The sequence below is a fragment of the Triturus cristatus genome, chromosome 6 (assembly GCF_964204655.1).
Source record: "Triturus cristatus chromosome 6, aTriCri1.1, whole genome shotgun sequence".
NCBI lineage: Eukaryota > Metazoa > Chordata > Amphibia > Caudata > Salamandridae > Triturus > Triturus cristatus.
Window position 1 is genome coordinate 675,018,766 of NC_140589.1, and position 72,089 is coordinate 675,090,854.

Here is a 72,089-nt window from a genome sequence, read left to right on the forward strand (position 1 = left end):
GATCTGGAAGATATGTGGCCACAAAAAGGAGATAAGATATACCGTTTTACCTTTCACAATAAGAAATTAGGACACAAATCAAGGATAGATTTTTATCTCTTAAACAGATCTTTACAGAATAGAGTCATTAGTATTGAACACATTCCTGCTCACATTTCCGATCACTCAGCGGTAAAATTAACTTTGCTTATACCCAAAGATACAACCCCTTCTAGATGGACAGTAGATCGTTCTTTACTACACAAACAACAGTATATCAATCAGCTAGAAACGGCTACATCACAATACTTTGAAGAAAATACAACGGACATCTCAAAACAAATAACCTGGGATGCTTATAAAGCTGTGATAAGGGGAAAATTGCTTAGTCTAGGAGCACATAAATTAAAAATGAAGAAACTGGAAATTAATAAAATGGAATTGGATATCAAAAAATTGGAAGTAGAATTAGAGAACGAAACTGTTCCGGAAAGAAAAGAAGAACTGGAGATAAGATACCAAAGATCAAAAGAAAAACTAGAAAGTTTTTTAGAAAATATCGTGAGAGAAAAATGGGAAAATAGTAAACTAGCGGATTATGAATACGGGGAAGGATGCTGAAAATTATTGGCATGGAAAATAAAAAGTGAACAATCCAGAAATAATATACCATGCATCCAGATACCAGATCAATCAATAGAAACTTTCGAAGACGATATAATAAGACAGGAGTTTTTAAAATATTACTCGGGTATATATAACGAAGATACAAACCCAACTGAAGAACAAATAGGGAAATACCTAGAAGCTATCTCTATTCCTAAACTAACAAAGGAAGAAAAGGCAGAGTTAAATCAAAGAATTAAACCAGAGGAAGTTAAAGAAGTAATAAACAACTTAAAAAGAGGAAAAGCCGCTGGACCAGACGCCCTACCAAACGAATTTTATATAACATTAAAAGAGCATCTAGTTAACCAATTAACAGATCTAATGAACTGCATATATATAGATCACGAAAAGATTCCAGACTCTTGGAATGACGTGACAATCAGCATTATTTTAAAACCTGGGAAAAACCCAAAAAGTTGTGAGTCATATAGACCAATATCGTTACTTAACTGCGATTATAAAATCTTTACATTAGTTATATCAAAATGACTCGCCAAGGTTATGCCTAGATTGATTAACTCAGATCAGAAGGGTTTTATAAAAGGGCGGCAAATTCATGAAATTACCCATGAGTTGTTCGCGGCAATTGATATCGCCACTTCCAAAAAACTTCCCCTAACTATAATCACCTGTGACGCAGCCAAAGCGTTCGATAGGGTAAATTGGGCCTTCCTAAATGTAGCAATAGAAAAATATGATCTAGGGGAAAGTGTTGCTCATGCCATAAAAGAAATATATAAGAATCCAAGAGCTAAAGTAATAGTTAATGGCAGTCTTACCAATAATATTAAAATACAACGTGGTACACGGCAAGGGTGTCCACTATCGCCGTTACACTTTACCCTTTATATCGAACCATTGGCCGCTCTGATTAGAGATCACCCACAGATTCTTCCTTTCAAATACCAAAATTGGTCCAAGAAAATAGCATTATATGCCGATGACTTAATGGTCTTCACAACAGATTATGAAAATACACATCAAGTATTGGACAAGGTGATGAGCGATTTTGGCAAAGTTTCAGGTTACCTAACAAACAAAGAAAAAACTGAAACAATGAGCTGGAATTGCAACCCAATTTCGCCTTATAGTAGGGACAAACTAAAATATCTAGAAGTCACTTTAGTCAAAGAATTGGACAAAGTCCCACAACTAAATTTAATGATAATCGCTAAAGAAATGAGAAGAATATTTAAAACATGGTTAAGCTTATCATTAACTTTCCTGGGAAGATCCAACGTAATAAAAATGTTGATTATCCCAAAGTTTACATACCTTTTTAATACCATTCCATTGGATTTTAAAAAAGAACCCATAAAGAAGATACAAAGCGAAATTGCAAGTTTCATTTGGGCCTCCAAAGGAACGAGAATAGCCTGGAACAAACTAAGGAGGAAGAGAGAGCAAGGAGGGATAGCTATTCCTGACTTACTTGAATATTATAGGTCCTTCCAATTTAAGAACTTTAGATCTTTACTAAGGAAGTATCAATACTACCCAAGTTTCCTACAAAGTATGACGGAGAATACAGACCACTTCTTGTATAAATTCGGACATCCAAAACTCTTTAAAAAAATAAAACTAAAGATTCTATACAATGCTGCTAGACTTTGGTTCCAAATAAGAAGTTCAGTAAACATACCATACTATAGCACCAAAGCACCAATATGGGATTCTCCAGGGTTGCCGGAATGCTTAAAGGATTCTCTAGCAGTACCACTCAAAACAGCAGGAATATTACTATGGGGACAATTATTAAAAGGTAAAGAGATAATTCCTTGGAATTTACTATATGAACAAACGGATGGCAAGATATCGAAATTCAAATATTATCAACTATCAAACTGGGCCAAGTCTCTAAAAGAGGGTAATATCGGAAATGAGATTATTGAAAATGAAATGATAAGAACCACATTAATAAGAAAAGAAATATCAAAATGGTACTGGACACTTATCGAATCAGGGGAAGAAGACTTCTTAATTCCGGAGAAAACTTGGAGAAGAGATATATCAGACCAAGAAATAGATTTACAAAGGACATGGCAGGAATCTATGGGGAAATGCTGGTCTTGTATAAAATCAGCACCACTAAGAAGAAACCATCTGTTTACAGTACACCGGGCGTATTGGTCCGCAAAGAAGCTATCTAAACTTTAAGGTTCCAGTATCAAGCTCTGTCCCAAATGCGGAGAAGCAAGAGCTGACGACATCCATATGTTTCAAAAATGCCCTGCAATAACCAACTACTGGGAGGAGATTGGTAAGACCGTGAATAAGATCTTAAGAACCAACATAACTGTAAGTACTTCTCTTATCATTTTTGGGATCCATAGTGGTATAGAGGCGGATAGCAATAAGCTAAATAAAAAACAGGAAAATTTACCTTTTGTACTAATGCTACTAGCCCGGAGAGAAATCTGTATTAACTGGGTTAAACCAATCGCTCCAAACTACACAAATTGGTTAAATTACATCATAAAAATTAATAATCTCGACAGAAACAGAGGCCATACAAAGAGAACAGATTTTTGGGAAATTTGGGAAAATTACTTCCAAAGCAATTAATCGTTTTTTCTGGGTCATAAATAAGAAATCCAATGATTAATGCGTAAACCATAATACCAGACAGAAATGATTTCTGCCGAGTAACCAATTTGGCTAGCTCTTCCCCACTAACCAATGGTAGTATGGGAAAAGATAAAAGGTAATTGGAGGAAAACTGATGGATCAAATAACGAAAGTGATACTCTCCAATGAGTTTTCCAGAAAGTGATGGGACTGAAAAGGCAAAGATTAACGAAAGAAAAGATCATCAGACTCCAGAAACCTCCTTATTTATTCAATCGCAAAATGAGGATAAAAAGAAAAAAAAAAAAAAAAAAAAAAGCCTCAGGAGAAAAGTTTGATTAAAGTACACATAGCCTAGGGGTCACAATTCGGCTGTAGGCAGTTTTATTTCAAATATATACTTTTTGAGAGAGTGAGCATTAAAAAGCCCGCACTATCTAAGAGTACGTGCACCAGTGCGTGTTATGCAGCAGGCTGTAAAAGTAGTCTAAAAAATACGTATGGCACTGCACAGAAGGGTTTGCTTTAAAACATACCTGCACTCGTACTGACTCCTGAAGATGAATGACTTCTTGTGGCAGCTGTGCATCGGATCCCACGCGCAGGTGCCAACATGAGAAGCTTAGACAGCTCCTATACTTCTGCACTGTGGCAGTTCTACTGCGGTCCTGCTTCAGCAGAACAATTTTGGATCAACGTGCATTCTGTTTACTTGGAACACTTCTACTGGAGTGAAGCAAGTGGGGATTATTCAATTATATGGATGCAGCTGCCTGACTCTGTAATGGCGCCACTTCGCGAGAGTCAATGTTGCTTAGCAACATAAATGAGGGAGAAAGTCATTTGCATTTTTGTAGATCGTGAGCCACAGTGTTGTGTGGGTGATTGTGGCTGTGTTTATGCAGAAAATAGAGCAGTACAAGAAGTGTCAGGTTAAGAGGCGCCATTTGGATGATGGGTAAGCCTGACCCCGAAAGTGATGATTCCCCTGAATTAGCTCCATCTACATTAGATAAACAGCGCATGATTGAAATGACTGCAACATTTTAAACCAGGGACAATCCCTTCCCCCTGCAAGAAAAATTGTCTATACCTACCTGGTGGGCAGGATACTGAGGAGGAAGACATTAAGGGAAGGTTCTTACAAGGGACTGAGGTTCTGCAGCGCATATGGGAAAATATGGTCTTTCCTGGTATTCTGCTTCTGGAAAAAAGTGAAGACTTTCTCTGTAATAGTAAAAATAACTCGAAACACTATCACTACATGTGCAATTAAAAATGCCATGGATATGTGGAGGAAATAAATAGATAACTATTCTTCCTCTTGATTCTATTCTAATAGATATCCTATTCAGATTTCCTAGATGATTTCCTACAAGTGGTGAAAGAGGACCCTCTTCAGGGAGAAATAGCGACTCATAGTGCTATAATTACAGAAGAGACTGCTCCGGCTGCCCTAGTCAATAAAGGATAAACCTGGCAGCAAAACTGGCCTATGTTTCATCTAATCTTCTTTTTAGAGCAACAGCATACACTAGATGCAATTCGGTCGCTCATTAAGGACATCTAAAGACAGGCATCTTCAGGAACACTGAGCTGAATTGACACCAACATTAGTTATGATGGAGCAGCAGGTACACTTACTCTCCGCAGTAGCTGTTGATCCCCTAAGCACATCAGTACCAGTAGCATAGCTGGGGGGGGGCGAGGGGGGCGAACCGCCCCAGGCGGCACTGTTCTAGAGGCGGCGGCCGCGTGGCACTGGCGGCCCGTTGCGGCGGCCTTTATAATTTATTTGGGGACACTAACTGTCTAACACTTTGTCAGTCAGTGTCCCCAGTCCCCAAATAAATTATAAAGGCCGCCGCAACGGGACGCCAGTGCCTCGCGGCCCTGTTTGAAGTGCAAGCGCCAAGCAAGCTCACGTGACCTGCTTGCAACTACTGCCTGCACAAGCGCACGCACGCTGCACGCACCGTGTGGTGCGTGTGCGAGTCGCGATCGGGTCACCAGTCTCTCCCGGGCAATGTCAACCTCCCGCTAAGGCGGGGACGAGTCACAGCTAGGTCCCGCAGTCATGCTGAGCTCAGCTGCCACCCGCGGTGCACATCGACCGGGCGGCATTTATCGAAGGTTTGTGCTGCACGTTTAGGCGGCGCCATAATTCTGTTTTTTTTTTTTTTTTTTTTTTATTGTAAGAGTTTTATTGCACATTGTTAACACACATCCAACATGTCGCGAATCATTTATACTGCACTTGCCTACATCCACCTCGGGCCGGCTACATGCAATTACAGTTTTGCGCCACAATGCTAGTTGTACACAGCCCATCAGCCGACATCCAGCGGACCGGCGGCGTGGTAACCTACATCATGCAGGTGTGTGTCAGTGCTCCGCACGCTGTCTGGTACATTTGTAGTCTTACATTTTAACAGTTTTTGGTGTATTGTACGCGCATTTTTGTTTGTAACTGAAACTTATCTTAACATTACCTTCCCCAACTTATAGGTCCCCCCCTGCAACCTCCCCTCTGCGTCACGGCATCCTCCCTCCTAAGCGTCGGCACTGCATAACTGAGCACCCCGTATTGACATCTGTAGTTTTTCAGCTCACACACTTGCCGTGTCTGTGTCTGTCTTGTCATGTTCAAGTAAATAGGCTCGCAAGTACCCCCAATAGTCTTTGGGCTTAGAGCCGCCCGGCAACTCCTCTTCATATGTTACTAGCGTATCTCGACAGTACACCATGTCTTCGAGCCAGTGTTTTACTTCTGGCGCTCGTTTACTCTGCCAGTGTAGTGACACCCTTCTTTTAGCCAGCAGCAGCGCCACTGCACAGAATCTACGCCTTAAAGCTTTCAGATGTGGAGTAATACCCAGCAGACAGACCTTCGCCTCGCACTTCACTGCAACCCCCAACATCTCACTCAGAACCTCTACGACCCGTTCCCAATATCCCGCCACTCTACGACAGTGCCAAGCTAGATGCATGAAATCTGCATCCTCCTGACCGCACCTACAACATTTAGAATCATCTCGTAAGCCATGCTTGTGAAGCCTCTGAGGTGTGTGGTACACTTGATGCAAATATTTGTAATGTATAATTTTCAGGTTCCCGTTGGGAGTAAGCATGCCCGTGAGCATGCAAGCGGAATCCCACTCCACATCCGTCAGGGGTTCTGTTAGTCCTGCGCTCCATCTGTCCCTGGCCTTGTGTGTGTTGGTCCCTATCGCCCCTTGTATACTCGCATAAAGTTTGGAGACCAGGTGTGATGCCCTTGGTGTAGTCAGGAGTAGTTGTAGAGGTTCCAGAGTAGGTGGTTCCTCTGGATGTGACGGGTAGTGTTCCCGTAGTGCCCTCTGCAGTCTATAGAAGTTAAAACTGAATAGTGGGGTTGGATTGCTGATGTATCGCAGCTTATCAAGTGTCTGGAATTCGCCATTTGTGTACAGGTCACCCAACGTGTCTATTCCGGCCCGCCGGAACAGATCCATGCCAACCTTTTCTTGTGTGACCGATAGGGCTGGGTGATGCGCTAGCGGGAGCGTGGGTGCATATAGCGGTAAGCAGCCTGCTTCCCTGCCCAGGAGTCTCCATGCTTCTGCGGTCGTGTTAACTGGGTTGATATCGCGATCGTGTAGCCTGGCGCGCTTATGTGTGAGCATACTGGGTAAAGGGACCGGATCGGCGTTTCCTGCCTCCACGGCCACGTGTGTCAGGAAGGGCACTTCGTGGTACCAGAAGTGCGCGTATTGCGCCTGAGCGCATAGGTAGTATAAGTAGAAGTCTGGGACCTTGAACCCTCCCCTCGCGTATGGCAGTGTCATTGTGCGTAATTCCATCCTCGCCTGTTTGCCTGCCCATAGCAAACTAAGGACTAGCGCCTTGATGTTGCGGAAGACAGCAGCGGGAGGTTTTATAGGGATATTGTTAAACAAATAGAGGAATTTCGGCAGCAGTACCATTTTCACAATCGCTGCCCTGTCCGCCAAGGACAGCGGAAGCCTGTTCCATTTTTTGATTTTGTCTTCCAGTGCTGCAATCGCCCGCCCGTAGTTCGTTCTGATTACCAATTCTGGGTCTCTATGGAACCATATGCCCAGATATTTGGTGGGTTCCTCATGCCACTCCAGGGGATAATCTAATGTGGTCGGTTTCGTGCTGTCTGTTAGCGCCAATATAAGGGACTTAGCCCAGTTTATCTGCAAACCTGCCTGGTGACCAAACTTTATATATTCTCTCAGAAGCGGATTCAGGTGCTGATCAGGGTGTTTAACATATAACACCATGTCATCCGCGTAGAGTGAGATGTGGATTGGTCGAGAGGGCATTTGAATCGCCGAGTGATGATAATGCTGCCGGATTTTGCAGGCCAGGGGCTCCAGTACTAAAGCGAAAAGCATCGGCGAGAGCGGGCACCCCTGCCGAGTGCCTCTGCAAATTTGTATGGGGTCCGAAATGTATCTGTTTACTCTGATGCGTGCTGTCAAATTTGTGTACAGCATAGTTATCCATCTTTGAAAGATCCACGGGAAGCCCATACGGACCAGCACTGCGTGGATAAAGGGCCAACCAATCGTGTCGAATGCTTTAGCGGCGTCAAGGAGCACCGCCACAGCCTTCGTCTCCGGATCCAAATAGTGTGCTAATGCGAACAGCGTGCGTGTGTTATGTGTGGTGGCCCTGTCCGGGATAAAACCCGACTGGTCAGGTCTGATTAATAGCGGCATGAGCGGTTTAAGCCTGTCTGCCAGTAGACTAGCTATGATTTTCGTGTCTACATTCAACAAAGACAGAGGGCGGTATGAGTCGCATTTATCTATTTCTTTGCCCGGTTTCAGCAATGCAATGAGCAAGGCTTCCCTCATTGATGCCGGTAGTGTTTGGGCTTCATGTGCCGCCCCGTACAGGTTCACCAAATGCGGGGCAAGTAGGTCAGCATATGCCTTATAGAATTCTGCTACAAAGCCATCCGGCCCTGGTGCTTTATTGTTAGGTAGGCGCCTAATGGTGTCTGTGACTTCTTCGACAGTAACCGGGCGTTCCAAGTACTTCCTATGTCCGTCCGCCAGCCATGCCAGTTCTATGTCTTCCATGTATTTCAGTAACTCAGCCTGTGACGGTGAGGGGTGCGCCTTGTACAGTGTGCCGTATGCGTTCATGAATTCCTGCAGTATACCCTTGGTGTCTGTGATCACCTCCCCGGTGTCAGTGGTTATGGACGTGATATTTTGTGGTGTTTTGCCTGCGCATATCTTTGAGGCTAGTTCCCTGCCAGGCCTACCTCCTTCCCCATATCTCCTCGCTGTAGCTCGCTTGGACACGTATTTCAGCTCTTCCGTCGCAAGTTTAGCATGTTCTGTCAGTAATACCTGGATTTCCCCCAAGATTTTGGTGTCTCCTGTCTGGGTATATGACTGTTCCAGTGTGTGAATGGCCTGTTCGCGTGTGTGCAGTTGTCGTCGCAGCACTCTGAGGATACCCGAGGCTGTACTGAGGCAGACTCCTCTGATTGTAGCCTTAAAGGCCTCCCATAACAAACCCGGGTCTTCCGTTGTCGGGCCGTTAAGGTCAAAGTAGTCTCCTATCGCCTCCTGTATGGTATGAGCGTAGATAGGGTCCCCTAGCGCCGCTGCGTTAAAACGCCAGGCGAACGGCGGTGGGTTATAGTGCGGGACCTCAACCTCCAAGAGCACCGGGTTGTGGTCCGATAGTGTGCGGGGTAAGTGAACAACGTCGAGCACCCATGCGAGTACATTCTGCGTGCCCAGCCAGTAGTCTATCCTGGACCAACTGTTATTAGCCGCGTTTACGTGTGTCGCTGTCGTTACTCCTGAGTTGCGCGCCCTCCACAGATCTACCATGTTTAGGTCTTCCATAGCATCCCGTAGCATTTTTCTGGCGTTCCCATGTTGTTCCGCAGTGTGTGCCGCTCTATCTAGCGCATCCTGTAACGTGACATTGAAATCCCCTCCCCAAATAACATGAGGCGCCTGCATGTTCGCAATGGTTCCCCATACCTTTCTAAAAAACCCCGGATCATCCACATTGGGGCCATATGTGTTTACTAATAGAATCTGTTGCCTTCGAATCCTGCCAGCTATCGCCACGCACCTCCCCGCCGTGTCCCTATGAATGTCTGTAATGTCAAAGCCCGTACCTTTCCTAATCAATATGCTCACTCCCCTGGAGTAAGAGGAGTAGTTAGAGTGAGTGACCGATTCAGCCCACCTACCCCCCAGTGTGGTAGCACCGTTTTGACCCAAATGAGTCTCCTGCAAGAAAACAATGTTAATTCGCAGCCTGTCAAAGTAAGCAAACAGTTGCCTAATTTTCTTAGGGTTGCCCAGCCCTCTTACGTTCCAAGTGATTAATTTCAGCGAGTCCCTACGTGACATGTGTTTGTATGGGGTGATGAATGATCAACGCTTGCCGTTCAGTCAGGGTTCCAGAATGCGAGTTCACTGGTATATACCCCATGGTAGGTGAATGTGACCGCGGCATACTTTGAGTGCAATCATTAAACATGTGATAGTACCTTGCCCAGGAGTTCGCCATGCCTCTCAGACACAGAGGTTGTAGTCGGTTGGAGTCCAAATCCCCCACCCTCCCCCCACCCACTTTAGCCCCCGAACTTTGCCAAAGCCATCCCAAGAATAACTGTAACTTGAACTGTAGTGTAATTAACTTCGAAATGGGGCGCACCCTCCGGGGGGTGTCGCCAGGTTCACACATCACCATCCACTTGGTGGATGTGGGCAGAAGTTTGAGGCATGAGTACTGATTCACTTACATGTATCCTTCTACCCCCTCCCCCACCCCACATACTTTCGCAATCATGACCTCCAGTCCGGCCGTTTACGCTTAGGTACGCCTTATCTTAATTGTCCAACATCCCGGCGCACCCCTCCAAGTTCGCTTTACCTCCGGGTTTCGTCGTCTTGTTATCGGTGGGCCGCCACTGCCCAAGAGATTAGCGCCACCAGTGCCTCGCGCCATTGTGCCAGCAATCCGCTTGTGCGTGTGCGTCGTGGTCCCCATCTTACCCGTAAGTCCATGAGCACCACTCTCCACACTCCCAATGCGCCTACTGTACTCACTGTGATAGGGAACTCCTCCGGCTCAACCGATCAACTGTTCGAGGCAGGGAGTATGTCATCAGTTCTTACTCCCACACTCAGTGGGAGAGCCGGGTCTCCCGATTTCGCACTGAACCTCCAGCGCAATATCCATCGCAGCCTGTCCTGTGGAGCTCGACAGTCAGAGTACACCTAGATCAGGTGTAGAGTAGATCTTGCATTCGTCATCGCACGTGGCCCAGCGTGTCCGGTGGTCATTCAATGTCACTGGTTCGATCGGCCCTTCCCTGCGATTCCATCCTTTTTCCCTGCTTCTTGATATATTCCTGCGCCGCCTGCACTGTTTGGAGTATTATCGGCTTACCCGCTGACATGATTTTCAGTTTTGCTGGGTACAGCATCGCATACTCTAGTCCCAAGTCTCGCAATTTCTTCTTTACAGGGGCAAATTCTTTGCGGGCCATCTGTACCGCCACAGTGTGGTCTGGGTAAAATTCCAGGTTATTTCCTTGATGCGTGATTTTGCCCATTTCCCTGGCCATCCTGAGTGCTGTGTCCCTATCCCTGTAATTCAGCATCCTCGCTATTATCATGCGCGGGGGAGCGCCCGGTTTAGGCGTCGGTGCCAGTGACCTATGGGCCCGCTCAACAAGGAAGACAGGCGAGAATTTATCGGCCCCGAAGAGTTCTTTTAGTAATGACTCCACGTAGGTCTCCATCTTCCCCGTGTTTGTGGACTCTGGAAGGCCAGAAATGCGTATGTTGTTCCTCCTGGATCTAGCTTCCTGGTCCTCCACCTTCGCTCGCAGGGTCTCAATCGCTTTATCGTGACCATTGCACATTTTCATCATAGCCACGGAGTCGTCTTCTGCCTTGGAGATCCTGTGCTCTGCCTCCGTCAGCCGCCCATCATGCTTCTCCAGTTTTGCCGCCATGGTGTCGACCCTCAGCACCACACTGTCCAGTTTGTTATTCATTTCTTGTAGGCTCTGCTGGATCGCCTTTAGTACAGCCTCCATTCCCGAGCCTTCAGACGCGTCACAATCCCCCTCAGTTTCTTGAGTGGTCGCGCTGTTTTTACCTTGTTTGCGGGTCTCGAACTGCAGCTTGGATTGGTGCTTGTCCGTTTTACCCATGGTGGTCTCCAGTGTCCTGGTGTAGCGGGTCTGTGGGTCCGCGTGGTACTTGGCTATCCCCACGACTGGGGCACGGCAGGTAGGTGGACGGGGCAGCCAGATCACCCAATATCTATCTCGCGGCTGTCTATAGGTGCGCCACCTCTTCCAACCTCGCTAACTCCGGCCACTGCGGCTCGATTACAGCGGCAAACGGAGGTGCACCGACCAGCGGTGAAACACCCCAGCCCGAGGTCGGGGCGGTAATAACCAGCTTTGCGGCGCTATGGGGTATCGCTCCAGGGGGGTCAGGCCGCACCTCTCATCAGCCAGCATCTGCCCTCCAGCCTCGTCGTTGTCGCCGCTGTGCCTCCCCCGCCGCTAATCCGCTGCTCAACCGCGCTGGTGTGCGCGTTCCCGGGTATTGTTCGTGTCATACCCCGCCACCTGCCATCCGTCGTGCGTCTGGTGGGCCCGATAGAGCGATGGTCATGTGGCTCTCGACCTTGTCTCGGGCCCGCAAGTAAGCTCCGCCGCCATTTTGTGGTCGCCAACTCATGCGCTATTTGTCCTTACTTTTAATGCGCTTCAGGGCTCACCTTCAATGCTCACCAGCCTTTCGTTAGCGGCGGTCCGCTGTGCACACCATGACGGTTCTAGGCAGCCGTGGGCCGGGCGTCAGTCTTTCAGAGGCGGCGGCAGAGGCGGCGGTCGTCCCTGGCTGCGGGCGCGGCCATCTTGTATCGGCTCATCGGTTCCTTCAACTTTTTCGCTGGAAATACCTTGCTGCGTCGCCGGGGCAGCCCCGCAATCTCATTTCTTTAGGCACCGAGGCTTCCCACATCCATATCTGCCATTTTCGTTATCATAGGGGTGGGTTGTGGGGGCGAAAGTCCGCGAATTGTCTTCCGCCCGGCGGAGCTGCCTTTCTCAGCCAGCCATACCGCAGTGCGCCCTCTAGCGCCCCCCAGGCGGCGCCATAATTCTGCACAACGCGATAGCGTGGGAGCCAGCTTCGAGCTACTTGACCATGTACCGGTGGGGATTTTTTTTTTTGCATCTTTTATATAGCGCGAACTCGACCCGAAGGTATTGGAGCGCTGTACATGAGCACCGTATTTACATTACATATTCAGGCACGGGGAGATTAAGTGATTTGCCCAGCATCACAGGATGTGGACGCGACCTCGAGGCTCGAACCCTGGTTTTTCTGCACCAAAGTCTGCAGCGCAGCCGACGGACCACATCCCCTCCCCTAAATGGATTGATTCCCACCACCGACGCACGCCATCCAGGACAGGCGGGCCCAGACAACGCCGGCCGCGGCTAAATTAAGTTGGTCAACAGCCTGCTAAGTGCTGGGCAAGGCCGCTGAGAGGGGCTCAAAGCAGCATGATGAGATCCCGCCTGGCGACTCGACCCATGACCTCAGGCCTACCTATGGCTTACTCAAGTGAGGCAGGCCTTCTGAGTCGCCGGCGAACCTGTGCAGAAGTATAGGAGTTGTCTAAGCTTCTCATGTTGGCACCTGCGCGTGGGATCCGATGCACAGCTGCCACAAGAAGTCATTCATCTTCAGGAGTCAGTACGAGTGCAGGTATGTTTTAAAGCAAACGCTTCTGTGCAGTACCATACGTATTTTTTAGACTACTTTTACAGCCTGCTGCATAACACGCACTGGTGCACGTACTCTTAGATAGTGCGGGCTTTTTAATGCTCACTCTCTCAAAAGTATATATTTGAAATAAAACTGCCTACAGCTGAATTGTGACCCCTAGGCTATGTGTACTTTAATCAAACTTTTCTCCTGAGGCTTGCATGCACCCCATGCTTAATTGTGTCTCAATGTTAATTGCTTAGACTAGCAATGCAACGTAGCTTCAGATTGTTAATAAATAACGGGCGGTGACGCACACCATGCTGTTATCAACGAATTGATTTTTATCAAATTGCTCAGTGTGTCCTTTTGAGATAAATTACAGTCTGCAGAGGGGTTGTGACCTCTAAGCTACGCATGTACCCTTCCATTTCCAGTGCTTTGCAGCCGTTTTAAAATCTTCTTACAGTTTCTCGTTGCTCAAATGGGTGTAATTTCTGATATTTATGTTGCCTTTGTTTTTATTGCTTGATTTTCCTTGCGAAAAAAGTGTCACTCATAGTTGTTGAAATGTCACTCATAATTACGCTGACATTATAAAAATGTCACACTTAGCAATCTGAAACCTTGGCAGCTATGCTTCCTTTATGTCCGGCCTGCTGCTGTTAGCTGTACTTCCGGTGCCAGCTGCGCCCCTCCACGTGCACAAACCATGAGGTGAACATTGCAGGCATTGCCCTGTAGAAACGTAGACATGGCCGCCGGTTGTACAGTGGGGTGTCGGAGAGCATTCCATAAAGTATTGAACCCTGCGAATGCTGGTAATTTCTACGTTTTTATTTCTTTATTTGAAATGTTATACCACACGCAGACGATGTTAAAGTACTCTACAGTTTTTTATTTTTACAAAAAAATGTGAGAAATGATTCCAAATAATAAACATACATATTTACAAAGAAATGTTCAGGATGACGGCAGAGCATTTTGCAATTTGTAGATACATATTTTGAGAAATGCATCCAAGTCATATAAATCCATGTTAGCAAAGACGTGTTGTCTTATAGTGAATGTTAAGTAGTCAGTTTGTTCTTCACTCTACAATATTTGATTTAAGAATGACGCTGCATATGTGACGGTGCAGGTGCTGGAGAGAGCTGCAATTAAATGTCACGAATGTAAGTGTTAGTGTTAGGTGTTATGAGGCATGAATATGGAGTTTTATTGGATAAATGAAAAAAAATCCATATTCTGGGTGCTGTTATTGAGATGGAGTAAGGGCCTACTTTGGAGTTTGGCCGATGGGATGCTCAGACACAAACGTATTAGAGGTGCATTTTAGCCTATAGCCTTTGTATACAGAGCACAGGATATGTGCCACTGTGTGGCAGACTATTCCATTCACCAATCTCTAAATAAGGCCATACGATTTTTTTATGTTGAATTTCAGAGCTACAAGCATCAGTGCTTCTTTGTTTATGGGGTTTCTGTTTTGCCCAGTGACATGTAATTGCTGATGCTAGGTAGGTTGGTGAAGGGCTTTGAAGGTTATGCACACTGTCCTAAGTATGCAGTGTTTCTCTACTGGGAGCGAGCTCAGACATTCTCTAACTGATGAGCTGTGGTCTGTCCTTTTCAATGTTTGCAGTAAGCCTTGCTGCTGAAATTAATAATAATGTTTGGGAAGCCAGGCTCGATAGGCCAGTGAGTAGGGCAGTTTCACATACCTACCTGATGACATCTAGAGAATGGACTAAAGTTTGCAGATCTTGTTTTTAACATAAGGCACCCCAGCATGCACAAATCTTGCACTGAAACAAGATCTGCTATTCTCGAGTTAGGGCACGAGATAGGGGTGTCCTTAAAGCTGGTATTAGTGTTTGAGTTGGAGTGACAGTCAATATTAGTGTTAGAAAGAATTAGGTTATAACTAGGATGAGGGTGATGGTTAGATGAATGAGATAGGGGTGGAACGAAGACTGGAATTATTAGCATCGCTTGGATTAACAATAGGTTTAGAGATACATGTATGATTATGCTTAGATTGCGGATTAGTTTTAAGATTTAGATAAACACAAGTGTTTCGATTGGGTCTTACCGCAGGTTTGTGGTTAGGGTTTGTGTTCTAGGTTTAGAGTTACAGTTAAAGTAATTGAGCCAACAAATGTGCAAGGGGGAATCCAGACTGCTTAACACCCAGCCTTAGCACATAGGCCAGCAATTTACAAATAAACATAGAATTGTCAGAGACTGTATCAAGCTCTGAAAACTATAAAGGGCCTACCACAGCAGGCTTCTTTTTTTGGTCACTCTGGTGAGACACTAAAAACACACACAACATGCGCCCTTCTTTAAAAATGCAAATGAGTAAAATATCTGGTTACCACATTATCAGGCCAATAACTGCCTTAATAATGTCCAGAGGGCTTGTGACACATTCATATGGGAGGGGGACTAGAATTTCGTTGAGTCAGAGAAGGTAATAACCAAGAGAAACAGGATTGGGAACACCCAGTGGTGCTCGAACAATTTTCAGAGTGGCGTCGCTGCCATCAGTGCTTCATCACTGAACTCACAATGTTGAACATATATCATTAAAGCATGGTGTGTTTGCGCAGTGTCATTTATAGACAGCACAATCTCCATTGAAGTGGTCACTTAACTTGCAAAGAGATACCATTTTACAGATAAAACTAATGTAGCGCACAAACGATGTGTGGAAATCGGGTGTCAATCAATCAAACAAACAGGATTTGCATAGCGCTACTTATCACCTGTGAGGGTATCTAGGCACTGGAGGGTGGGGGCGATGCTGCTGATTAGGGACGTTAATCGAATAACCATGTTTTTAGGCCCTTCCTGAAATCCTGCAGGGTGGCAGTCTGTGTGTTCTCCTTTGTACTGCCGGTCACCGGTGTATTTAACTGTGTAGCCTTGGACGGTGTCATGTATGTGCATGTAACTTGCATGATCGAGGTAACTATTAGCGGCGATACTATGTGTCTCTCGGTCCTTTTTCCCCAGCACCCCTCATCCCCCTCTCCAGGGGCGGCAATCTGAGGGATAGCCCCGGGCGCCACAAGCTCTAGCTACGCCTCTGCACTGGACACAACACGCAAGTCTTCCGAGTAAAAAATTCTCACAATACATCCCATACGCTTGCTCACATTAATGCTGACAGAAACTCTGAAGTCCTCTGGCAAACACGTTGTAAGAATGCAGTTTGTTGTTTTAGAAAACATCACGCCACAGACAGCTCTGGATGGCTCATGACAACAGACATTTTCTCTCCGCAACATTCACAGCCACCTCTTCCATTTTTGTAAGAACTCGCTATCTTCAGGGACAGAACATCAGTGACAGAAATACAAACCTTTTCATATTACCGTCTCCTACATCAGCCGAGTTAAAGCAATTGTTTTGCAATTTAGCAGGGTTTTAAAAATGCATTTGCAGGGAAACAAAGGTAATGCGTCAAGGTCCTTTTCATATTAGGAATGAGAAAAGGGCCATTAACCACTGAAAACGCCATATCTGATCTCAATAATGATTTTCAACATTTCAAAATGAAAAAAATAGAAGTTAATCTAATATTCAGTTGCATATGGCATGCGCATTAGAATCTTCCGCACTGCAGACATTGAACAACATAATCTGCTCCTATTCTTAGGCGTAATGCGGTCTGCCATTTGAGGACATATCAGTCGGCAAATCATTTGGCAATTTTGCAAATATTAAATGGCATCTGCCTAGAAAAATTACCGGTATGACGTCTGATGAAAGTAACTGCCAAAACATGCTGGTCTTTCAATACCGTGTCTCGGGGTTGGGATTGAATAACATCAGAACAGACTAAAAAAGGAATGTATAACCTTGCTGGCTCGTTTGTTATGTTAATGATAGTCTAAAATAGACCAGATATCTTCCCTTAATTGTCTAGGAGTCAACAAATGATTCTCCCGAACAAACACACACCTTTGTAGTGCGTGCAATAGTGATAGGCTGACGTGTCTGGTGCTACGCCATCCCCGCGTCAGTAACACACAAACCTCCCTCTCAGACCCGTGCCAGGTAAATGTGGCTGACAGAGGCGCCACACCTATCAGTGCTGCACGGGACTAGGGTAGGAAGGATACCACGGGCCCTGGTGCAGGCCAGAAAAAAGACCCATTTGACTGCTGTTGGGGTAATAAAGTATAGCATTTATCAGGGTTCAATACCCCCCCCCTCCCCTCCGGCTCTGGGCCCTGGTGCAACTGCACCTGCTGCACCATTGGTAGTTACGCCCCCCTGCACAGTGACCTAGCCAGCCCTACATCCGGTCCTTTTCCTTCCTTCGAATCCCCATTCGAATATTTAAAGTGAAAGAGTTTAATAATTTAATCCACAGGTTTCCAAGAATCGCAGCAAATGCTCCTTTTGCAAATCTTCCAGGTGGCAGCAGAGTGATTTTCCTCGAGTAGGAATGAGCTTTTGATAGCTTTCCTCACTCATCCAACCATCATGCTTCTGATTTTCTGTTGAAGCCACAGAGGAGATGTAAGGCCTGTATGAGCACATCGATATGGGCCTGGTCTTTTAAAAAGACTGTAAAATATAATATCCTTAGCTACCATATGCGTATTTTACACTTTTGGGCAAGGACCTTTATGGTGATGCTGGTACTTTTTTCCTTTCGCCTGTATCTTCTTGTAGATTTACTTAATAACACTTAACCGTAGAACAAAGAAAACCATTACAGAGAATCCACCACAATGAAAAGTCATAACAAACAAACATTTAGATGAAGTATTATAACATTATTTTCAGCATTGTGATTAATGGGGAATCTGTGTTGTATTTTGGGTAAGGTAAACAGTGTTTGGTTGGGTTCAGGATTACAGTTAATGTTAGGCTTAGGGATGGAGCCAGGGCATATTTAGGTTTAGCAGAAGGGTCGCCGTTAGGTTTATGAATATCGAGAGTTTTTCAGTTAGAGTAAGTTAGCGTAGTGTTTAAGATTAGCATTGTGTTAGGTTTAGGACTAGATTGGAGTATAGCTAAGGGGTAGGCTTAAAGTGAAGGTACCGAGAAGAATAGTCTTTTCAGTTGCTGGTCGGAGGAAGGTAAGCAAAAAAGTTTATTGTTAATTATTTTAAATATACAATATAATAAATAGTTTGCAGTTGATCATATTAAAAAATAAACAGTAAAAAAGATTTTCAAAAGGTCATTTAGTACTTAGAATAAAATCTCATTAGGTGCCTCTTACAGCAACATTACAAGGGTAAACTGTTAAACACATCATAAGATCGCTTTATGGTGTTAAGTAAAAAAGACTTTTTATATTTTTTTTGAAATACAATAAAATAAAACCGTTCTAGGAGCAGCAATAGTACGTGCAATCATAGAAGTAAGTCCTCTTCAAGTAATCAATTTTTACAATCACTCAGGATAGCCATGGCTAGCGATGCTGTTGCTGGACTGACTTTGATGAGGCAAAGTAAAGCGACGTCCATGTATTTTCCAGCGTTTACAGTCATTTTGAAGCCGTCCCCGCGTTGCAGAGGAATATGTTCTAATCGCTTTGTTGTGGTAGACAAAGTAATCTTAATCTTAATTAGGGATGGATTTTGTTATGGGGGATTGATCCTCAACAGTCCTCTCTATGATGCCCTTGAGCAGCCCTTGTATATCTATGGATCCCTGGAGTGCTGAATGGCCATTGAGGCTCTAGTATTGGGCAAAGGTGTGTGAACTTGGGATAAGACTACAGGGAGGGTGTCCCTGCTCAGGAGACACAAAAAGAGTCTCAATGGAGAACAATTTACAATTTGAAGTGTCCTTTCAGGATCATGGACCTCACAAACTGTTGCAAAAAAGCAAAAACGGAGAGGGAAACATTAAGAGGCAATACAAAAGCAGGGGATTACACAACTGTACATGTTGTTGGGGACTTTCATCCTTGCAATTAGACACAGAAATGTAAAGTGATGTGGCCAGGATCACCCAGTTTGCCCAAGTGAGGACACTTAGTTTTCAGCCCTTGTTTCTTTATTACACGGCCTGCAGTTCAGACGCTTGGCCATACCTTCTGCTGCCTTTACTTTTAAACACGTGTACAATGATTTATGTATCCTATTTTTGTAAACAAAAGCAGTACTCTGCATCAGTAATTAATGTGAAATTCTTGTATACCTTCTGAAGACAGTATGGAATTATACTATTCTTGTTGAACAGCATATAATAGACTCATTAAGAAACAAGCATTAACAAATCCTATAGGACAGTCTTTTTTCAAGTTGAATTACTTTTTTATTGATAGGGGAGTCTCTGTGTGTGGTTGTGGAATGATGTGGGTGGCTGAATTTGCTGATGAGTCATTCGTGGATATGTCAGTGAATGAATAAATGAATTGGTGGCTGGTTGAGTACATGAATTGATGAATGGGTGAGTGAATGCACACATTGCTGAGGGAGCGCACGCACGGCTGGATGAATGGCTTGAAGGGTGGGCATGTAGATGGATGATCGAGTGAATGAGCATGTGCATGAATGAGTGAGTGGGTGAATAAAAGTGTGGGCTTCTATGGGAATTCATAAGGGCATATTATCAAGCCCATTATCGCCGCTTTAGCTGCAGTTTCCTGCCGCTAAAGCGGCGATAATGTTATCGCCGTTCCTTGATAATATGGCCCTAATGTATCCTGGCAAGACTTTGCATAACAGCATGTACAATAAATGCCAAGGTACAGGCATGGAAAATGAGTATGAACAGGTGCACAGTGCCACTAACTTCTGTTATGTTCATTCACTTTAAGAGCGAGGGGCCTTTTACCTTCTATGGGATTTTCTTCTCTCTATGTTGAACACTGGAGAGAGACACAAGTAGGAGATTAACAATGTCTTTGAGAGATTACGCTCTGGCACCAGTAACTTCTTCTGCTCTTGCCACAACTTTCTCCATACTTCCAGTGATCTTGGAACTTCTCCTCACCACTGTCCAACTCCAGCAGCTGGTAAGCTTGAACAGTGGCCGCTCACTTCAACCGGAAGCTGGCCATCCTGAGCTTGCTGCTGATCCTGACTTATGTGGTGGTATGGCACGGTGCCTGGTGCAGCTGCACACTCACACCTGCTGATAGCATCCTAAGTGCTGCACAATCAACTTCTTTCACTGAATCACCTGTGTCAAAATCTGTTTGCATTTAAGGTTTATTTTCCGCAATCATGCTTCAGCACAGGTGGATGCACAGACAGCAATGAGCAATAAATAAGGGCACACAGCCTGGACTGCCTGTTCCCAAGTGGTCAAGCAATGCTTACGAAACAATGAGGAGTCTCTCTCAGTGCAATAGTGAAATAGGTTCTTCCTGGATGCTTATGCCGTCTTTTTCAGCAGGTCATTATTTTCTAATCGATTTCAGAGTTTGCTGAGAGGTACACCCAAAGGCGTTTCTAGTACCGCTTTATCTGTCACTAATGTTGAAACTGATTTCCCGATTACCATCACTTGCCTTCTGTCAGTGGCAGAAGGCTATATGCAACTCATCTGACTGCTACAACAATGACTTGCTTTATGTTGATGAGCCACCTGAATGAGAGACAACCGACTCAACTCCGACAAGATGGAAGTACTGATCTTCGGAAAGAGCACCTCTGTATGGGACCACAGATGATGGCCAGCAGAACTCGGACCAACACCCACACCGACAGACCTTGCACGTAACATAGGCATCGTCCTCAACAACAAACTGTTCATGAAACAGCAAGTAAAGGCAGTCGCCTCCTCCTGCTTCCACACCCTCCACATGTCCGCAGAATCCTCAGATGAATCCCAGTCAACACCAGAAAGACAGTTACACAGGCCCTCTTCACCAGCCGCCTCCACTATGGCAATGGTCTCTATCCCAGCATCTCCACCCAGCTTCTCAGAAGGCTCCAGACCATACAGAATGCTGCATCCAGACTCATCTTGGACATCCCCAAACGGATCCACATCACCCCCAACTCAGAAGCCTCCACTGGCTCCCCATTCAGAAAAGATACCAGTTCAAGATCCTCATGCACCCCCTTCAAAGCTTTACATGACCAAGGACCACCCTACATCAACCATCGACTGAGGTTCCAACTTCCCACAAGACACCTGTGCTCCTCAGACCTTGCCCTCACGTATACCCCCACATCCATCACAGTGGGGGCCGCTCCTTCTCCTACTTACCCACCAAGACCTGGAACGACTGCTACTCCACCTCCGAACAGCACCCTTCCTGTCGGACTTCAGAAAGAAACTCAAGACCTGGTTCTTCAACAGAGACACAGCACCCTCAGCGACCAGATGCCCGCAGCGTTGATAGTGCTGCGCTATAGAAATGCAAACTGATTGACTGATTGATGAGCATCTCAATACGTAATTGATGACAGTTGCAGTCAAACAATGGCTGATACTGATAAATATGAACCGATAATTTTGTGAATGATCAATGATTGAGTGGGGCTGACATAATGTCTTTTAAATCTGTTATAGATTGCATTAGATCTGAGAATCAGTTACAGCTGTTTTTAGTCTGACATAAAAAGGGTATTTTGATATAGTGGGAGTATCAGTAAGAAGGTTTACGTACAAAGTGCAAGTTTTAGCAATTATTATAACTTTTTGTTCGGTAATGAAAATGTTTTTATTTTCTATAATTGGAATAATCTGAGTATAATATATTTGACTGGCTTGGACAAAAGTATTTGCAATGTACATTAATAATGATGACCCAAACACATTACAAGACAATCAGGTGAGGAATAAGAAATCTATATAATAAAAGGCTCCCAAATGTCCACTGCACGTGAGATACTTCCAGTGCTCTGTTATTTGGACTCACTGTGTACTGTAAAATGTTTCCTTTGTAGCAAGCACTGGAGTAACCGCCAAATGATTTCCTGGTGTGCCTGTACCTCATATTCTGAGGCCTTATTGGCATGGGAGAGCACCCTTTTCTTCAAGGACTATATGGCTCAAGTTAAGTGATTACTCTGATTTTAACTTTACAAAAGTATGTTTTTGATCATTTGCATTTCTGACATTTCAAAATTATGACCAGGTACCAAAGCTACTCAGGTTTTTCTTTGGAGAAGCAAAATTTAAATGACTGTTGCCCTGTGGGTTTGGAAACCAATATTAGCGAATGAGTATGTCATAGGAAAGGTGAGGAACATGTTTGCTCTGGAGAAGAAACCAGCTTTGAAACAGAGATTGCATAATCTGAAAACTGGTCAATGGCAGCAACAGGAACACATTTTCCTCTGGGATAGCAGGAGGAAACCCCGAATTGATAAAGCTCCTGGAAAGTCAGACAAAAGGACTAGAGCAGCAGATGATTTCAGAGGCTCTAGCATCAAAGGGACATCTAACAGGAGACCCAGAGCTCATGTGCAAAACAGCCAGACGGTACAGTGACATTGAACTGGAGCAGAAAAGAACGTTCTCTTCCCATCTCCATTATGGAAGGTGGAACATGTCTGTGAGTAGATTACTGATTTAATATAATCCAGCCAAGATCCAAATGCCCCGTCACCCAAGTTTACAAACAAAATTCTGAAGATTGCCCCGGTAAGGTTGGAGTACTTAAGGAAAGCTACTGCAGTCATAGATTTCTTTTTTATTTCAACATGTTTTTTTTATTTTTTATACAAGAAACACATTAGCAATTCTGTTACAGGGTTAGCATAGGTTGTCCCAGGCGCAGTTTATACATCAGTGTCCTGAGACATTATGTCACGTTTGTTTAGCTAAACCCCCAAATCGATAATTAGAGAAAAGGAAAGAAAGGCAGACAGAAAAAGGCAGAAGAAAGGGGAAAGAGGAGATAGGAGACAGGCAAGGAGAGTTACATTTATTATCAATTACATCTGAGATTCTGCGTAGATGTTGGCACACATGCAGACCGGTGTTGGTAGGCCTCCCCCTTTGCGGCGGCTCAGGGGAGGCGACATTGGTTGAAACCAGTTAAGTACAATTGTTTCGGGCTGTTTGGTTGTACGCTAATAAAATAATTTTCCACCCCACCCATGGCATTTATGAGCACAGACTTGAGATCTGAACCCGATAAGGATCTACTAGACCTTCTACTGACAGCAGCAGTGAAAATGGTCCTTGCCAATTGGAAAGACACAAGCAGTCATAGATTTCTGTGACTTCATATGCATAAGTACTTCTGCCTGTAAGTTGTACTAGATGTGCAACTCAGCATGTGTAAGAATAAACACAAATGTGCATTTGCACATTTTAATTTTTGTTTCTTCATGGGGAACACATTCCTGTCTTGAATTAATCCCATTCCAGAGACCCTAATCAATTTAGAAAGTGTTCACTCCCCATTATAGAGCTGGAACCTTGCCCTACACCCTTCAATTTAAAAGGTATTCGTTCATGGCTGTAGTCCAAAATATCTATTACAAACATATTTATGTACAAAAATATCAGTGTCAAAATACCTACTAACAAAATATCAACTTGTTTTGAATATTATAGTAAGCTTAAAAGATTCTACTACCAAAATATTACAGGATTATTAGAATAAAAATAGCATGCAAGAATACCATTAGAACTCACAAAAGTATCTACTACAAAATTATACTGTTGCAAAATATTGTTAAAATAATTACGATATATTTGTGTCTATCTATGTCTCTATCTATGTATCTAAAATATTTAAAAGTCACAATCTAAACAAACATAAACCAATTAATCATGTTTGTGATTTTAGAAAGTAATTTTTAAATGTGTTGCATATTTGTTTAATACATTATAATTAAAAGTAATGTTTTAAAAGAAGTCTATTTATAATTACCACACCATTTTTTGATCGTACTGTATAAATAAGATTACATAGTTTTAAAAAACTAGTATGCACAATTAAATCATTTATAAAAAGCAATAAACAAAAACATTATTTTAGTTAACACATCAATCTGCAGTTCATAGGCAAAAGAAAATTAAACACATTCAGCCCAAAACAGAAACTGTAAATTCTTTCAGCCATTAAATAACTTAAATAATATGTAACTAGATATCAGAACTTTATAAAATTATTTAACAAAGTCTATACAAATATTCAAAATAATTATAAATGTTAATCATCAAAAAATAAAAATACACATTGAATGTCATTTTTGTTTACTTTTAAAAACATTATAAACATATATATTTAATGTGGGGTTGAGATTTGCTAATCTTTATTCAGTTCAAAAGGCACTGGGGAAAGTGCACATGGCTAGGCGATGGGGGCAGATCTACTATTCTATCTTCAGTCCAAAACATAGGGGATAGTGAATATGTTGTTCTTGTGTGTGTGTGTGTGTGTGTGTATGGGGGAGGGGTGGGAGGACTGATTTACTATTCTAATTCTATTCCAATTCCAGCAAGCATTGGGGAAAGTGCATGTGTTTGAAAAGTGGAAGAAGTCAGATTTACTATTCTAACTCCAGTTTTAAAAACATTGAGGAAGGTGAATATAGCTGTGTAGGTCAGATTTACTTCAGTACCATGAACATTGGGTAAAATGCATATAATTGGGCTGGGGGCACATTTCTTCTATTCTGCCTCTAGCGCAGCTAACATTGAGTATAGTGCATATATTTTGGAGGTGGAACTTATTTAAATTTCTATCTCAAGACCTATTAACATCGGGGGGCCATTCATATATTTGGGAGGTCGTAGTTGCTATTCCAGTACAACTAACATTGGGAAAAGTGTGCATAATTGAGGAGATGACATTTACTATTCAAGGACCAGTCCTACTGGTGAATATATTTGGATGAGTGAATATATTGAGGGGTTTAGGTATAGTCTCCGGTTTCATTGACATTGGAGAAAATGCATATAATTGAGGGGGGAGTCAAATTAACTATTCTACCGCCAGGTCTTTCAACCTGTGGTACAGTGCATGTATTTTTGGGCAGGAAGTTAATCTTCTAATTCCAATCTGACTAACACTGGGGAAAGTACAGTACATATAGGTGGAGTGGGCACCATATTTACTATTCTATCTCCAGTCCTACTAACATTGGGATACATATATTTTGGGGCTCAAACTACTATTCTAACTCCACTGCAACTAACATTGTGGAAAGGGCCTATACTGGGTGGGGTAAATTCTAACATTGTGAGTCGATATATAATTGGATGGTTTCAGATTTACTGTTCTTACTCCAGTGTTACAAACATTGGGGGACGTGCATATATTTAGTGGGCGGGTAGTCTGATTTTCTATATTAACTTCGGTCCTACAAACATTGGGGAAAGTGCACAAATATGGCAGGTCAGATTTACTATTCTAACTTCAGCCCCAAGAATATTGGGGAGTGCAATAGGTGTAGTTGGTGAGGAGTCCTACTAATATTCAGGAAAGTACATATATTTGCTGCAGCCAGAATTACTGTTCTAACTCAGTGCAACTAACATTGGGAAAAGTACATATAATTGGGTGGGTCAGATGTAATATTCTAACTCAAGTTATAAAAATGTTGCAGAAAGTGCATATAATTATAGGGCAGGACAGATTTAATATTCTTACTCCAGTCCAACTAACATTGAGTAAATTACATATATTTGGAAGGGGCCAAATTTCATATTCTTTCTCCATTCCCACAATAATTGGGGAATGTATCCCTGCATGCGGCCCTGACAGCAGCTATCAGAAAGTAGTGGCGAAAGGGATTGTTGGAGCCTGACACGTCTCTCATCTGTCAGTATATAGTGATGGTAGCGGGAACTTTCAAAGCGGTGACTTGCCTTTACAGGCGGATCACCCGGGACGTGCATCAACCCTTGACGGCGTTGCGGCTCAAGTGGGAGGCGGATCTGGGGGAGCCCATTGCAGAAAAACCCTGGGAGGCCATTATTGAGCGGAAAAGCTCTCAGAATGCGCATTTTCAGCTCATCCAATTCTATGTCTTACATAGGGCCTACCTCACACCCGGCAAAATTAACAAATATTTTGGGGTATTAGCCACTTGTCCCCGTTGTAATTAGGAAGGGGTGAGTTTTCTCCATATGTTCTGGGACTGTCCACAGTTGGGAGACAACTGGTGAAGGGTGACGACTGCTTTGGCGACTGTGACAGAGAGGGAGGTAGCCATGACACCAGGGGTTTGCTTGTTACATTGGTTCCCACACACTGCCAAGGCTAAGATTACCAGCAAGTTCATTGATTTGGGGTTGGTCTTGGCTAAGAGAGAACTTACTTCCCATTGGAAGGCGAGTCAGGGACGCATTCTAGCGCGCTGGAAGAGGGAGCTGGTGAAATGGGCAGAAAGTGAAGGGAACAATAGATTATGTGTGGCTCGACGTAGTGGGAGCAAGAAGTAATTGGACATGGCTCGAGCATGGGTGGCACTCATGGAACTGGCTAAGCACCCGATTGTAGAAGACGAGGATGTACTTGATGAGGGGGAGGATGCGCAGGCCCTCTGAGCGGCCCCCGCATGCGGGAGTAAAGAATAGGACGGGACCAATGAGACCCTGTTAGGGACCTTCCCCCTGGTGTTCCTGATCCGCTACAGACTGCGACCTTTGAGGCAGGGATTCTGATAGGTGGTGCAGGAATTTTGTTTGACTCCCTGAGTATTTTAGTGATCGGTGGCATGCTTGGGTGGGTGGTTGGGGTAGGGGGTACCTGTTGGGGTGTTTCGGAAGGGGGAGGGGAGGGAGGGGGACGGGAGTTCTTTATGTTGATTCACAATATTGGACTGGATCACGTATTAAGATGAATTGAAATGTATACCGGGTTACCTGTGGGGGGATGGCAGAAAATCAGTAATGTACTTCTGAGATCCCTGGTAGAGCTCTTTTGCTTGTAATCACCCTTGGGAGGTCGGTAAGTTTGTTACTGTATACAATTGTGCTGCATACTGATTTCTCATCTCGATCATCATGATGCCCACAGGATTGAATGTATGCTATCTGAAAATCAATAAAATTCTGTTTTAAAAAAAATAATTGGGGAATGTTCTGGGGGTACCAGGAGATGGGGTCAGATTAACTATTCTAACTGCAGTCCCACACATTTTGAAGAACATGTATACATTTTAAGGGGTTATGATTACTTGTCTAACTCCAGTGCCACTAAGATTATTGAAAGTGCATAAAATTGAGGCCTGCCTAGATTTAATATTTAATCCTCATTCCCACTAACACTGGGGAAAATGCATATAAATGAGGTGTGTCAGATTTAATATTTTAAACCCAGTCCTACTAACACTGGGAAAACCTAATATATAGGGGGGGAGAATTTACTATTCTAATTCCAGTCCAACAAACATTGGGGAAGGTACATATAACTTGAAGGGGGCAAATTTACTATTCTAACTTCTGTACAAAAAGCATTAATGAAAGCACATATAATTGGGGAGGGCAACGATGTTACTTTTTGAAAATCAAGTTCAGGATTGAGCCTTATTATGAGGAGTGACATTGTAGTGTTGCAGTTGGTTACTGTCTGATAGGACAGACTTTAGAAAGGATATTTGGGTGTCTTACTCTTTTTTCAGTGGAAGTTGAAACCTCTAAGGAAAATCTGAGTAAAAGAAAAGGTGAGTTGATCAGTACTTTCATTAAGAAAACCATCAGGGAACTCGTTTTGCTTTTAGGTCTGAGTATAAGATGTTCACCCTCATTGGTTATGTGCCATGTATGTAATCTCCACAGTGAGGCACTGGGACGAGGAAGAGTTTATTGAGTGAATCAGTTTGCAATTAAAGGGCTCCTTGTGCAATAACACAATCACCTACCAGTTCTTCTTTCTGTTCAATCAAGTTTGAGGAAGTTACATCTTAGTGTTGAGATAGTTGTAAGAACGAAGAGCAGAACCAAGTTATGAAGAGGGCAATTGCATTAAAGTCATAGGGCCATATGTAGGTAATTTCTATTTACCGATTCCTAAATACCGACTTTTACCGATTCGGTAAATAGAATGTAGGTAAATACCGAATCGGTAATAGGAGGAGCATATTCAAGGGTGGCAGGGTGTCACATTGACACCCTGTTGCATCCCTGAATCAGGCATGTATGTCTGCCACATGGCACTTTTAACAAAGCACAAAATTGCTTTTGGAAAGGTATTCGGTATTTACCACCAACTTGTAGTTGGTGGTAAATATGAATCCTCAAACCAAAAATGCACTCACTTGAGTGCTCCCTACATAGGATTTAAGGATTCGGTAATTTACCGATTCCTTAAAATAATGAAACGGTAAGTTACCGAATCCTTGAATCCAGCCTCCTACATCGCAAAGGGCTAAATACCGGTCGGTAACGGGAAATTTACCGATTTTCGGCTGTTACCGACCGGTATTAGCCCACCTACATATGGCCCATAGTCTTGGATGAGGACAGATATAAAAGCTGCACTAGAGGCTACATACCTACAGTTGTAAGAGGCCAGCTTTGTTGTGATGTAAAAGAGATAGGTCGCTGGCTTCTGAGGAGTTGCATCTTCTGATGTTGCTTGGGCATAGTGACCTTTGACTGTGTGTAGGATTTCTAGCTCGGGAGATTGTGGTAATAGGAGGTGTTTTGGATCTATGAATGCGGAGCATTTTGTGTGTTGGGTACCTTACAGGCAATGTGCACGGAGGGATGTTGTGAGGTACTGGGACTGGTGTGTGTGGAGTGTTCTGTAGTAGGTGTGTTGAGTAACATGTCATAGGGTGGAGGTTAGGAGAGAAGTCTCTGAGAGAAGAATGGTTGTGCCAGAGGGATGGAGAGTGGGCTTTAATGACTTTATGTAAACTCATGAAAGCAATCAATTTCACACTTATGACTAAAACCACCGGGGAATATGCTGGAAGTAAGGTTGGCTAGAGGGGCATATCAACAAGTAATAAGAGATAGAAAAGTCACATTGAAGAAGGAGGCATGGGAGGCATTACATCCGGCATCAGTTGCTAGAGACAGTGTGGCATTCTGGAAGGCAATTAGGGCACCATTTTTAACTAGGGAGGCCGGCCCGTCTATCGAGATAGCCATGACTGAGGAACAGTGGATCAAGAACTTTGCTCAAGTATACAAGGGCGAGGGAAATTCCGATACGATGGGTATCCAAGTTCAGGGGGCTCATGGCTTAAATTATCTTTTAAACTACAAAGAACTAACGTTCACCTTAGAGGAAGTGGAGCGGGCCCTACATGCAAGTCAAGGTGGCAAGGCGCCTGGACCGGACAGGGTCCCTGTAGACATGTTCAAATCAAACATCCCTTTATGGGCACTGATTTTTTACCCACTTGGGTAGAGTCTACTAGTGTGCCCATTTATAAGAAGGGGGACAGACAAGACCCAGGATGCTATAGGCCAATTTCCCTGCTGGACGCCATAACGAAGGTAGTGGGTAGAATTGTATTGGAACGCCTTTAGGATTGGGCTGATGAGAACTCTGTCCTGTCCGATCTACAATATGGCTTCCGGACCGGCGTGGGGACCGTAGAGCAGGCCCTAAATCTGTCACTCTTGGTGGGGAAGTACACTAGGGCTAAGAAAGGGAACCTGTTTTTATCATTTGTGGACCTCACAGCCACATTTGACTGCGTGATCCACATTAAACTATGGTCAATATTATAGCCTTATAGCCCGCCGTAGCGGGCTATACCGGCTATTAAAGGCCCGCTGCAGCGTTAAAGGCCCGAGCCGAAGGCGAGGGACTTTCACTAACGCAGCGGGACTTTAATAGCGGTATAGCCCTGCTACGAAGGGCTATAAGGCTATTAGAACATTCTGCCACTAGAGGGCAGAATGTTCTTACAAAACGAAGCCTTCAGGGAGCGCGAGGGGATTCAAATCCCCTCAGGCTCCCTGAAGTCTTTGTTCACAGCCAGAGCTGTGAACAAAGACACATTGGAATGTTGGTGCTCCGGGCTTATACCAGCCATTATAAGCCCGGAGCACTCCATTGTTTTCAATGGAGCTCCCAACATTCCAATGTTCTAATAGAAGATATGGGGTTGATGTAAATAATATTTATTTTCTTAAACGTTTTTATAGTGATGCCAAGGCACGTGTGCGCTGTGGTCTGAAGGGTGAGCGCTCAGCTGCTTTTCGGATTAGGAGCGGAGTTAGTAACATACAACAGTGTCTCGAACCAGGGTATCATTCAACGTACAAGTACATGGGGCACAGTTAATTGCATTGGATTAAATTCGAAAGAGGAGAAAACCAGGGAGACATTTTTCTTGTGAGGGTGATTTGTATTTCAATCACAAAACATGTTGGACATATTGATATTCATATGTACAGGCACATGAGGCGATAGCACTGCGTTACAATAAATGACATGTAACTATAAAGATACTGTGCACAAGTGCTCGTGTGGTTTGAGTGACGGCGCAAGTGACACATGAAGTGGTATATACAGCGACAAAGCATGTGGAGTTAAAACAATTTATTTACATATAGAATACCCAAAACAGTAAATGTTACAAAGTTATACTGATTTGGATAGGATATTCGTTTGTTTAGAAGCACCAAGATTATCGCTGCGGGAGTCAACGGCGTTTCGGCCTGTAGATGTGTTAGGCCATCAACAGGACCAGGTTAGGTGGTTTTCGATATGCAGTGCTGGGGATAAAAGGATGTATTCCTTTACGCAGAGGTTAGTGGATCAAGACGGACAGAGATAGTGGTGCGGGGAAGGTTAAAAATCGAGCCCACAATGGTGGGTAGAAGACACAGAAAGAGCGCTGCAACAATTACTGCGTGCCTAGGCTCTTAGAAAGGAAGGTAAGGGTGATCAAAAACGCGCCTGGATAAAGGTTGTGTATGAGCGGTAGTAGACTTACTAAACATTCAAGGTTAGGCTCAATAAGCTGGGGCACACAATGTCCCAAGCGAATGGCTGGGCGAGTTAGGTAAGCAGATATGAGTCAATCGAATAGCCAGATAGCTCCAAAGTGCTGCCTAAAGATGGGAGTATGGAAAGAATCAAGGGACTGTACCGGGCATGTCTAGTTACGGTAACCGCGCGTGGGGGTCAGAGCTGGAAACTCGCTGGAGTCTGTGGGGTCAGAGCGGGAAGCTGAGTGGGTGATTGCAAGGTGGGGCTGGGACGCGGTGCGTACCGAGCCACGTGGGCTGTGCAACTTATCGCAAGATAAGGGGAAAGCACGATGGTGTGCGGAAAAACCCTTTTCATGAAAGACCTAGGTTTACGGGTAAACCCTTCCAAAACTTTTATCATGCGCTGTGGTGATGGCATAAAGAAACAAAAGGATATGTATGTAGCTGGACAAAAGATTGGGGTTACAAAGAAATTCTCATACTTGGGCATTCTTTTCACCCACAACGATATTTGGGTACAAGCAGTTGCAGCAAAGAAATTGCCACTCCTATGCACTTCATCTGCTCTTACCGTTTTCGCCAGAAAACTAGGCAAAAAACCCCCAGAGGAGCTCATCAAAATTTACAAGGCTAAGTGCGTTTCAGCGGCAGTTTACGGGAGTGGGATCTGGGGGTTTACTGATCTGCTTCCAATTCAGAGTGTAGAGAACTCCTTCCTTAGATACATTCTATCCGTCCCGAGTGGTATCTCAGCATGCATTTGTCACTCAGAGTTAGGACTACCCTTTATCTCTGATTTAATTAGGCTTGAACCTGTGCTAGTATGGCACAGGCTCTGGACTAAAGAAGAGGCCAAACTGAACAGAGATATCCTTTCAGATATTTTGAATCTGGAAGGTGTTATGAGGATACCATGGCTAAGATATGTTTATCATTTTTTTAAAGATCTTGGCCATTTAGAGTAGTTTACCAATCCTACTACCATTAGGGCAACAACAAGGAAGGAATTTAGAAAAGAGGGTATCCTGCTCCTGGATACCATTAGAATGTCATCTGAGATTTTAAAACCCAGTGTCTTGCGTATCAGTTGGTCTTAACTACTTTTAATATTCAACCCTATTTAATTTTTGTACCTGGTGCCTATGATAGATTTTTATTAACTCGTTTCAGGCTGGGGGTCTTCCATAGATTAGTTACTTTTCCCATAATGAATGATTGGTCTCAAGACCTCCAGGGATGCCCCTGCAATAGTACCTCCCCACAATCCACGATTCATGTTATTCTTTTTTGTGGGTTTTATTCTGCTGCTAGGAGCTTGCTCTTAGTACCTATCTTGAAACAGTTTAGGCTACGCCAATGTCATCCTGCCCTTTTGGCTTTACAATGTTTAGATAATGAGCATAGTGTTTTAGGATAACAATTTTCTTGAAAAAGCTCTGAGCCTAAGGAAACACATGCACACTTAATTGTTTTTGAATGAGATGAGGGCTTTTGTAAGTTTAATACCGTTGTTAACATAATCAATGCAATTATTAATGTATCACTCATGTGAATTTCTTTCTTAATGTACGAATTGTTTGTATGTAAATTGTAATTTTGTGCTTTTATGATTGTTTGTCCAATCAATCGAATAAAGCCTTCTTTGACTTGACTTGACTTGAGTAAAATCACCCTTGCTGCAACATCTGCAGGAGTGTGCAAACACTTTTATGAGTACATGTCTCATAAGGCCATAAACACATTTAGGTGTTGGTACATTATCCTCAGGAGTGGGAAAACATGTTAAGGACATGCATAAGCCCCATTACAATGTAGGAGCACTTTGTTTCACTAGCTATGCACTGCAATGGAAAATCACTATTTAAGCAGCAGAGCCAACACACACAAAAGCCAATAAATAGTGAAACTGAAATACTTCTCTGGCCTCATAAAAATGTGAATTACACATTCTTTGTGCAAAGGCTGATGGGGAAAGAACCAAACAAACTAATGGCTGAAAGGAGGTGACCCAGATCCCTCTCTGTGTATGGCTTTGGTGTTCATGACATGAACTCTGTAGTCAAAACTAAACATGACAGCATTGTGCTGTATAGAATCTCACCTTGAACACGCATGTTAAAGCATATTGTAACTAATACAATGATGTATGATGTTTCACTCACAAAGAAGTCTGGAGCTTCTGTGTGAGTGGAACAATTCAGCAGAAATTTGAAAGCAAACTACGGATCCATGGAGTTTTCTCTAAGGGAACGCTATTTGTGAATCTTTTTGCGATAACAGTGTAAAAGGGTAGCTTCCACGTCAAGCATGCAACTTGTGTGGTCTGTTGTTTAGTCCGCTCACCTCTAGTCCACTGTCTGCCACTACAATTCTCCTAGCCCTATGTTACAAGGCAAAGAGAGGAGAGAGATAAATACTACTGCTCCTTCTCTGACCCAAAATCTGTTGGTAAGTCTTCTTAAGTGGAGCCATTACCTTCCCTCAGCTCCACTGTATGCCACTGCTACCACTTGCCATGAGAGAAGGAACACAACACTGCTGCTCCTTCTGTGGTCCACTGTAAGTTGACTCACTTAACACAGTTGAAAGGATGCATTGTCTACTCCACCAAACATGTCCACTCTGCCCAATTGTGCAGGTACAAAGTGAGAAGGTAAGGGTCATTGTTTTTCCTTATGTTCAGAAATCAATGCAAACCAACTAGAAGTGAAGAAAGAAATGCTTTAGCCTCATCTCCTGAGTCCTGATTTATTTAATGGCTCATCATTGAATATCAGCATCTTAATTCTCTTTGGTATCTAATATAGCCTTTCTGCTGACCTCAGTGGATATCTTGGCCTCTGGTGAGCTCCACCTCCTGAAATCAAAGGTGCTAAGCCTGGTAGTGCCTCTGGGCATTATTCCTCTGTGTCTTAACTGCCATCATAACCATTTTTGTTCTGCACCTCGGTGCTACCTGTAAACCGTGTATTACAGCACTTTGAAGCGGAAGAAAGAATAGCAGGCTACTGCTGCTAGGATGCCAGCATGATTGTTATCAGAGCGTGCAGCCCCACAGTTGATGCACATCTTTGGGTTCCTTCTTATACAACGGGCCAGCCCTCAGGGGTGAGTATTTGAAAAGTTGCAAAACTCCATCCATAATTGTTTTTTGCTGGCAGCTAGGAATATTGGCAAGCTCCTGCATCACTCTCCTCTCTGTGCTGCTGTTCCCACTTTTCCTGGTCCATTGGTCCTTATGGGTGTGGTGCTGCTTGATTTCTGTAGGTACTTATGCAGCTGTGGGTGGTGATGCTGCACAGATTGGCCCTGGTTCACATGATGTTCTGGTGGTGCTCATCCAGTTACTGATGCTCCACATGACGCAGCTTTGGTTTCTGATCATTTGTTTGTGAATCTCTCTTTCGCACTAATGGACAGAGCATCTCATCCTTTCTTCCTCACTGCTGACTGTATCTGGTGAAGGACCCATCTGGCCCAGTTGCTAAACTGCTATGTACCAAGCTGCTTGCAGAGGCAATATTAGTTTGACCAGACCAAAAATAATGCTGATGTGTTGTCCTGCTGTGACTGCTACATTGTTGAGCAGGCAGTAACCATTTTGATAATGGTTACTGACTGCTCTTCGTTGGGTTGATGCTACTGAGAGAAGGCCATCATATGCTGCAGGAGATTTTCACTCAAAGCAAGTTCATGGGTGAAGAAAGGAAAACTGATGTTAACAGCTGTTTTGATTCTACTGATGGTTGTACTGTGGGTGTTCATCTCTGCTGCCATTCTCACCTTTGTCTTGGGAGTGGCCCTTTCCCAACTCTGCAGCAGAGGTATCTTTTTCTTTATGATATGATACTGTCTTCGATTGCTACGAAGACTCCAAATCCATGCCTATCCAAATGAAGAAAAAAATATGTTTTTTTTATTATTTCGTGCTTTGTACTCAAAAACCATGTGTTGGGAAAGTTTAACACACTCATATTAATGAAAACTATTTTAGACATTTAAATATTGACATGTTCAACACTTGCCTTTTTACATTGGCGAACACATACACTCCAATGGAAGATGAGCCAGAGCCCTTATCTGATCTGTGCATTTCACTGATGCCTCTGAAGGGAAAACTTGTATTTCGAGGGGATTTTAAATACTTCCTGTCAATTATCTAAATGCCTCTGGTACAAACAGAAAGCAGAACAAAACCAGGGTTTCAAAAACATAAGATTGACCAAAGGGCAATCTTGGATTGGAGAAGTGTGGCTCAAGGGTTAGAGTGGCAGACCCTGATGCAGAGGTCTGGCCTGGACCAGGGTTCAATTCCTGCCTTGGTGGGTCTTGGGCTCAATTTTCCCGGACCTGATAATTCTCGTCTCGGTGCCTATTCTAATCATGGGTCACACTCTGCAACTCTGGGCAATAGCTTGCTTAATCTCCACAACGGCCCCAACAGCGCTAGGATGCCTGGCTTCACCTTGGGGGTGCCCAGGAGTGGGCACTTCACAGGTAAAAGCCAGGAAGGGTTCCACAGCGGTATGTGCACAGCGCCTGAGAGACCCTTTCGGGGGTGTGCGGAGCGCTATATAAATGCACTACATTTACATTTACATCCCCTGGACACAGACCAATCCAGGGCTGGAAAGTATATACATGTACTTCAGCGAGATTTAAATCTGCTGCTAGAATAGATTCTTTCTAGCCTCAGGCTCAATATATGTTAGGACATATCTTCTTGAATGGATTCTCAGATCACACCACCATTGAATTAGAAATTATGGCGCGTATTAGGATAGCGGTCGGAAATTTGTCTGACCGCCATCCTTTCGTAAATGGGATTGCCCGACCGGCTGACGGTGGTCCCGCCAAATGCATTAAGATGGAACCGCCACCATAGCGTTCGCAATGCCTATATTTTGTATTGCAGCTGGTGCTGCTGGCTGCAGCACGTGCCGCAGTGCAAAAAGGGGACACTACACATATCCCTGCACTACGTGGCAGGCACCATGCGGTGCCTGCCACATGGGGCAGGGATATGTAGGGGGCACTGTAGGTACCCCCCAAAAACCACAGCTGTGGGCAAGGTGGAAGGGGGACCCACTACGGGCCCCCAAAGTCCCTTTCTGCCTGCCTTTTTATGGTGTGTTGACTTCCATGAAATGGCAGGCGGAAAGGGAAAATCCCTACGGCGGTGCCTGGCAGGCACTGCCACCATTGTAGGGAATACAACTTCCCCAAATGGTCTGACGGGTTCATTGAGCCCGTTGTACCCATGGTGGTAGGTCTCTCTGACCGCCACCTGTACGCCTGTCATCCTAATGTGGCGGGCGGGAATCATCATTACAATGGCAATGGGACCGCCATCGACGGGCTGTTGGTGGCGGTCATACCTTCATCGTAATCAAGCCCTATGTGAGGAAGTGTGAAAGTAAAATAATATTATTAAAAAAAAGAAGAACATTTACAGTGCAACAGAGCCACACAAGGGCCAGTCACACTATAGAAATTCTAATGACAAATCACCCTGACATTCCTTTGCTCTGTAAATGCATGCATGGGACTTCTCTGACTCTCAAGGCCCCCTACCCAGATAGCAGATGAGATGCAACCGCTGATTGCTTCCACCATTCTAGGAGCCCCTATGTCTTCTTTCTGCTAGTGTTTAGGATGTGCCTGCACATCTATTAGCAATGCCTTGCTGGGCTGGTGCTTTTATGCTCATGCACTCCTTACGCTTCCAGTTACAAGGAGGAATTCTTCCAATGGAAAGTGAACCTCCACTCCAAAGCTTACTTGCGAAAGGTCCTTAAAACCCTCAAAATAACCCTAAAAAATCCATTAAATTCATGCTTTTCCTCCTTATCCATGCACATTCTTCTGTAATGGTAAAATGCTCACAGGGAAGGGGGTTTCCTCATGTATTTAGACATCACGCAAATGAGGAAACATGGTCTTTTTGTGTGATCTTGCTGCAACCGAAAACACTTTCATTACTAGAAAATGTGATTGGGCGTCGTGCCTTAGGTGATAGTAAAGTGTGTCTCCTGTATGGGGAATGGCGACATGTGATAAAAATCACAGCAGCTTAGCACTCAGCAGCACTCAAACGTTATCTTGTTTAACCATGAGTAATACTTGCACACCAAACTTTAGTGATGTGTAAACAGATCACCACATACCTTTTAACATGCACATTAATGAATTCACATTAAGGCATTCTCTTGTATGACTGTAAAGACCTCAAGGAGATAATTGGAGCGTAAACAGCTTCTTCCGCTATTGCATTTAAGCATTTATCTTTCAACAGGCAACAGTGAGTGCGCTGTAACAGGGAGAGGCAAGTAAAAGGATATTAATGTGGAAGCAGGGGATGAGAGGGGAGTAGGGAAGAGTGTTGAGCTAAATCTATGGATACATGGTGGGAATTCAGGGGTGCACAGAGTGTACACATAAAAAATAGGGGCAATACTTGTCTACAAGGCTTATGTTATTTCCTAAATATCGACCCACACATTTATACTCTATGCTGTATATGACTACGGTATTATCAGTGATGCCACCATTGATGTTATAAATGATGTCATCTGATGTCATTTAACATGTCATGAGTGATGTAATAAGTGAGGTCATAAGCACTGCAGGACAAGGACTCAAGTTACATTAAGCTTAGTAAACTATAACTGGTGGATTTCAGTGTTTTTGTTTTACATTTTAGAATTTAAATTATTTATATATTTTTTTTACATTATTTCCTATTAGGTGTTAGTGTTATGCCCTGCCTCCATTGTTTTCTATTATTGTGTGCTGCGGTACCAGTGGTTGGCCATGTGTGGTGCTTGACTTACTTTCTTACTAACTAAGACTAGGCTGGGGTACATTTAGTCCTGTTTCATCATGATTAGGGTTGTATTGGAATTATAGGTGTATTTTGTGAAGTGCAATTGGATGTGTGTTTTGTATGAACATGTACATCTCTATACTACTCCTTAGATTTCCCTAACCTCCCTCTATTTAGTATTAATTATTCCCCCATTCCCCCCCCCCTTGTTCCTCGAACATTTACTAGTAGAACATATCCCTATGTTTGTGGAAATGTCTGACACCGGGGTAGAGATTTCTGTACAGATAAGACAGTAGAGATGAAGGTGGAGAGCTCCAGCCATAGACTTGTGAATTGCATTTTGCAGTACATGAAGTAGGACTACAGGAGTACCAGTTTAAGTGCTCCTCAAATATTGTTTGTATATTGAACCCTGATGAAGCACAGCAGATCTTCAACACTGCTGATCAAACCACCAAGTAACTGACTGCCACTGTGTCAACTAGAAAGAATATAGAGGGCCTTATTACATAAAGTGAACACTTCAAGTGCTAATTTGAGACATGGGAAAACACCAGGTGATGGAAGGAATGCTTGAATTAATCTCAGCCACTAGTCATTGATCAGACCATTGTTTTTCTACCACTGTGCCAGTCTATGCCTTATGGAATTTAGACTTGGCTGTACTCCAATAGGAGGAGCCCAGCTTTGATCTGATTAGGTCTCATCAATGAGGCATTGCTTGAGTTATTCTGCACAGTATGAACAGAACCCACATCTGAGCATTCCCATTGCACTTAGGGCACTGGGCCATATCACATAAAGTGAGATCTGCAAGTGCGAATTTGAACCATGGTGTCTGCAAATGTTAGGCTGACTGGTGTCTTCAACAGTTGAAGAAGTGGAGCAGCACTATTTTACTATCTAAGACAATGAGAGATGGTTGAATGTACTGTGAACTTTAAAGGCATGTACTGTGTTTAGCTACAAATGTAGCAGCATTTGTTGACATATCTAAAGTAAATAACAGAACATAACACTTTAACAACTCCAGGAATCTGCTTTCACATTATAGTGGCAAAAGGTGTTTGCACCAAGCAATGCCTTATTTATAACCAAGAACATCTATTAAAACAAGTCAGAAATGGTTTGTGATTTGGCCCAGAATGTATAACGAAATAGACCTCACCTTAGGGAAGTCCTTTGAGGAAGTCTATTGTAATTACATTTGCACATATGCTAAGCACAACCAGAGGTGTTTTTAGGTTTGGGCAAAGTGTGCTCTATCCCAGGGTTCTAGCCTTTTATGGGGCCCGCTGATAGAGTCTTGCCCTAATGAACTTCAATAACTCTTAAACACATTGCTTTAAATACAGTGTTCCTTTAATTTATTTTAATGTGGGTGATCTGTGAGGGCTATTACAGACATTTTGCAGAGAAATGTTTTGTTTATGTTTCATCCAACATCTGTAAAAAAAGTTTATTTCTAATAAAAACAGAGCCTCACCTATGAGAAATAGGAGGATGCCACGGAGACTATTTGCAGTGATATTAGAGAGCTACTGCCATTATATAATAGTGAAAATACACCTCACTAACCGTAAATATTTTATGTAAGCACATTTAGAAATTGGACGAGTGTGCCTGTGCACTATCAGTGACCTGGCCAAAGAAGGCATGATACAGTTGAAATTGGATCATAAATTCAAAGCTGTTCCGAACAGGGGCCCCCAAAATAAGTTAGGCCCAGTGCCCCCAAAATCCTTAAGATGTCTCTGTGCACAACACTACAACAGTGTTACAATTCTGTTACCTTTTAGTTGTTTATGTCCCTCTTCCTAACCCAACAACTGTTTATTTACACATAGTAGTCTAATTTTGTTTTATAAAAACATTCAATGACCTCTCCTTGGGTTAAAGCATGTTCCATGTAGGTTCTTGAGATGTTACATGGAGGAAGTGATGTGGATGAAAATGGGGCATTATTTCTACTACTGATATAATTATGATGAAGCCACTGTTTATACTTGTGTCACAAATAAACTTGTTTGGGGCAAAACATTTTACACAAGATTACTTAACCCATATGTTGCCATGAAGATGAAGGGTGTAATTATGAGTATAATTGAGCAGTAGATCTACCACAAATTGTCTGGGCTCCTGCCTCACCAAACCTGAAGTTGCACCAACTCTTTCGGAGTGATGGGAACAGCTAGGTTTCTGACAACCGAGACTCAGCTTGATACACTGTCTGAAACCTATGATCCAGTAGCTAGCACGCAAAGTAGGATAAACATTTAATGGCCCACATGCAGATAATTCTCCCTGTGAGCAGAACCACTATTTGTTTGTTGCTTAGAAATGGTTGTATGACAGAAGATTGTAGGCTGAAATATTGTCTGGCATAAATATCTTCTCCTACGTTTCATTCACAAAAATTGCAGGAGTAGATGTTCTATTATTCAAAGGTGGTGATATTCTTGTGTCATTATCCCAGCCACTGTACAACCCTCTATGTCCCTTTGATTTAGGCAGACATTTTCCCTTTTTCCTTGTTCCCTCCTACTTTCCCAAATCGCATGTTCACACTGTGGTAAGGGTTGCAGTGTGTTCCCTCTCTGAAGGCATGCTGAGAACTATTTGCCTTAACAGACAGTTGACTAAACTCAATAGTGTGCTGATTAAAAATCCATAAGAACAGACCACAATCTTGGTAACAGTGACAGGTTCACCTATTAATCAAATTCATGAGTGGAAACTGTCAAGACTAATGGCTATGCCCAATCTGAACATTCTATGACTTTGGGGGCTTCAGCAGGTGCAATCCAAGACTAATTCCTCGCCTCAATTTGAACATTGCATGACCCTAGGGGCAGCAGCAGGCGCACTCCAAGACTAATTACTTTGCTCAAGTTGAACTTTTCATGACCCTGGAGGCAGCAGCAGGTGCACTTGCCAATCAAATGTATGTGGAGTAACTGCCAAAAATCAACAGGCGTTGTTTTCTAGAACCAGGTGGCTGGTTTCTATTTAAAGGCTGCTGCCATCCTGGTTTCCTGCTTGGCCCCTTTGTCCCGCACTCACCTGCTTCCCTTCGCCGAGCCTCCTCTCGCCCTTCCGGTCATCTTATTTTCTCCGCTTCAGGATGCAGCAGCTCCTCGGCCTAGTCCTGACCTGGTGACCCATCCAGCATCAGATTACCTAGAGAAAGTAAAACACAACCTAAAAACAAGCTGACATCAGGTATCTTGCTAAAAACTGTTATTGTTTCTTGTGCTCTTAGCTTAGTAGCGGTTGATTCTAAGAAACAAAATAATCATTTTATTTTTTGAAGTGTGCAATAGACTTTCACAACTGGCAGGGGTCTGCCAAGAATAAAGCCCTAAAACCTTTTGTGCACACTGGGAGTACAAGTTGGGTAGATGCTGGTTTGACACACAGACTACAATTGGAACACTGTTGCGCAGCGCATGACAAGTGGGCACCAAGGGATTCTTTGTGCTGCATTTGGGACACTACAGGATAATTGTGACGACATCCATTGAGCGATTCACTGAGAATCCATACTCCAACTCCAAGGTGACACAGGCCTTCTGACCAGAACGGCAGAGCACTACTATATGTATGTTTGGGGTATGAACTAATGACATACAACTAAGTTTTGATGGTTTTGTTGAACAACTACATTGTAAGTCAAATCACTGTTCCTGTAATTCGCAGATACTACTCTGACCAGGCATTCATACAAGATGGGTGACAGGCCTTTTGAAACCCCACTGTAGCTGCCATTAAAGGAACCCCACAGCATCTTGGTTGTCTTTCCCAATCCCAATCCCCCTTCCCCTTGGGGCCTGCCAACGATACAGTGTCATTTCCTGTCACCGGAGGTAGACCCTAGGAGGAAGTCAGTGATCTAGCGTTGCCCTATCCGAAATGCCTGGGATTCAGGTGAATGGCTCGCAACGTTCTTGTGCTTCGTCCTCAGACATGGGTTTGCTGCTGAGAAAAAAAGTGCAGAGCGTATGACCATGATATGGTGTCCCGACCAGCATTACAGTATTAACAAATGTGCTCTCATCATGTAAACATATTGGGCCCGATTCACAGAACTAACTTAAGACAAAATCCTAAACTTACTACCATTTTGGTATTCACAGAAGGCACTTACTCATTTTGGTATTCACAGAAGGCACTTACTCATTTCGGTATTCACAGAAGTTAGGAGTCCTAACTTTAGGACTCCTAAATGCCTTCTGTGAATACCGAAAGTCTTAAAATTAGGATTTTTCTCAGTTTAGTAGTAGTATAGTTAGGACTCCTAACTTTAGGACTCCTAAATGCCTTCTGTGAATATCGAAAGTCTTAAAATTAGGATTTTTCTCAATTTAGTAGTCCTAAATCTAAATTTAGGACTACTAAATTGAGAAAAATCCTAATTTTAAGACTTTCGGTATTCACAGAAGGCATTTAGGAGTCCTAAAGTTAGGAGTCCTAACTATACTACTACTAAACTGAGAAAAATCCTAATTTTAAGGCTTTCGGTATTCACAGAAGGCATTTAGGAGTCCTAAAGTTAGGAGTCCTAAATTTAGGACTACTAAATTGAGAAAAATCCTAATTTTAAGACTTTTGGTATTCACAGAAGGCATTTAGGAGTCCTAAAGTTAGGAGTCCTAACTATACTACTACTAAACTGAGAAAATCCTAATTTTAAGACTTTCTGTATTCACAGAAGGCATTTAGGAGTCCTAAAGTTAGGAGTCCTAACTATACTACTACTAAACTGAGAAAAATCCTAATTTTAAGACTTTCGGTATTCACAGAAGGCATTTAGGAGTCCTAAAGTTAGGAGTCCTAACTTCTGTGAATACCGAAATGAGTAAGTGCCTTCTGTGAATACCAAAATGAGTAAGTGCCTTCTGTGAATACCAAAATGGTAGTAAGTTTAGGATTTTGTCTTAAGTTAGTTCTGTGAATCGGGCCCATTCACTTTTGCTAAAATCATCTCTTCCGGGTGGGGGTGATCTCTAAGTGCAGTGTCAGTCCCCAACTAGGCCCTAGAAGCAAAAAACTTCGCCAAACTGGAAAGGCACCCATCGGAATCTAGATGACCCTGTTAGATATTAGTGAGCAATGGAACTTATAAAAATGCTAGCTGTCCAGGGCCTTAGCTTGTTCAATGAGATATGGGGGTGGAGTGGAAATCTCAAATTTGGCAACTAAAAAGCAGTGGGCTACAGAGTGAATATGTGAGTTGACCAAGGTTAGGATGGATGTTTCCATGAGGAGCAGGGTCAGTATTGATTTGCATAAGGTGGGCTTCTGCGGCTGATTTAGAATTTGGCGGACAGGTACTCTGTTGCGAAGGAGTATATTGTTGGCAAAATTCAAGATCGGTCTGTCTGATTTTGAGTCGATTGGAACGCATGTTTTCCACCGAAAGAGTAAAATTTACTTTGTCAGTGTAGAACTTTCTTTGGTGGCCTGATGCAGTAGATGCCTTTAGAAATAAGCTATTCGACCGTCCGCCTAAGGGTGAAGAGTCAGATGGCTTTTTTTTTATTTTACTGACTGTTACCACCAACGGAGAGGGACAGTAAAAAAAGAAAACTGACCCCCACACCATAGGTGAAAACTGGTGAATTGGTCATTCGTTTTATTCAAAAACAAAATGCTTTGGGAGTTTGCTTTAAAAAAAATAAAAAACTTTTGAAAAATGTGATAGCCAGTCATCATGTTTCACAGAGCCATCCGTTAAAACTTTCCCACACTGACAGGAACTGCCATGACGGCGGGCATCTCTAATTTTGATCAGTGAGAAGACAGTAATGTCCTCTGCCACCCTGTCTGCTTTTACTCCGTCTGCTAATTCCTTAATCAGGCCGTTTGTCTACAGTGACAAACAAAATGGTTTGGAATGCTGCTTTTGGTTGTTTGATTGCCAGTCATATGCTTGAAAACCTGACACTAGTGTAGCTTTCAAAGCCTACTATTGACAATGTTTGTGAATTCTAAAAAGTAATACATTTGCATCCATTCAAGGAGTACTTCTATGGGTGCGGATTCGCTACTCTTTTAGTAAACTGCTCACTAAGAGGCATATTTAAAAAGAGGTGACACAATGCAGTGTAGGAAGCAAAAGATGCTGTGCTGTTGTGTGACCTGAAGAGAGCAGAACTGCACCTTCTCTTTAAAGAAATGGCGCAGTTCTGCTCTCTCCATGTGCTGGTGCACTTTAGGCTTCCGAGCACCAATGCAGGCACCCTAGCACCATAGTGAAAGAGTGTTTGTGTGCTGGTGAGGATAGTTTTTACGGAAGAAGGGCTACTTTATTGCACAAAACTATCTTAGGATGCTTTCTCCTCTTTGTATATATGCTGTAAGATGCAGCACAGAGGCAAAGAGTACATAGCAAAGAGAAATAAACATATTTCTCTTTGTTCTGCCAGGCTCAGACATGTGTACCATTTTGTCTACAACTCTTTGTACATATTGGTGAATGTATGGGAATGCCCATGAACCACCCATGGAATGCATACCTGATGCAAAGTAATGCAAGGCAGTGCAAGGTGCTGGGTGGTGGTACTTTTTCTTAAAAAGCCATATAAATCAACATTTGCATGGGTTTGTAAATAGCAAAAAGGATCAAAAAGTGATGCAGCCCAGTCACAAAATCTTTGGAACTCTGGGCCTATGTAGATTTGAGTTTGCATCAAAATCCATCAGTTGCTGCATAGGAATGCCTATGTACCATCTATTGAATGCCTATCAGACACAAAGTAACGCAAAAGTATAGAAAAAAGGGATGGCTGGAATGCGTGAATAAATCTCACCGCTGGCACTCAGGCCGCATCTTAGCCCATCGTTATTTTGCGCACTATACCACCTCAGTTTGGACCCAGCCAAATGCAAATCAGCCTTGACCCTGCTCCAATGGGAACAGACAGTCTGAACTGCCAGGCCAGGTCTTCCCTGAACCAGAACACAGGCAGCCCTTATTGAGGCTCATCCATCAGGTATAGCTTGGTTCCAGTGGCACATTTTGCACAAACGTATTATGCATCGGGGCTGCATCAAAAAAGCGACACAAAATCTTTGTAAATCTGGGCCTAAATATAGCAGACTGAACTCAGGGCCCCTAGAACCAACTACCAAGCCAAGAATGTATTCATTTGAGGGGTGTTACACCTCAAACCCACTCCACTCGAAGCTATGCCCCTGCAGCTGTCCCTTTGGAGGAGAAAATCTGGCTGGGATCAAACCTTCATAAGCATATGTTTGACACCTCAGGTGTATGCAGTCTACATTTGACTAAATTAGTCATTGTTGTCTGGACATAGATTTTTGTTACAGCTTTATATAGCATGAACGTGGCCCAAAGGCATTAGAGTGCTTTACATGATGACCAGGTTACATTACACAAGGCCAGATTAATTTTTTGAAGGCACGGAGACATTATGCGATTTGCCTAGAATCACAGGATGTTAAGCTGATACCAGGACTCACTTGTTTCCTCAATTCCAAGGTCAAGAAAGCTCTGACCGTAGGTCACATCTACAAGATTCTCATATAGTAACTTAGAAAAAATAACAGGTACCAATGGCGATTTGAATAGATTTTCCATACTTTTTTAATGCTGAAACTTTCACTGCTGGGGCAGTGGCACGTGGCAAAATGATGTGGCCCTGTTCTGAGACTCAGGATAAGGACTAAAACTAACCACATCATTGAAGGAGCAGTGACTTAAATACAAGGTCTGACACATTAGATCAAGTACTACACATTCTTTTAAGGATTTTAAATGCAAAGCGAAAAATCATTTTCATCATAATACATTTAAGTACTAATTAAAAAAGGAATTATAAGGAGGGATGGGACATGATATGCAAATGAAATAATTTTCCAGTCAAACAGTCAACAAACTAGAAGAGTATGGCTTTCCAGTTATTAATACCAGGCAAGATTGTAAATGCCTATATTTACCACTTCATAACCTTTATTCCCATAGGGCGTGTGAAATCACAAACGTATAACTTTTCTATTACTTAACATAATTCAGAAATATCTACTGCTTAATGAAACATCGCACGCTGAACTCCCTAACAGGATCTAATTAGAAAAACCACTCAAGTAATGTGTCTCACATGTCTACACAAAATAAGTCATGGGCATAAAAATAATTACCAACACTTACTCGTGAATTATCATACCTTTTAACGGATTTAGCACCACGAAGTTGCAAACTCCATATATTGTGTCAGGCTCCCACCTCTCTAGCCATTCTTATGGAACAGTTCTTTTCCACCCCATATTATCACATGCTTTGGGAAATAAGTTATCAATGTATGATCGACTGAAACAGGTTGAACATTATATGCAGTACATCTTGCAGCTGTAGTTAGGAGGATCTCTGTTATGTTTGTTTCCTTGCATGTGCTCCAGGTTCTGTGGGCATTCCTTGTCACCATAGTAACCAACATCCATGAGGTCATGGAGTTCCATGGACTGCGGACGGTTGATGGAGAGCAGGCGAGAGGGCTCTCACATGCAACTGAACATCTGGCATAAACATATTTCGATAACGATTCCTGACACAGATGATCATTTCAGTCTTCTACTAGGTCCTCATTATGTACTAAGCTTTTTTCACCTCGCAAACAGTCTGATTAGCAGAATCGGGCCATTTGCGACTTAAAAAAGCATTTTTTCATGTACAAAGTCCTATTTGTGATTCGGTAAGCTTTTACCGAATCGCACATTGGGTTTGTGAGTCGCTATTTAGGAAGGGGCGTGCTAAGGGCGTACTTTCCTAACAGGGAGTCGTACTGGTATGTAGGAATGTTTTGCGACTGGGAATGCGGCGCAAAATATTCACAGTTACCGCCAACTTCATGTTTGTGGTAACCCATTCGCAACGGGAAGGGATCCCCTTCCCTTTGTAGGTCGAGCCTGGGCAGAGCATGAGCTGCTGCGAAGCATGCTGTAGTGGAGTATGGCTTGGAAGTCCCGCCCATTCTTTGCCCATATTTTTAATTGGCTTGTGTCATTGTCCTTTGTAAATGCTGGCTTCCAAGTCATTATTTGGCTTGTTAGTCTCTCCTTGGTACCGCCTTGGATGCCTCTGTAACCTACCATGGCAACTTGCAATTTTACTTCTGTTGCAACACGGTATGTCTTATTTAGTCTGTAAGCACTATTTTCTTTAATTAGTTTCTCCTACTGCAGGCACAATGTGCTTTCCTCACCATTCCCACTTTCACTTTCAAGCAGCCCCGGACAATGGCGGCCGTTTCTTTGAAGTGAAATAGGTCTCGCATTTACAAGAGTTTGAGCTATTGCCATTGCAAATGACAATAGCTAAAACTCTCTTAAATGCGAGACCTATTGGATTGCAAATGCTTGTTGAATGTGTGCACCAACATTTTTTAAGAGCAAGCAGTGGTCTGACAGACCACTGCCTACTGCCTAAAAAATTAAAAGGAAACTTTTCATTTTTCTTTTTTAAATGCATTCCGTTTTCCTTCAAGAAAAATGAGCTGCATCTCAAAATAAAAAAATGCTTTATTTAAAAAGCAGTCACAGACATGGTGGCCTGCTGACCCCAGCAAGCCACCATCACCGTGAGTGGCAGCCATTCCCAATGGGTCACAAATTGCGACCTACCTCATGACTAATAATGAGGCAGGTCCCTTGCAATCCAAATCTGTGTACATCTGGCCCTATGAGCAGCCTCTTAATTCAGATGGAGTTGGTGGTGGCTGTTTCTAGCCCATCAGAATTACGAGATGCTTTACTAGGGGAAAATGAGCAATTACCGGGTGGGAGGCAGTGTCAATTACTGATTCTCCATGGAATTTCTCATTTCTAGAAGAGTCCATCAGAATTCTACATGTAATCCCTAGGCAACTCCGTCCCGAGAGTTACCAGTTGATGTGCCACTCCCAGTGAGATCTACGGGTTCAAATGCCCCTTCCATGTTTTCGTTTCAGGGAAGCATACACTCCCGAAAAATGAGTTGCCCATTAACTCTCATGACATTAAGCTGGAGAACAGTTGCATTGCATGCAGGAAGCATTGTACCCCCACCACAACCAGGGTTCACATTAAACCAACCAAACCTCAGGTACTAATGGCATCAGAGCCGGAATTAAAAAATAATGGAGGAGTTATTACACTAGATGTTAGTGTCACTAGCTCCACCCACGGGACCTTCATACTAGCTCTTATTTATGTCACTGCCCTCCTAGATAATAAATAACCAATCATCATGCCACTGCTCTACCATGGTAGAGTACCAGACTGAAAAACATGGATCTCGTGATGTTATCCTCCTCCTACATCGCTGCCAAGACCTGGAACGACCTGCCCCTCCAACTCCGCACAGCCTCCTTGCTTGGAGACTTCAAAACGGAGACTCAAGACCTGGCTAGTGCCCAGATACGCCTAGGGGGGACAGTTTTGCGCTTTACAAATGCTGTTTGATTGATAGATATTGGACAGAAGGGGAATTTTATTGTGGAACACATAAAAAGGTCAGCTCTAAGTAGAGGTGGTGGTCTGCCCACTATGCGTTTCTAGAGTTTATGCCTCTAGGTTCACTCTGCTTGTCCAGGGTGACTAAGAACAGTATGTTTGTCAAGCTCAGTGGTTCCAAGTCACAAAACGTTTGGCAAACATAAGCATATCTTCGAAGAGCAGAAGTTTATATTTGCAGTTGTAGAGTTGACTATCCTAGTACAAAAAAATCAAGACTTGTGGATTTTTATGCCTGCAGGTTCTGCATCCCACCACAGACTGCTAGTATGGTGGATTTTATGTACTTTACGGTTGGGGTGCCTCTTCTGCCACAGTCTTTAGCACCCTGGGAGAACCCTCCAGCACAGCAAAGAGTGGCATGAGGATTGGAGCCAAGTCTATCATGAGGCCAGAGTTGATCATGAAATCCGTTATCCCTGTTATCATGGCTGGCATCAACGCCATTTATGGTCTAGTGGTCACATTGCAAACTTCCTCACAGAAAGCATCACACTCATCAAGAGATTCCTTCAGCTATTAAATGGTTTAAATGTTGACCTGAGTGGTCCGACAGCTGGCTTTGCCATTGGTAATGTAGGAGATGTAGGTATGCGAAGGACAGCGCAGTAGCCCCGTTATTTGTCGGAATGTTTATCATCTTTGCAGAGTTCTTAGGTTTCTACGGCCTTGTTGCAGCTTTAATCCTTTCCACAAAATAAGGGAGAAACTAAGAGTTTGAGCAAAATCAGGCCACAGAATACACAGAAACACAACGTTCAGCACAACAGAAGCTCATGCTTTTATCTCCAGTGTCAACAGTCGTCTCAATTTGGTAGCAGATCTCTTGTAAATGCACAATATGTTAGTGGCCATGTTTGTGTGTAACTATTAAATTGGGAGGACTCCCTGGCCTGGTGTGTGTCATGGTGCTGCTTATCCACGTGCACATTTCCAACCCAAATAAACCCAATCATACTTTATGTATAGATATGAAAGAGAACTAATTTTTCCTTTCACTTGAGGTTTTGTTTGTAGACAAGACCTGTGACTGTATCCTAGATCTGGTGTGTCTCATCAGAATAAAATTATCATAATACACTTTAATCATAAATGAACTTGTCTAAGTAAAATGTATTTAGCAAAGGTTCGTCAGGGTTTTTTTCATATGATCGTTCTTGTCTAATGAACAGATTTCTGTTCTCAAGGCAGTGTTCAAGGTTGGCCTAAAGGAAGATGTAAATACCAACAAGTCATAGGTTTGTGATTTGTTTGGTATTCACATTCCCAAAGGCTCTTTTGAAACACAATTAGCAAACTTGATTATGTACTAAAATTATTGACTAAGAGTGCATGTGAAAAGAATTTGCAAAGCACTTTCACCTAAGTGCCATACATAATTAGAACTAATTGCACAATTATGCTTGTTGGATGAGTTGCTCAAAAAGTCTCATGAAACCAGGGCTAACAGATGTTCCTTCAAGACTGAACAGAATGAAGACAGTGTAGAAACAATGGAGACACATAGATGCAGAGAATTCCAAATCTTAGAGGCAAAAATGAACATAAGCAAGTAGCTGAGTAAAGGTTCAAAGTGCAGAGGTGAATATGAATAAGTGAGGACAGATTGCAAGCAGCAAGACCATTATCCATTTTATAAACAATGCAGGGACTACAAATCAATATTGGAGCAAGAAAAGTGGAAAAAAGAAAGGTCCAGCAAGATTCAGCAGAATTGGAGCAGTAGAAATATTTTTGAAAAGATCAGTACAAAAGAATTATAAATCAATATATTAGTATTTTTTGGTGACTGTGGGGATGCGAGTGGAAAATGACAAGTGGAGCTAGACAAGGGAGCAATTGATAAAAATGATAACGAGCCACAGAAAGTTAGAAATCAAGAAAGTAAGACAGGGAGGGCGCGAGGCAGAATGACAGATCTTTAGAATCCTACCACATTTTGATCAATAGGTCATTATTACTGTACTGGCCGCATTTTATACAGTATTTTGCACACTTTTTCTAAACATTTGTGCAGAAAGCAACCCGTACAGTCACGATCAGGGCCAGCTTTAGGGCAGTGCGACTGGTGCGCAATGGCGTACCGAAAGTTTAAGGGGCCCCCATGCAATGTGCAGGGAGGGGCCCCCGCTCCGGATTTAATACAGAGTGCTCAGTTTAAGTGCAATGGTGACGGGGCCCCCTGCAGCTCGGGGCTCCCCCACACCACGGGGACGCAGGGGCCTGTGTTACCCCCCTTCTGGTGCGGCTGCACTGGGTGCTGACCTGGGATGGACAAAGCGATACCAAAGGGGATGATGGACGGAGCGTTTGAGCAAATCAAACACTCAACCCCAGTAAACAGATCTGGGCTTAATCCATCCTCATTCTTTAGCTCCCTCCACCACCCCAGTTCAAACATGGCCATATGCAAATCAGTCTGACCCTGTGCCTCATGGAAACAGTCTAGCCCGAACTGCCAAGCCATGTCTTCCCTGGACCGGAAACAAGCATCCTGGGACTGGTTTCGGGTTCATAACCCTCATCAGCTCATCAGACCTGGGGATGGAGCGCTAACCTCAGGGGGGGTTGCTGCTTTTAGCAATAACTTATGATTTAAAAACACCTGCTGCACAGTTTTCAGACAGCATTAAAAATGTCAAGATAACTCTTGCGACAATGTTCCTGCTAGAGAAAGAGAGGAGAGTTTTGTCTAGTGGCAGTTTTCACTTGCCGTAAAGTAGCACAGAGGGTTAACATGCCTGCTGCAGAGAACACTTACCATGCAGATCAGAGATCTGTATTTTATGGATATGGATAGATGAGTGGATTACTGCTTTTGTCACAGACATCCTTTTGTCACCGCAGTTCACAAGATACAACCCTACTATAGAACAGTGGCTGTTACAAAAGGTTATCAAAGAAGTGCATGCAAATTGCCTAAAATAGGTTAGGACGTAATGTTCCCCCCACCCCCAATCTTACATTATCTATTCCTAATGTTGCTGACAAAGGTTTGGTTTGGTAGATATACATTCTATTAATAAAGTCAGCTTCCTCCATGCAAATAACATAAGCAGAAGTTGGGCAACATGTGCTTGCATATGGTATTTACATGACTGATGTGATCGGATGGCAGCTTCCTTGACACCCAGGTGCATATTTACAAGCCCCTAATGCCACCGGAGTATCACTTTTTCTGAGGCTCCGGTGCCGTCGCGGCATTCCCCATATTTACAAGGTGGCGTTAAGCCACTTACAGTGGCTTAACGTCACCTTGTAAATATGCACCTTTTTGCCGCAGTCCGCTACGGCAAAGGGGAAGGCAATGAATGTTGATGTGGGTGTTCCAAAGCAACACCCATTGCTTTATAATGCTGCCCCAGATTTACAAGGCTGGGACAGCGCCAAAAACTAAGGCCAGGTAATACCTGGTCTTAGAATGGCGATACAAGGAGAAATTATTATTTTCTCCGCATATTTTGCTCTTTCTATGTGTGCTGCATTCTGCAGCCCACAAAGAAACAGCAAATCGACCTTGTTGACTGTTTATGTGCAGGAAGGCTTCCCTTCCTGCACATAAACAATTGCCCCTACAGCGCAGGCAACAGGGAGTTATGGTGCCTGGGCTGGCACTAGGCAGTTTTATTAGCACCAGCGCAGGGGAAACACAGGGCTGCGCTGTATTTTTTGTAAATACTGCGCATCCCTGTATTTAGAAAAAGGTTGGCGAGTGGTGCTACCAATTTTTGAGTAACACCACGCTCCAATATTTTCTTGTACATATCCCCCACAGAGCATACGCAGCAGTAAGCAGACTTTCTGCACACACAACAATTGCAACAACAGTGCTGTTTATGTTCCTCCACACAAAGAAAAGGTATATCACCAGAGCACCACCCCCAAAAAGGTGGGGACGAAGGAAAGAGGGAATGAGAAACGGCTGTATGACAGATGATTAAACAACATGGAGTTGGGTGGAATGCTTGGATTTATCTGTGAACTGACTTACTATTGAATTGTGTTACACGTCCAGCTTACGTGAGGTAGGAAAATCAGACGGGCATATTCACAAGAAACTATCGCCGAGTCAACAGAACTTTATCGCAGCCAAAGTTGTGATAAAAATACCTCCTCATTCACAAGCCGGTGTAAACCTCCCACAGCACCAGTTTACCCGCGATAGCAGCTGCAAAAAACATCGCGTTCCCATGCCAAAATCCGCGACAACATCACACCACAACATTTTCAACGACCAGCCACATCGGCGATAAAACACAAAACAAGCGATAAGGCACGTTAGCACCAGGAAATCTACACCTGCTCTGACCTGGTGTAAAGTCGGACGACAGCCTGCACCACAAAAGGAAGACCAGCCCTGGGCCACACCCAAAGGGCAACAGAAGCCATGGACCCACCCATCATGAGGCCCGGACACCCAAGAGGGCCACAACACCCTCCGACACCACACCCAGGCCTGCAACCCCCTTCCCCCCCCCCCGGGACCACTCCCTACCCTGGACCAAGAAACTGCACACCAACACCGCGAATCCCAATACAAACATTTTGCCTGATGTCGCACAAGCAGGAAAATCAACAGACATGCATGGCCAGGAAATGAAGACTCAGTCAAACAGCAATGCAATCACCAACACAAAACACCATACAAACAAAAGCCCAGACAACCTGTAGGATGAGTCCTAGTGGCTTCTCACTGGACAGTCTGTAGCACACAGCCTGGAAGACCAAATCCAAGAGAAGAAGGTGTGCCATGCACCCAACAAAGGAAAGACAGGGAGAGAGTGAGGGAGAGAGACGGAGTGAGTTTGCAAAAGCAGAGCAAGGCCCCTCGGGCATCTGCCTCCACATGCCAATATGTGTGTGTGTATCGCCATCCGTACACCATGAGCCCAAGGCCCTGTCCCAATCTTAGTGCCAAAGCCACATCACATTCCAAAAACGCAAGTAGTAGTCAGACAAACATCAGGGATGAAAGCTCCATTGTTTCAATGCAGAAGGCGAGAGGACACCTGCACCTCTGACCTTGGTCCAGAACGCGCCTGGAACACCCTGAAAGAGTTGCCATGGCAGATGGGGACGACTCCCACACCACGCATTCCCCAAATGAACTATCCTACTCATCCACACCCCACACACAGAAGCCCCTGCCTGTGGTACCCCCGCATGGCATGCCCTTGACACTCACAGAAACAGCAACCCACTCTCCCCAACTTTGCACACACAACCGAATCATTGCTCAGAGCTGTGGCACATCCTCCACAGAACTGCTGCAGTTCAGAACAGTGCCCGTTCCACGAGACGCACCAAAGCAATGGCAGGCCATACCGGGCACATGCACAACCCCCGTCACGTGGAACAGTACTTTGCACGTATACTGCATTTACTGGGCGCAGTGCCACTGGCAGTGCTGCGGATCAGTTGCCGGCTCAGCTTCCGCATCGCCTATGTCATATGCGTCCAGCTCTGGTTCCACTGCCGAACATGCACATTCGAGTGTCCCGTGGATGTCTGCCTATCAACCACAAATGTTGATGAATTGGACTCTGACTTGTGTCTGCGCCCCCTGTTGGATCACGAACAGGAGTGTAACAGAGACAGCCGTGCATGGGATGCCTTGACATACTGCGTATGTATTGGTAGTTGTGCATGGGAGATTTCACAATTCCTCGTGTGCAGTGACCACATCGAGGCGCTCCCCTATTGAGCTTTGTTGCAGATTAATGAAACGGCGTGGGCTGAGCACACCTGCCCAAACCACTTAACCCCTTCGCTGCTAGGCCTTTTCCCCCCTGTGCTAAGTCTTTTTTGGGCTATTTGGTGTAGTTTGTGCTTAGTCCCCTGTAACGTTTTGACCACATAAGGTATCCAAGCCAAATTTGTGTCCTTTTCTTTCAACATCATGGGGATTCTAAAGGTACCCAGGGTTTGTGGATTACCCTAGAGGGGACCCAGAAATTAGCCAAAATACATCAAGATTTTTGTTTTTTTGGGAAAAATGGCGAAAAAGTGCTGCAAATGAAAGTGTCTGGGTTTTTCCCTGCAAATGGTATCAAAAAAGGGTTTGTAGGGCTGAAATGTGCATTCTCCCTGCTTTTTGAGAATGACAGATTTTTGTCAGAAAACCAACATTTTTACACAGGTTTGGCATTTTTCTGGGACATAGCCTATTTTTGCTATTTTTTGTGCTTTCAATCTCCTTCCAGTTAATGGTAGAAATGGGTATGAAAGCAATAATGGATCCTGGAAAGCTATACAGTTCCGAAAAGTAGACACAATTCTGAATTCAACAAGGGGTAATTTGTGTAGATCCTTCAAGGTTTCATTATAGAAACTAACAGTTAAATATAGGAAAAATTGAAAATGAGTTGAAAAAAACAGCCTTTTGTGTCAACGTTTTCACCTGTAACGTCTTCTAATTATGACAGCTCTTTGAAAGCAATATACCATTACATCTGCTGGACCTTACTGGTTGTGGGGATATATAGGACTTGTAGGTTCACCAAGAACCCGATGAACCCAGAGCCAAAAACTGAGCAGCGACTTGCAATGTTTTTTTTTTATGTAGCGGGTATATAGCAATTACTCTGGGAAAATGTACACATGGAAAATTTGGTATGAAAGACACCTATGTATTTCTGAAATGTGAACAAAGTATAGAGTTTAGAAACAGTAGATATTTGCACATTTCCGAAATTGGGAACACTCATACTAGCATGAGAATTAGCTGTCATGACTTCTTTTTTATACATTGTCTTTCATTTGGAAGGCAGAAATGTATTAAAAGTCAATAGGTAATAACAGTTGCTTTACAAATCTGAATTACCCTAAGTCTCCCGATAAAAATGGTACCTCACTTGTGTGGATAGGCATAGTGCCCACGACAGGAAACGGCTCAAAGCGCAATGTGAACACACCACATTTTCACAATGAAAAATTACCCTTTTTTTGCAAAGTGCCTAGCTGTAGTTTTTGAACCCTAGCACGGTGCCTCACTCGTCTGAATGATGTCGCCTCAATACGTTTTGGGCCCTTGCCTGTTACGGGTACTTGGGCCTCCTACACGAGTGAGGAATCGTTTATATCGGGAGACCCGGAGGAACGCTGGGTGGTAAGAAATTTGTGTCAGCCCAGTAATGCCACAACTTTCCCACACAAAAATGTCTGAAAAAAGTTAATTTTTCAGCTAAATTTGAGGTTTGCAGGGGATTCTGGGTAAGGAAACGTTGGGGGATCCATGCAAGCCATACCTCCCTGGAATCCCCCAGGTGTCTAGTTTTCAGAAATGTGTGGGTTTGGTAGGTTTCCCTAAGTGGCCGCCGAGCAGCGGTCCAAAAACCCAGGTGACCCCCCTTGCAAAACCAGGTTGTTTTGAGACAATTTTGATGTTGCCTCAAAACGTTTTGGGCCCTTGCCTGTCGCGGGTACTTGAGCCTCCCACACGAGTGAGGCCCCGTTTTTATCGGGAGACCCGGGGAAATGCTGGGTGGTAGGAAATTTGTTTCAGCCCGGTTGTGACACTACTTTCCCACTCAAAAATGAGTGGAAAAATTGTTTTTTTTCAACTAAATTTGAGGTTTGCAGGGGATTCTGGGTAAGGAAACGTTGGAAGATCCACACAAGCCATACCTCCCTTGAATCCCCCGAGTGTCTAGTTTTCAGTAATGTGCAGGTTTCATAGGTTTCCCTTGATGGCCGCTGAGCACAGGCCAAAAACCCAGGTGACCCCCCCTTGCAAGGTCGTTTTGAGATAATTTGTTGTTTATTTCTGCAGCGTGAAAATTTGGGCACAATATTGCAAGGAAAATGTGACAGACATTTTGAGGTTTTCATGACATTGTGGATAAAATAACTTGTTGGGATCCACAAGAGAGACATCACCATGTACTCCCATGGGTGTTTAGTTTACGACAATATTTATAGTTGGTAGGTTATTCTTAGATGGAATGTACACCTTGGCAGAGAGACTAAAAAGACAAAGATTACGGCACAGTCACCTATTCCTCAAGCACACACACACATACTGGTTGAAGTTGGCACGAGGGCGAGTGATGGTTCAGTATATACAATTTTATTAACAAGAGATTTCACAAAAATGAAATGCACTGCCAATAATTGAAAGGACAAAAGACTGAACCAGTGACTAGCAGCTTGTGAGCTGTAAAGCCACGTCAAGGCCCCAACTGCTTTACAGGCCATTCACACACCTTTCATACATGTAACACAAGACCATTCACACTACCAGGCACAAAACCAACACATTACAACATTCACAAAATGGGACAAGGTACAGCCTGCTTGAGAAAGACAAAAAAGACAAATATTTCTGCACAGCCATCTAATCCTCAAGTACACACACCTACTAGTTGGATTTGGCACGAGGGTGAGTGATGGTTCAGTATATACAATTGTATTAACAAGTGATTTCACAAAAATGAAATGCACTGTTAATAATTGAAAGGACGAGAAACTGAACCATTGACTCACAGCTTGTGAACTGTAAAGCCACGACAAGGCACCAACCTCTTTACAGGCCATTCATACACCATTCATATGTGTGACACATACAAAACCGTTCACACCGCCAGTTGCGGGCCAATCACATTACAACACTCACACCAGCAGACAGTGCCATTCAAGGGCCCATGACTTTTACATGCCCACATTCCTGACACAGCAACCACACAAGCTGATAGATTGCGTGGTGTGGCGCTCGGCTAGCAGTGTGTGTAGTGACCAGCAGCTAGTCACTACTCACACACCGCCAGCCGAGCGCCAGTCCAAGCACACCACCAGCCAAGCACCAGTCGCTGCTTTGCTGGATTCGGCACATGTGCATGGGTCGGTGGTGATATTGGTGATAGGGGGGCCCCTCTGTGCACCTTGTGGATGGGGGCCTACTTGGCGTTTCTTTGTGTGCTGCAGTGTGCCAAGGCAAACAGGGACATGTTCCACGGTCATTTTGGGTGTGCAGTGTGCTACGCATATTTGTTCATGTGTGCCATTGTGCCCATCTCCCCCTTCCCCCGTCCCTGGTCGTTACTCACCCTGTTGCTGTTGTGTCAGGTCGTATCGTGCTGTGTCCAGGCCCCCCAATCCTGCCACCGTCTCCTCACTGCTGACTGTGGCCACCATTTGCTCCAGCTCATCCAGCTCCTCCTGTGTCACAGGAGGCCCACCTCCAGTCGCAGTTGCTGCCTCCCTGTTGTCGGCGATCTTATGTTTGGTCTGCCTTTTCAGATCATGCCAGCGCCTCTTCACCTCCTCCAGTGACCTCCTGGACACTCCGACTGCATTGAATTGACGTTGGTTACGATGGCCTGCCATATTTCGGTTTGGGTTGCCAGTGCCGCAGTGGAGGTGCCGAACAGTTGTTGATGGTGTTCGGTCACCTCCGTGATGAGGATCCGGTCTTCCTGCGGACTGAACCCCGTCTTCCTCTTCCTCTTGTCCTTGCCCTTCCATGAATGCGGGTTTCCTGGCTGGTCCTCCGTGGAGCTTGTGGTGTTCGGGCTTTTCCTATGCACTCGGTCCGGATGCATCCATGTTGCTACGCAGTCTGACATTTTTTTTGGCCTTTTTTTCTTGCTTTTATGTTGCTTTTTCCCGCCAGGCGCGTGGGATTTGCAGGCCTGTGGCTGGTGTTCGCTGATTTGTGTACCGCGATTGTTCTCATCGCATGATTTTTTGCGTTTTGCATATTTGCGGCGTGGCGTCAATTTTGACGCTGACATTTGACGCGTTATCTGGTGTCTATCGCATGGTACCGCCTTGTTGTGAATTCCACATTGACACGGGATTATATTCCCGCGATGGGCTGCGATATTGAAAGTTGCGTTACGCTACTCTTGCGGTAGTTATCACACGTTCTTGTGAATATACCAAAGAGTGTATTGACAGCACAACCTGAAAGGATGATGTCCCCAAGGCCAGCAAAGACCAACTGAAGACATATGGAATGCCACTGGGATTCTGCTTAACATAATGTTAGAATGTATTGGAAGTTCTATCACTTATGGCAAAGTATAAAAGTGAAGATACTCACTTTTCCGGAGTATGTATTTGATGCTGAGAAGAGCCACTTCTCTTCCATTGAAGTATTGCACTTGTGCAGAGAAGTTCTGACACTCAGTACCTGCCCATTTAAAGCACTGTAAAGACCTAAAATCTCTCTGTCAAACATTCTGATAGATAAAAGTGGGAACTGGATGATAAAACCACCTGGGTAAGACTTTGAAGGGTTGGTAATGATATTTCCACTGAGGACCTTAATGCCCTTTAAACAGAGGGACTGAGGTGAGCGTACTGTGTGGACATGTGCAACACACTGATCACTACACCCCTCTTTAGGTGGCTCTCAATTTAACTCTTCTGTTGTGTCAAAATACATGTGAAATATTCAAAATTTGAAAAAAGTGTAAAAACAGAGACATTTGAGAAAAAGGGTATAAGGAAGCCATAGAAGAAACTTGGGAAAGAAGAGCAGAGAGAAGAGAAACAAGAAAGAAGAGTGGAGGCAAGAGAAACAAGCAACAAGCACTGGCCATTGGTTTAAAAAAAAAAAAAAAAAGGTATGGCCATAGGTTTTAAAAAAATGTCACCACTAAAGCCAGTGTGCTGGAATATATCTGAAAGTCCCTAGAAGCTTCCATTCATGCAGGATGCTTCCATCTGTGGAGGAGATGGTTGTTACGGCCTAAGAGACTGGCACCAGTGGCAAAAGGCTGTCGGATAGTAGTGTTGCAGCCAGGAGCTGAGCATTGACGGATGGGTAGGGAGCAATACAGCTCAAAGCTGGCTAAAAAATGCGGATTGCATAATTCTCAAAGTTCTTGACGTTCAGTGTCACAGTTAGAAACAAGATCCAAGTTCCAAGGATGTGTTGTGACATCATGTGAAGCAGTCATCTTTAATAAAAAATACACACTACCTGTAGGTCTGGCTTTAAAGTGCTGATGCATACACACGTATGCATGTAAAACAGAAGCATGGACAAATACACACTTGAGCATAAATGAGTTTGCATGTATATGCACTTTAAAGTAATACATAAACAAAGCAAACAGTTGACGGAATATCACGTTTAATTATCGTATGGTGCATGATTGGGCTGTATGGGGGCATACTTTTGCATCCACCATCATATTGATACAGGAAGGTCTTCTGAATTTTAAACAGTACATTTGATGACTCATTTGGAAAAGGAAATTGTGAAATCTAATTGTGCAGAGTGAACTGTAGGTGGGCTGAGTAAGCAGGAAAACAACCAAGGATAGTGGGTCCATATTCCCTTTTTGTTCGGCCCCTGAGTAAGCCATTGATAAGCTGTGACCCACTGAATAGATTGCTGGAAGATTGAAACTAGCATTCTGCTTAAATTAAAGGGTTGAAACATCTGACCCGAACTATGTAAATTACTTTCAGTGATGGCAGTCTATATGGTGCTCAAAAAAGCAAACATTAGGCTGCCTTGGGGTGCTTACTAGCAATTAATTAAATAAATGCAAGCAAGTCGTTTTAAGTACTTCTGGAAAAAAATGACAGTTTAAGACATTATCATACGGGTCATAGAGCCATTCTGAATCAGCAACACTAGGACCAGTACGTCAGCAAATGATCCCAGGCAAATGCTCTGCCCACTGTGCTACAGATACATTAATAGAGAAACTGGCTGATGAGAGCTTACCTTCATGTGCATAGGGCTCCTCAAGGGAATGTACTGCAGCTGTGCGGCACAATACTTGATGCGAGTCTTAGACTGAGTAGGTTTGAGTCTAGTTCTCACAGGCTGGAGGGATCACAGCAGCTCTGAAGACAGAAGTGGACCTAAACATTCTGAGCAGCAAATCCTAGCTTTGCTTTAGTCTGTGCCATGAGGGTAACCATGAACGTACACACCCTGATCCAGCAGCATGCATTGCAATGTTAAACGATCGCAGTACATGGAAGTTTCTCCCATGCATGCAAGGACATTATTGTTGCGACTCCATCACCAAAGGCCACAAACATTTAGCAAAGCAGTATGGTTGGCTATTTCATAAGTGAAGTGATTCTTCATTGATTGACAAGTTTTTGTGTGGTTGTGCCAATTTAATAATAAATCAACAATAGTGTATGGATGAGCAAGTGTTTGTATTACTAAGTACAAAAATAAGTAAATGGGCAGTTCTTAGCTGAACGGTGAATGAATGAGTGCAGTGGGCGATGGCTGGATGAAGTCATGAGTAAACTAATGGATACATGAGTTAATGTATACATGGGTGCAGACAAGTTACCCACCCTTACAGACTGAGGCCTCAGACTGCAGTAGTAATGGTGCCCACTAATAACATATATGCAGAACTTTATAAAAAAATGTGACAGTTCAAACAACAGTGCTGTACACAAAGGATGGCGTGGGGTGGTGGTGGGCACCATTGATCCAAGAGGCCTAAAGAATGTCAACAATTACCACAGTTATGCTAGTGCACAGATTATGCAGGATGTGACATACTCGTGAGAAGAATGGTCATCATTTTCTAAAGTTACCACCATTATATGTGTTGAAACCTGTTGGAGACATGATTTACCAAACATTTTCCGCATAAGTATTAGATGGCTTTATGAAACAGTCCTTATGTCTTTTACATGGTGGCTGGTTTTACTGGGATTCCTTAAGGCTCAGCTCATAGCCCTATGCTATTTAATATGTATTTAGCATCACTGGCCAAAATAGTAGAGCACAGGTGTTTTAATCTAGTGTCTCATGCAGATGAAACACAACTCATGCTATCTTTTGAGCAAATTAATGCGGCGTTGACCGACACTTCCAAGATGGCCTTTATGAAATGGCAATTCAGATTCAAAAGAACTGTCTAAAGCTCAATTTGAGGAAATCTGAGTTTCTTTTTTCAAAAAGTACGACTGTTTTGACCTTCTGCGATGGTGGTCGACAGATTTAGGGGTACCACCTGCTCCAGCTAAAGTAGTAAGAAATCTGGGAGTAAAGTTAGTTCAAGAACTCTCCTTTAAAGCTCTAGTTAGTGCTGTGACAGGGACCTGTTTTGGCATTTTGAAATCTTTAAAAAAGATTTTTTATATATAACCAACCCATACTCGGAAGCTGATTGTGCTAGCTCTAGTCCCTTCCAGACTAGACTACACAAACTCTCTTTATCTAGCTGCTTCCACTTACCTAATTTAAACGTTGCAATTGGTCCAAAGTATTGCAGCTACAGGAACTATTAAGACCCAATCAATTCGGGCTGATGTAAAAGCAACCCAACTGGTTACCAATCAAAGACTAGATCAAGTTTAAAGCCCTGTTAATCACGCTCAGAGCAATCCAGAAAAAAGGCCCGGTCTATCCTAGGCACAGGTTCTACGCATACAATCCCACAAGAGCGCTTCGCTCAGCCAATCGATGTCTTCTTCATGTTATTATATTCAACAAAGCTTCGTTCTAAAACTCTGTTGTTTCTTGTAGAAATTCTCTTGCCTCTTTCTACACCTGTCTCCCTTCTTTCTGCACCACACTTGCCTCTTTCTGTACCTCTGTTGCTTCCTTCTGCCCTTCTCTTGCCTCTTTCTGCACCCTTTGTGTCTCTTTCAGCACTTCTGTTGCTTCTTTCTGCACTTCTCTTCCTTCTTTCTGTACCCCTTGTGCCTCCTTTTGCACCTCTATTGCTTCTTTCTGTACTTCTCTTGTTTCTTTCTGCACTGCTCTTGCCTGTTTCTGCATCCCTCTTGTCCCTTTGAGCACCTCTGTTGCTTCTTTCTGCACTCCCCCTTCCTTCTTTGTTCACCCCTTGTGACTCCTTCTGCACCTCTGTTGCCTCTTTCAGCACCTCTGTTGGTTCTTTCTGCACTGCTCTTGCTTGTTTCTGCACCTCACTTGCCTCTTTCTGCACTTCTCCTGCTTCTTTCTAAACCTCTGTTGCTTCTTTCAGCAATTCTCTTTCTTCTTTCTGCACTTCTCTTGCGTGTTCCTGTACCTCTCTTGGCGTCTTTCTTCACCTGTTTTGCCTCTTTCTGCACTTCACTTGCTTCTTTCTGCTCCTCTCTTGCCTCTTTTGGCACCTCTGTTGGTTCTTTCTGCACTCCTTCTGCCTCTTTCTGCGCCCCTTTTCCCTATTTGTCCAACTCTCTTGCCTCTTTCTATACCTCTCTTCCTTCTTTCTGCACCACTCTTGCCTCTTTCTGTACCTCTGTTACTTCTTTTTGTACTTCTCTTCCTTCTTTGTGCACCCCTCGTGCCTCCTTCTGCACCTCTGTTACCTCTTTCAGCACCTCTGTTGGTCCTTTCTGCACTGCTCTTGCTTCTTTCTGCACCTCACTTGCCTCTTTCTGCACTTCTCTTGCTTCTTTCTAAACCTCTGTTGCTTCTTTCAGAAATTCTCTTGCATCTTTCTGCACTTCTCTTGCTTGCTCCTGTACCTCTCTTGGCATCTTTCTTCACCTCTTTTGCCTCTTTCTGCACTTCACTTGCTTCTTTCTGCTCCTCTCTTGCCTTTGTCGGCACCTCTGTTGCTACTTTCTGCACCCCTTCTTCCTCTTTCTGCACCCCTCTTCCCCATTTGTGCAACTCTCATGCCTCTTTCTACATCTCTTGTCCCTCTTTCTGCACCACTCTTGCCTTTTCTGTACCTCTGTTGCTTCTTTCTGCACTTCTCTTGCCTCTTTCTACACCCTTCGTGCCTCTTTCAGCACCTCTGTTGCTACTTTCTGCACGCATCTTCCTTCTTTCTGCACACCTTGTGCCTCCTTCTGCACCTCTGTTGCCTCTTTCAGCACCTCTGTTGGTTCTTTTTGCACTGCTCTTGCTTCTTTCTGCACCTCACTTGCCTCTTTCTGCACTTCTCTTGCTACTTTCTACACCTCTGTTGCTTCTTCCAGCAATTCTATTGCCTCTTTCTGCAGTCCTCTTCCTTCTTTCTGCACTCTCCTGCCTCTTCTTGTACCTCTGTTGCCTCTTTGTGCTCCCCTCCTACCTTTTTCTGCACTCCTTTTGCCTCTTTTTGCACCTCTGTGGTTCTTTCTGCACTGCTCTTACTTCTTTCTGCACCTCACTTGCCTCTTTCTGCACCCCTGTTCCCTGTTTCTGCACCTTTCCTGCCTGTTTCTGCACCTCTTTGCCTCTTTCTGCACCTCTGAGTTAGAGGTATTTTTAATCCCCCTGCCCTATTATGTACTAGGGCCTTACAGGGGAGTTCATGCCAATCACGGGGTACCCCAACCCATAGTGTGCCCTAGTGTATGTAGGTGTTTTCACTGTATTCTAAGTGTCTTTCAGCATAGCACTGGCTCCGGACCTGGTTAGTCAGAGTCATTTACCATCAGTATCAGTTGTAAAAAGTTGGGGGCACAGGATGACTTTGCAACAAGGCCTTTTTCTGCACCCCTGTTGGTTCTTTCTGAATATCTCTTGCTTCTTTCTGCACTTTTCTTCATCTTTCTGGACTTCTGTTACCTCTTTCTACATTTCTCTTGCTTCTTTCTGTGACGTTCTTCCTCTTTCTTCACAAGTCTTACCTCTGTATGCATAGTTAGAAAAAATCATTTAAAAACCTTAGAAATTCACTGAACAAACCATAGGTTTCAGGGAGGTTGTCGTTAGAAATTATCACTTAAAAAGCCTTTGAAATTCACCGAAAAAACCATAGGTTTCAGGGACGTTATAGTTCAAAATTATCATTTAAAGAACCTTTGAATTTCACTGAAAAACCATAGGTTTCAGGGACGTTATAGCTAGAAATTAGCATTTAAAAAACCTTAGAAATTCACTGGAAAAACCACAGGTTTCAGGGACGTTATAGTTAGTTGGACATTTCACTCGTACAAAACAAGAGAAATTCGGCTGTTATAGTTAGTTGAGCTAACTATAACTCGCGCCCCAGCAATGCACTGCTAATGAGGTCACATATTGCATCATTCATGACATGGTCAGTGACATCAGTGATGTCATCACTGAAGACATCTCAAATGACATCACTGATGACATCACTGATGACATCATCCATGTGATAATCTGATGCACCTCCTCACACCCTAATATAACCTTTGATACACCCATTCTGAAAAACAGACTGCCATTCTCAAAACCATGGACACAGCAATACCAGTTACTACATACCCATTCACTGATTCCTAGGTCTGCACACACATCCACTCATTCACCCATACAGTCACTCATACATCTAGTCACTCATCAATACAGCACTATCATATGCACTCATACACCTCTACAGAAACTCACACACTGCCACTCATCCATAGAGTTACTCACACACCTAGTCAGTCATCCAAATAATCAATCACACTCCCATTTACTCACCTATACAGTTATATACACGCACGACCTCACTTACTCAAACAGATACTAACACATACTCTCTTATACAATCACTGATACAAGAACACACTCATCCATGCAGCCACTCTCACAATCACTCACTCTCACACATAGTCATGTATATACTCCAATACTCACATATACTGCCTTTCACATATTTAGTTATTCACACATGTACCATTGAGACATCCATTCACTCACCAACACACCCATACACATACTCACCCACCCATACAGCCCTTCACAGATGCACTCCTATAGACACTCATGTAGCTAGCCACCAACCCATGCAGCCGCTTACATACCAACTGACAGACTGATACAGCCATTCACACAGTTTAGTCACTAACGCATGCATTCAGTAAGACATGTTTAATCACTCACTTATACAATCAGTCACACACCTATTAAATCCTCCATCCAGACACTTATACAGCCACTCATTCTTCAATATACCTTGGCATATGTATAATACATATTTAAACTTTAAAGAAAAACATAGTCACTGGATGATGTCATCAGTGATGTCATCAGTGATGTCATCAGTGATGTAATTTGAGATGTCATCAGTGATGTCATCAGCGATGTCACTGACCATGTCATGAATGATGTAATATGTGACGTCATCAGCAGTGCATTGCGGAGCGCGAGTTATAGTTAGATGAACTAACTATAACGGCAAAATTTCTCTGGTTTTGTACGAGTGAAATGTCCAACTAACTATAACGTCCCTGAAACCTATGGTTTTTTCAGTGAATTTCTAAGGTTTTTTATATGCTAATTTCTAACTATAACGTCCCTGAAACCTATGGTTTTTTCAGTAAATTTCAAAGGTTTTTTAAATGCTAATTTCAAATTATAATGTTCATTAAAGTTATGTTTTTATCAGTAATTTTGAAAAAAAATAGTGATATTTTGTAACTTTAATATCCAAAAAATAGTTTTTGTACTTTTGTTTGTTTGTTATTAAAATAATATAATGTCTTCTGTTTTCTTAAATATTATTTATATATAGTCGCACACCCATTGTGTACCTATCTCTGTGGGTGTGCGGATTCAAACCGCCATATTGGTGAAGGATGCGTGTTTCAGCCAGCCCACTCCACTTACGCTTACAGGAAGGGAACTACAACGCTACATGTCCCAGGTCTTCCCTGTAGTGATCTGCTGATCACAGGTCTAGTTCTCAGCTTGCCACAGCCACTCCCTCATGGCTGCTTTACACCCATACCACACCCATGCAGCACAGGCGTCACAGGACATGTGATCCTGCCAATAAAAAGGTCTGGGCGCACGTGCTCGACGCCATTTCCACTCTCTATCTGGGTGTATCCATGTGCCTAATATGTTGGTGGCAGGCGAGGCACTTTGACCTACATAGGCCTCCCACAACGTCGCAATGATTTGAGCTGCACAGAGATGGTGGCAGCCGAAGCACTTTGCCGGACACTGGTCTCCTGTCACGTGACAATCACTTGAGGTGCACAGAGTTGGTGGCAGCTGAGGCATTTTGGCCGACACGGGCCTCCCGCCACGTGGCGATGACTTGAGCTGCACTGAGTTAGTGCCACCAGAGCTGAGCGGGTGTGCAGTCTGCAATGATGCGTGGCCTCGATATACTATCCTGGCAATCAAGACCCGATTTGAATTGTGAGCTCGGCTGGACCGCGTGTACAGACATGAGTCCTCGATGCGGTGCAGCAAGATGCAGTGGGGGACTGTGCTGCGGACTCCAGCGACGGCTGAAGAGGTTGCTCCGGCACGTGGTAGGCCCTCGTGGAGACACGCCGGTGGTGGCAGGTGAGCTTTGAGGTCTGGGGACCAGGGCTGGGATGCTTGCGAAAGATGTAAGAATCATGCACATGACCTGAGAAGTTTGCGACATTAGTGTACAGGCCCTGGTGGTCCAGTTTTGCCTGCACATTGTTGGAATGTGTGTGGTTTCTGTTGCGGTGATTGTGCACTGTGTCGGCACGGGGCACAAGTAGTACATGTGTGTAGTCAGTTTCCCCCAACAGGTGCAGGAAGGCTGCTATGGCATGTTTCCCTTGCTTGGTCTCCAGTTGTTTCTGTGCAGTGTAGGTGAAGTGAACATGCAGGTGTATCAAGCTGAAATGAACCCTGATGCTTTGAGGTCTGATAAATCCTGCATAATGAGACCATAACAAAAGTTTGTGTGGTTGTAACGTTCCTTTTCTTTCTTACGAAGGTTATGACCACACAAGCTTCTGTTACGGTCATTTTGTGCAGGATTGATCATACCTGTAAGCATTCCGGTTTGTCCAAGTGCAATACATTATACCATATTACGTTTGTGACCATACTAACGCTTGACCATTATCTTCATTTATCCAACAGGTCTCTGAAAACGGAATTTTGAGATTTCCAGGGCGATCTACAGTTATTTTGATCCACAAGTTGATGTTCTCCATTGGCAATGTCATTCGTTGTTTGATGTTTTAGTGTTGTTAATTTTATGTTTTTCTAATAAAGTACTGCTTTTCCACTACTGTTGACTACTAGACTTCATGACCTGGGGTTGGTGTTGGTTGTACAGGAATACTACGTATTGGGACGAGCGGGGCGTGCGGATGCAGGGGCCCTAACTTGCTTTTGTAGACATGCGTCCAAGACGTGTGAGGAATTTTAATAGGACTGGCTGTGAGACTCCTCCAACTCTCGCAGTTGTTAGTTGGAAGATACCAGAGGCCAACATGTGCAGCATAGCCAGCAGCTTTGTCTGCGTAGCGATGTTGATTGTCCACTGTGTTGGTACCGTCAGCCTGTGGGCAATGTGGCAATGTGCACCAACTTGAGAATGGGGCGATAATTCTTTCGCCACTTTTGCTGCGCTAAACTGCCGATAACTCGGCGATAAGTCCCTACTGTTGGGTTGTAGGATGACTCTAAAATGAGCCCTTGTGTTTATTAGGACTTTGTTGTAGCGACATGCGAATCACAATAAAAAAGTTGAAAAATCAAAAAAAGTGGACAGGGTACATACACCCTGACCCCCCTAGGCCTGCTCAGGGGATCCCACAAAAATGATTACTATTTTTTTAAAGCGGCTGGGTGCACGAATCCGGACAAAAAAATAAAAAAAAAACAATGGGGTGTACTCTCAAAAACTTATCGCTGAGTTATCGGCACTTTACCGCAGCAAAAGAATTATCATCCCATTCTCAACCTGGTGAAATCTGCCGATATCGGCAGTTTTCCAGCGATAGCGTCCTCAAAAAAACATCGCTACCAATGAGAGCGACAACTAACGCTAATGATATGCAGAATAGGCGTTCCAGTGCAAAGTGCAAAAAATAACCATGAAAACACCACTTTCTGATATTTTCAACTACCAACGAAATCTGCGATGCGATCCAAAAACATGGGATAAGCCACGTTAGCAGTAGGAATTTAACATCTACCTTCTACTGGTGTAAAGCAGGATGACTACCTACAGTATGAAAGGGAGTCCAGCTCAGAACCACATCTGAAGACCAACACATGTCATAGAGCTACTGCTCATGCAGCTCCGACACCCAACAAGGTCACAACACCCACTGCCACCACCTCCAGGACCTCCCCCTCGGACCACCCCCTTACTACCACCGAGGCAGCGCAGAACAGAACAGCGGACCTTCCCAAAACGGCATGGCCCCTCAGCCACACAATAGCTGAATGTTGGGAGACGTGGGAACCAAGTATGTGTGAAGGAGGCAAGTCACCCATCAACAACAATGCACACAATGCCAATTGTAGCGGTAATGTACTAGACAGACCTCACTATGCAGAGCACAAACCTCTCCATGTGTACATATACTGCTGGTGCTTGTACTGTTGTGGACAGTGGATGCAACCATGTTACCTCAGGTAGTGGGGACGATCTCGGTCATGTAGGTGTGTCGTCACCCCCTGTAAGCGGAGCCGGAAGTGGAGTGGGCTGGTCCAACGTACGCCACTCTAGCGAAGAAGTGTGAATAAATAGGCCAGGGCTCTGGGCGTGGTTCACTTCTGGAAGGCCAACACCTCTGCCAGAGCAGCGGCCCTCACCCTGCCATGAGGCCGCCACTATGACCGCCGGCCTCCTCGACACAGGCCCCCCTGCGAACCCAGCAGCACAGCACCGCAGACTTATGTCTGTACAGACTACTGCCTTCGATGTACACAGCGGACAGCAGGGCTCACAATTCAGATCGATTCGCGATTACAGATGACGCAGTCCACTAGGCAAGAGACATTGCTCCCAGTGCGGCCCGCCCGCACCACGCATCATCTCAGGCTGCACACACGCTGAATGCTTCTGAAGCCACTAACTCAGTACACCACAAGTCACTGCCACGTGGCCCTATTGACGCAGAATTCATTAGGCAACAGACATTGCTCCCAGTGGGGCCTGCCAGACCACGCATCAACGCTGGCTGTGCATATGCTGAGTGCTTCAGGTGCCACTATCTCACTGCACCACAAATCATCGCCACATAGCCTTATTAAGGAAGAATTCATTAGGCAAAAGAAATTTCTACCAGTGCGGCCCGCCCGGACCACGCATCATCGCTGGCTGTGCACACGCTGAGTGCTTCAGGTACCACTAACTCTGTGCACCACAAGTCACCGCCACGTGGCCTTATTGAGGCAGAATTAATCAGGCAAAAGACATTGCTACCAGTGCGGCCCGCCCGGACCACGCATCATCGCTGGCTGTGCACACGCTGAGTGCTTCAGGTACCACTAACTCTGTGCACCACAAGTCACCACCACGTGGCCTTATTGAGGCAGAATTAATTAGGCAAAAGACATTGCTACCAGTGCAGCCCGCCTGGACCACGCATCATCGCTGGCTGCGCACACGCTGAGTACTTCAGGTACCACTAACTCTGTGCAGCTTAAGTGAACATCACGTGGCTGTTGGCCCTTGCTGACCCCTGCCTCCGCTCTACACTGCGGTTACCAGGGCTGACAATTCAGATATAGTCGCGATTGCAGATGAAACAGTCCAGTAGGGAACAGACATTGCATCCAGTGCGGACAGCCCGGACCACGCATCATCGCTGCACAGGTCATGGACCCTTTATGATTGAATCTCTGTGTGTGATCCGATGATTACTGTTGTAATTGTTGCCAGCACCAACCATTCCATGAGGACTGGCTTACACTCCCCCCACACGCATCCAGCACAGACGTCACTGGACATGTGACCCTGGTAATAAAAAGGGGCCGAGCGTGCCCGTACCCAGTTACACTATATATCTAACTGTGTCTGTGTGTTCATTATGTATGCATGATGCCCCTGGGCCCTACTCATTACATTGTGCTGTAGACAGCACATGCAACCATGTTACCTCTGGCAGTGGGGAAGACATCGGTTATGTAACTTTGTCTGGGTCATTGTATAACTACATGGGTAGAGGCTGGATCATTAGAGTACTGCAAGTAGAGTGTGTAATGAATTTATAAGTGCTTGGGGATTGGCGGAGTGATTGGATAAGTACATATGTTGGCGGAGCCTAACCCCCGAGCACAAGCTTGGCTCTCATTGGCTGCCCTCCATGTGCCAAAAACTGAAATTTGGGCTTTGCATGGCCCTGTTTTGCTAGAGCTGCAACACTCCACTGAATGTGCAATAAACATTCATATCCACACAGATGTGTCATGTCCACGAACTTTTATGTGTGGAAGTATGGATGAATGTAGGGTCAGTGATTACCCCTACCTTCCATGTTGGCCATGTTGTGGGACTTGAGTCACAGGGTGACACATTGGCGCTTGCGGCCCGGGTGGCGGCAGCACTACAACAGGGACACCTGCATCTGTTGATTCCTCATACAGCCCATGACGGAACCATGCCCAGAGCTCCGGAGTCATTGTTCACAGCCTCACGCAGGACTGGCATACGCCAGGCCAGCCCACTCCGCTTACGCTTACAGGGAGGGACAACAACGCTACATGGCCCAGGTTTTCATTGTAGTGATCTGCTGGTCACAGGTCTAGTTGTCAGTACACCACAGCCACTCCCTGACGGCTGGTTTACACCCACACCACACCTATCAAGCACAGGCATCACAGGACACGTGACCCTGCCAATAAAAAGGGCCGTGCGCACATGCTCGACGCCATTTCCGACCTCTCTCGGGGTGTATCCATGTGGTGTGCATGTGGGCATGGGGGTCTGCGACATCACATTCCGCCGGAGGTGGCATGATGGCGTCTGCACCACGTTACCCAATCATAGAGGGTCCATGACTTTTGGGGCACAGACTTGGTGGCACCCTATGCACTGCAACTGGCACAGGCACATCATGGGATGGTGACTTTCGGTGCACTGAGGTAAGGGCACAGTAACTGCTGAGTGGGTGTGCAGCCTGCGACGATGCCCCGTCCCGGCGGTCCGGACAGCTCAGGTTTTGTGTGCCCTGCTAGACCGCAGTGTAGGCCTGAGCCATCTCACAGCGGGGGGCGTGGCCTCGCTGATCATGGAGTTAGTGGCACTGCAAGGGCTGAGCAGGTGTGCAACCGGCAATGAAGCCGGGTGCACTGGTATGTCCTCTGCCATGGCGAAATCAAGACCCAGCACCAAATGTGAGACCTGGTGGCCTGCGGAGCACGGCTGCATGATATGGAGGGTGCCCTGTCCGCGGGCCCTGGGCATGGGGCTTGCAGCGGCACGTGGTGGGCCCTCTTTTCTACACACAGGTTGTGGAAGGTGAGCAGTGAGGCCTGGGTGCATGGGGGCAGACACCTCTGGGTGGTGGGAGTGGTTGGTGTGCAGCAGCCTGGGTGCGCAGGGGCAGGCAGACACCTCTGGGTGGTAGGAGTTGATGGTGTGCAGCAGCCTGGGTGCGCAGGGGCTTGACAGCGATGAAGGCATGTGCAGTTGTATGTACTCTGCCATTACTGGTTCTATGCTATGTTTCAGATGAGTGAGATTGAGGGCTGCAGTATGTTCCGGCATGTGGTTGGAGACACACGGGTGGCGGAAAGGTGAGCAGTGAGGCCTGGGTGCGCAGGGTCAGACAGTCAGCTCTGGGTGGTGGGAGTGGATGGTGTGCAGCAGCCTGGGAACGCAGGGGTGGGCAGTCACCTCTGGGTGGTGGGAGCGGATGGTGTCCAGCAGCCTGGGTGCGCAGGGATGGACAGACACCTCTGGGCGGTGGGAGTGGATGGTGTGCAGCAGTCTGGGTGTGCAGGGGCAGGCAGACACCTCTGGGTGGAGTGAGTGGATGGGGTGCAGTAGCCTGGGTGCGCAGGGGTGGCAGACATCTCTGGGCGGCGGGAGTGGATGGGGTGCAGCAGCCTGGGTGCGCAGGGGTGGGCAGACACCTCTGGGCGGTAGGAGTGGATGGTGTGCAGCAGCCTGGGTGCGCAGGGGTGGGACAGCGATGAAGGCATGTGCAGTTGTATGTACTCTGCCATTACTGATTCTATACTATGTTTCAGATGAGTGAGCTTGAGAGCTGCAGTATGTCCCGGCAAGTGGTTGGAGACACACCAGTGGCGGAAAGGTGAGCTGTGAAGGTTTTTTCCTCAGTGTCGGCACTCCGTCTCCCTCTCCATCTCTTCCTTTCTCTCTCTCACACTCTTTCTCTCTCTATCTCTCTCTCTTCCTCTTTCTCTCACTCTTTCT

General features: G+C 44.4%; 1 pseudogene; it reads left to right on the top strand.

Annotated features, from left to right (window-relative positions):
- Nucleotides 1-22,190: 22,190 nt before the first annotated feature.
- On the top strand, nucleotides 22,191-48,845 carry LOC146817722 (V-type proton ATPase 16 kDa proteolipid subunit c pseudogene; annotated as a pseudogene).
- The last annotated feature ends 23,244 nt before the right edge of the window (nucleotides 48,846-72,089 follow it).